This window comes from Hippopotamus amphibius, chromosome 13 (assembly GCF_030028045.1).
Source record: "Hippopotamus amphibius kiboko isolate mHipAmp2 chromosome 13, mHipAmp2.hap2, whole genome shotgun sequence".
In the NCBI taxonomy this organism is placed as follows: domain Eukaryota; kingdom Metazoa; phylum Chordata; class Mammalia; order Artiodactyla; family Hippopotamidae; genus Hippopotamus; species Hippopotamus amphibius.
Genome location: NC_080198.1, coordinates 43,686,249 through 43,758,337, shown reverse-complemented (window position 1 = coordinate 43,758,337; position 72,089 = coordinate 43,686,249).

Here is a 72,089-nt window from a genome sequence, read left to right as displayed (position 1 = left end):
CCCTATTTTCTTTTCTTTCACAATGAAAATTGGCTCATTAAAACCTAGAGCTCAAACATTTAGCAACCAAAAAACTGGTTCCCCTTTCCTTTAGGGCAGGGAGGGCTTACTCGTCAAACTGCCAGCAAGTGATGAGACAGGTGCTTTCCATCCTGGAGGCTGGAACTGTCCTCCACTCCCAGAGCAGATTGTGTCCCACTATGGGACGAAGGAAAAGGAGGAGAAATAGTTGTCAACATGTAAAACCAGGCGGAACAATCAGTTCCTGCTACCTTTTCTTCTGCGTGATACGTTTGTGTCCCCAGGACAGAATTCCTTTTATTAGGTAGACACACCACCCACTACTTAAGGAGGGACTCCCTGACTTCCTTGGGTGTGTGCATTAGCCTGGCCCCTAGGTGAAATGCTCACCCGCTTTGTGCTTTGTTTCCCAGGGCATGATTTCCTCATTATTCTGTCTCTTGTTCACCTCTGGGTCATTCTGCATGTGTTATGAGGCTCCAACATCACCACACAGGTGTTAACTGAAGCTGTGGGAAAGTCTTTGTCTCCCTGGCTCCCAACCCACTCCTCTTTCGTGGCTGTCTCTGTCTTCCTCCAATTGATATTTGACTTTCCCGCTATAATCCCTGGAGAGTCCATCATCAGACACACCTTCTCAGAAAACACTCCCCATCCCCTCTCCAGCCAAATGAGCCCATCTACACTTGAACTTTGTACATATGGGGACAGTTTTCCCATCATTTTCCTTAGGAGAAATAACCAGGTTATTTCTAATCTGAATCACCTTGGTGTTCCCTTTCCACTTCCCCATATTTTGTTGAAGGATCAGGACTTACGGTAATGACCATTTTGTTCTTGCCATACTGCCCTCAGATTTGTACCTCAATTGGTCCCCTTCTTGCAGCTCCTGGCACCTTACTATGGCAACATAATTTAGTCAGGTCCCTGCTGTACTAAGCAGCAGTGGTGATTAACTGCTACTCTTCCTATAACTTGGGTCTAAGGCTCCCTGTGCCCTTGATCCAGTGGCTCACCTCCTTTGCTCATCCTCAAATAGAGATGGTTGGTAACCAAGGTTCCCCATCAAACTTAATGGCATCTTTCCTGGTGGCATTAAGCATGTAGTAAAAGCACCTCACAGGGTGCCGGGAAAACCGGACAACTACTTGTAAAAGAATGAATTTAGAACACTCCCTAACACCATACAGAAAAATAAACTCAAAATGGATCAAAGACATAAATGTAAGGCCTGACACTATAAAACCCATAGAGGAAAACATAGGCAGAACATTTTATGACATGAATGACAGCAAGATCTTATTTGACCCATCTCCTAGAGTAAAGGAAATAAAAACAAAAATAAACAAATGGCACCTCATGAAACTTAAAAGTTTCTGCACAGCAAAGGAAACCATAAATATTATGAAAAGACAACACTTGGAATGGGAGAAAATATTTGCCAATCAAGCAACTGACAAAGGATTAATCTCCAAAATATACAAGCAGGTCATGCAGCTCAACATCAAAAAAAAAAAAAAAAAAAAAAAAAAACCCATCCAAAAATGGGCAGAACACCTAAACAGACATTTCTCCAAAGAAGACATACAGATGGCCAACAAACACATGAAAAGATTCTCAACATCACTAATCATTAGAGAAATGCAAATCAAAACCACAATGAGGTATCACCTCACATCAGTCAGACTGGCCATCATCAAAAAATGTAGAGACAAAAAATGCTGGAGAGGAGGTGGAGAAAAGGAAACCCTCCTGCACAGTTGGTGGGACTGTAAAGTGATACAGCCACTATGGAAAACAGTATGGAGATTCCTTAAAAAACTAAAAATAGAACTACCATATGACCCAGCAATCCCACTACTGGGCATATACCCAGAGAAAACCATAATCCAAAAAGATACATGTTCCACAATGTTCACTGCAGCACTATTTACAATAGCCAGGACATGGAAGCAACCTAAATGTCCATTGAAAAATGAATGGATAAAGAAGATGTGGAACATATATACAATGGAATATTACTCAGCCATAAAAAAGGATGAAATTGAGTTATTTGTAGTAAGGTGGATGGACCTAGAGTCTGTCATTCAGAGTGAAGTAAGTCAGAAAGAAAAAAACAAATACCATGTACTAACTCATATATATGGAATCTAAAAAAATGGCACTGATGAACTCAATGGCAGAGGAAGAACAAAGACACAGATGTAGAGGACAGACTTGAGGACACGGGGATGGGAGGAAGGAGAAGCTGGGACAAAGTGGAAGAGTAGCATTTACATTTATACACTACCAAATATAAAATAGATAGCTAATGGAAAGCAATTGCATAACACAGGGCAATCAACTCTATAATTGGTGATGACCTACAGGGGTGGGATAGGGAGGGTGGGAGGGAGGCTCAAGAGGGAGGGGATATGGGGATATATGTATAAATACAGTTGATTCACTTTGTTGTACAGCAGAAACTGGCACAGCAGTGTAAAGCTATTATACTCCAATAAAGATCAAAAGAAAAAAATAAAAGCACCACACAGTCTCTTGCTGCTTCTACTCAGCCACACAGTCTCTTGCTGCTTCTACTCAGGGGAAAGTGTTCCTACTTCTGTACATGGTGAGAGGAGGGTGGGGCTGGCAATGGAAAGGATGACCCTCCCTCCTGAAGGCAGGAGAATATCTGATGTCCTATGAAGCTCCTGATCCAGTATGACTAGGGTAGTAGGTCTCAAGATAGAATATGCATTAGAACTCTTAGGGGTCTGGTGAAAATGCAGATTTCAGGGATCCACTGACAGAAATGAAAGTCAAGCACTGAGATTAAATAACTTGCCCCAAACTTTACAGTGAGTTAACCAGTATATTATACAGTCTCTACTTAATTCTTTTAAACACATTTATTTTATATTTTGAATTTGATGCTTTCATTATCTGGAGTTCTTAAGAGTCCAAATCTGCTGTTGGTTGATTTTCCTGACTATGGCTCATGGAGTTTTGTTTGAACATTTGTTTTATAATTTGAAACTGCGAGTTCACATTGGGTGGGCTACATCACTAAGTGTCCTGTGTGGCTTCAGTTGGATCAGGAGGAATCTTTCCCAAAGTGTTTTAGTTTTGCTTCTTTCCAGATGTCTCAGAGATGTTTCCTACCAAAGATCACTTTTTATTAATTTCTTGGTTTCGAGTCTCCTGGGATAAATTTGAACCTGGACCCCATATGCAGAAACCCCAGGGATGCAAATTCCCCAAGGAGAATTTTCTCCATTCAGAGGAAAGTTGAGAGATTTAAGCGTATTGGTCACTTCTCTTTGATGCTAAGTGGACTTCCTCTAGTTCACTGTTCATATTAGGGTTCTCCAGAGAAACAGAACCAACAGGATGCAGAGACAGATTTATTTTAAGGAGTTGCTTCACATGATTGTGGAAGCTTGGCAAGTCCAGAATCTGCAGGGTAGGCTGGTAGGCTGGGACCCAGGGAAGAGCTGCAGTTCAAGTCCAAAGGTGATCTGCTGGCAGAATTCCTTTTTGCTTACGGTGGTCAACTTTTATTCTTAAATTAAGGTCTTCAACTGATTGGACGAGGCCCACTCATATTATGCTTTACTCAACGTCCACTGATTTAAATGTTGCTCTCATCCAAAAAACACCTTCATGGAAACATCCAAAATCATATTTGACTAAATATGTGGGCACTGTGACCCAGCCAAGCTGACACATAAAATTAACCATCATATCATTTCTATATGTATGGCACATTTGAGGATCCTGGCTTTATGCAAGGGTCTCACTTCTAACTTTCTGCCTCATACAGGCCCCAAAACTTCATCTCTTACCCCGCATGGAATTAGTCTATTTTTAGGCCCAGGTTTCTGAGCTCCATTTAGGATGACCTAATTCTCAAAACTTGAATTTTCATTTGGAAGCCTATTATTGCTCTTATTAACTTACTCTTCTTACTTGACGTTCTTGAGAAAATGAGCTCTTTAATGATGTGTAGGGATTGTGGTAGTATATTCCCTTGGCCCACAGATCTCAGACCGAGAGATTTGGTAATGGATTTTAGCACCTGCAATTCACACAGTCTTCACTTGATATACTAAAGGAAATTCAAGTTAAAATGTTGTCAGCTCAGAGAACAATTATGATCTGAGCCCAACTGATTTAAGTGTCATGTGAGCTCTGGCTTTATAAAACCATGCCATAGATTAATCTAGAACTCACTGCAGAGTGTGTATACCATAGGCATTGAAAAGGACCCAGGTACTTCCTCGGTTGCGCAGTGGTTAAGAATCCACCTGTCAAAGCAGGGGACATGGGTTTGATCCCTGCTTCAGGAAGATCTCACATATTGTGGAGCAACTAAGCCCATGCACCACAACTATTGAGCCTGTACTCTAAAGCCCATGAGCCACAACTATTGAGCATGTGTGCTGCAACTACTGAAGCCCATGTGCCTTAGAGCCTGTGCTCTGAAACAAGAGAAGCCACTGCAATGAAGAGCCTGTGCACCACAATGAAGAGTATCCCCACTTGCCACAACTAGACAAAGCCCGTGTGCAGCAATAAAGACCCAACGCAGCCAATAAATAAATAAATGATAAAAATAAATAACAAAAAAAGAAAAGGACCCAATGGGTAAATCTTGTATTAATGCTACTGATGCTGATAAAGCCACCATTTATGAGTCCCTTACTGTTAGGCATTGTACATAGCATTTTTACATGTTATTTCCTTTGAAACCCATGGATCCAAGAGCTCTAAGGAGTCAGAGTCTGCAAGAAATAGGTACTGTCGTTACCATTTTACAAATGGAAAATAACCAAAGCTGGGAGAGGTTGCCTTCATAGCTGGGTTTATATTGCAATATTGCTGTGTAACAAACGAGTCCAAAATCTCAGTGGATTTCAACACGCATGTATTTTGTTATGGTTACACTTTTTGTTTAGTAAACTGTACACACTTCAACCAATAGTGTAGATTCAGTTCTTATGAATTAACCCTTTTTGAACCCCAGCTGTCTTAATTCTGGTTCCCTAGAAGCAGAGCCTGAGATGGGGATTCTTGTGCAAGTGACTTATTGGGGGAAAGCTCTTGGGAAAACAAGAGTGAAGGAAGGAGCAGGGGGTGGGGCAGGACTAATCAGAGATTCAGTCTCAGCTGGAGCCCACTTTAGTCTGACCCCCCAAATCCCTCATCTGGAATGTGAACTCAACCACAGAATGAAAAAAAAAAGGAGAAAGAGGAGAAGAAAGGAAAGGGATGGGCCCTACGAAGGGAGGGCGAAGGGAGGCGAAGGGAGCTGAAATAGAGGAGAGATTGCCAAATTTGGGGAAACCCCCCTTATCTGACGGGGAAACCCCCTCTTCAACAGGGAATCTGATTGGGTCAGAAGGGAGGCATTTGGGACTGGCCAAAGAGGGTGAGGCAGCCGATCTGTGGCACTGCTGCCGGCGCCAGGGCTCCTGCAACCCAAGCAGGGTGCTACTGCTAACTCGCACACAGGGGAAGGAGCCACTATTATACCCTCTCTCTCCCCACTCACCGGCGCCTACACACAAACAATAAAGGAAGCTCTGCTGCTCATAGAGTAATACAAAAAGTCCCTGAGGGTTTCCCCTCAGGCGCCTTGCATTGGGCACCAGTAAAGAACCACAGTAAGGCCAGATTTCCTATACCAACGGCTGCTGGCATCCCTGGGCATTTGGCGTCATCCCCAGGGCTCCTGCAATCCAAGCAGGGCACGACTGCTGAGTCACACACAGGGAGTGGAGCCACTATCAAAGCCTCTCTCTCCCCACACACCTGCATATTCAGATGAACAATAAAGGAAACTCTCACTGAGGCAGACCCAAAGAGCTCCAAGGCAGCCTCAGGACCAGACTCTGGTTAGACCACATGCAAAAGCAGGGACAAAACCAAAGCTGAACACCAGGGACAGGGGGACTAAGGAGGAGGTTCTAAAATCTTTCCACCAGATAAACACACTGCAGACTAAATCCCCATGATCAGCTAGGTAGACCCTATGTCTTTGGAATATCTGAGTAGGCAATGAATATTCCCACAAACGAGAAAGGTCTAGCTCTGGCAGCTGTGGACTGTGGGAGCAAGCATACACAGGAATTGGGCCAGATCAGAGCCTAAGTGGACCCCATAGGACCCACAGCAGGTCCAGAGTCCAACCAAGAGGCAGAAGAAGGCCTCTTGGGGAGGTGAAGGTGGACTGAGGCTCAAGACATGTACAAGGACACTTAACAGCTGAGACCCCAAGGAAACAGAATTATTATTATTAATTCTATTGATCTGATCCATTCTGTGGTCAGTTCTAGCTTTTTTTTTTAGATTAGGATCTTAGTCCTAAGGGATCTTCACATTTTATAACATATTTTTCATTCTATTTTTTACTTTTATTTTTATTTTTAGCTTTTTAATATATTTCTAGCTAGCTTTTTTGTAGTGCTGAGTTTATCTCCTCTATCTTATTTTCTTCTATTTTATTATTTTTCTTTTCTTTTCATATTTCCAGTCATACTACACTCTTCTGTTGCTCTGTGTTCTATCCCTTTTTATTTTATTTTATCTTATTATACTTTTAATCAATATTATTGGTCTGCTCTGTATCCTTGCTTTATTCTTCAGATGACACACTACTTTGGTTTTCATTACTAGCTTTTGTCTTTATCTTAGTTCTAATTATAATTGATTTCGTTCTGGGGATCTTCAGTCTATCTGGTTGTTCTCTTGCTCTTTGTTATAGTTGCTCCCTGTTTTTATTTGGTCCCTGTTATATCTGGTCCTCATTTTCACAATTTCTCTGTCTTTGTTTGTTTGTTGTTTTTTGTGTTTTTTTTTATTTTGTTAGTTTTTGTTTTGAATTTTTGTTGGTTTTCTCTTTAATTGTCTGATTGCATTCTGGGGTTCTTCTGTCAGGTTGTTCTAGTGCTTTATGTTTTATTGGGTTCTGTTTTGGTGTTTCTTGTTTGTGTACATGTTTCCTTGATTCAATATTTGTTTGTTTGACTTAACCTTTTACCATTAGTCTGGGGCTTGGACAGTCTTTTTTAATCCCCTTTTTTGCCAGGATTAGTGACCTCTGGAGTCTGGATTCCTCGACCAGAAGTCAAGTCAGAGGCTCTGGGGAGGGAGCTCCGAGTCCAGGGTGCTAGACCACTAGAGAGTCCTTAGCCACAGGGAAGATTAACTGCAGAGAATTCTCATGGAGGCCTCTATCAGAGTCTAAGACCTGGCTTCGCCCAACTGCCTGCAACTGCCAGTGCTGGATACCTCACACCAAACTACAAACAAGACAGGAACACAAACCCACCCATCAGCACACAGACTACATAAAGCCATATTAAGTTCAAAGATACCCTAAAACACACCACCTGACATGGCCCTGCTCATCAGAGGGAAAGACTCAGATCCACACACCAGAAAACAGGTACCAGACCCTCCCCATCAGGAAGCCTACTCAAGACACTGGACAAACACCACCACAGGAGGCAGGGTACAGAAACAAGAGGAATTACTACTAGACAGCCTAGGAAAGGAGACAGCAAATACTATAAATTAGATGAAACGAGAAAACAAAGAAACACCTTGCAGACAAAGGAGCAAGATAAAAACCCACAAGACCAAATATATGAAGAGGAAATAGGCAAATTGCCTGAAAAAAAATTCAGGGTAACAACAGTAAAGATGATCCAAAATCTTGAAAACAAAATAGAGAAAATACAAGAAACATTTAACAAGGAAACATAAGAACTAAAGAGCAAACAAACAGTAATGAACAACACAATAACTGAAATTAAAAATACTCTAGATGTTATAAACAGCAGAATAACTGAGGCAGAAGAGTGAGTAAGTGAGTGGGGAGATACAATGGGAGAAGCAACTGACACAGAGCAGGAAAAAGAAAAAAGAATAAAAAGAATGGAAGACAGTCTCAGAGATCTCAGTGACAACATTAGGTGCACCAACATTCGAATCACAGGCATCCCAGGAGAAGAAGAAGGAAAGAAAGGGTCTGAGAAAATACTTCAAGACATTATAGGGGAAAACTTCCCCAACATGGGAAAGGAAATAGTTAATCAAGTCCAAGAAGAACAGAGAGTCCCATACAGAATAAACCCAAGGAGAAACACACCGAGGCACATATTAATCAAACCAACGAAAATTAAACACAAAGAAAAAATATTAAAAGCACCAAGAGAAAACCAACAAATAACATATAAGGGAAAACCCATAAGGATAATAGCTGATCTTTCTGCAGAAACTCTGCAGGCCAGAAGGGAGTGGCAGGAGATAATTAAAGTCTTGAAAGAGAAAAACCTACAGCAAAGAATGCCCTACCCAGCAAGAATCTCATTCAGATTTGATGGAGAAATCAAAAGTTTTACAGACAAGCAAAAGTTAAGAGAATTGAGCACCACCAAACCAGCCTTACAACAACTGCTAAAGGAACTTTTCTAAGCAGTAAACACAAGAGAAGGAAAAGACCTACAAAAACAAACCCAAAACAATTAAGAAAATGGTAACAGGAACACAAATGTCAATAATCACCTAAAATGCAAATGGATTAAATGCTCCAAGCAAAAGACATAGACTGGCTGAATGGGTACAAAAACAGGACCCTTATACATGTTGTTTACAAGAAACCCACTTCAGACCTAGGGACACATACAGACTGAAAGTAACGCAATGGAAAAAGATATTCCATGCAAATGGAAGTCAAAAGAAAGCTGGAGTAGCAATACTCATATCAGACAAATTAGACTTTAAAGTGAAGACTATTACAAGAGACAAGGAAGGACACTACATAGTGATCAAGGGATCAATCCAAGAAGAAGATGTAACAATTGTAAATATCTATGCACCCAACGTAGGAGCACCTCAAAACATAAGGCAAATGCTAACAGCCATAAAAGGGGAAATCAACAGTAACACAATAATAGTAGGAGACTTTAACACCGCACTTACACCAAGGGACAGATCATCCAAACAGAAAAATAAATAAGGACACACAAACTTTAAATGACACATTAGACTATCTTGACTTAATTGATATGTATAGGACATTCCATCCAAAAAAATACAAAATACACTTTCTTCTCAAGTGCACACGGAACATTTTCCAGGATAGATCACATCATGGGTCACAAATCAAGCCTCAGTAAATTCAAGAAAATTGAAATTGTATCAAGCATCTTCTCTGACCACAATGTCATGAGAGTAGATATCAATTACGGGGAAAAAAAAGACTGTAAAAAAATACAAACACATGGAGGCTACACAATATGTTATTAAACAACCAAGAAATCACTGAAGAAATCAAAGAGGAAATCAAAAAATATCTAGAAACAAATGACAATGAAAACACAACAACCCAAAACCTATGGGATGCAGCAAAAGCAGTTCTAAGAGGGAAGTTTACAGCAATACAATCCTACCTCAAGAAACAAGAAAAATCTGGTGTAAACAACCTAAACTTACACCTAAAACAATCAGAGAAAGAAGAACAAAGAAACCCCAAAGTGACCAGAAGGAAAGAAATCATAAAGATCAGATCAGAAATAAATGAAAAACAAAGGAAGGAAACAATAGCAAAGATTGATAAAACTAAAAGCTGGGAGAAAAACTGGAAGAATTCCCTCTAAGAACAGGAACAAGACAAGGGTGTCCACTCTCACCACTGTTATTCAACATAGTTTTGGAAGTGTTAGCCACAGCAATCAGAGAAGAAAAAGAAATTAAAGGAATCCAAATTGGAAAAGAAGAAGTAAAATTGTCACTCTTTGCAGATGACATGATATTATATATAGAAAACCCTAAAGACTCTACCAGAAAACTGCTAGCACTCATTGATGAGTTTAGTAAAGTAGCAGGATACAAAATTAATGCACAGAAATCTCTTGCATTCCTATACACGAACAACGGAAGAGCAGAAAGAGAAATTAAGGAAACTCTCCCATTCACCATTGCAACAAAAAGAATAAAATACCTAGGAATAAACCTGCCTAAGGAGGCAAAAGATCTGTATGCAGAAAACTTTAAGATATTGATGAAAGAAATCAAAGACAACACAAACAGATGGAGGGACATACCATGTTCCTGGATTGGAAGAATCAACATCGTGAAAATGACTGTACTACCCAAAGTAATTTACAGATTCAATGCAATCCCGATCAAATTACCAATGGCATTTTTCACAGAACTAGAGCAAGAAATCTTACGATTTGTATGGAAACACAAAAGACCCCGAATAGCCAAAGCAATCTTGAGAAGGAAAAATGGAGTGGGTGGAATCAGGCTTCCTGACTTCAAACTATACTACAAGGCCATAGTGATCAAGACAGTATGGTACTGGCACAAAAACAGAAAGGACAATCAATGGAATAGAATAGAGAACTCAGAAGTAAGCCCAAACACATATGGGCACCTTATCTTTGACAAAGGAGGCACGAGTATACAATGGAAAAAAGACAGCCTCTTCAATAAGTGGTGCTGGGAAAATTGGACAGCAACATGTAAAAGAATGAAATTAGGACACTTCCTAACACCAGACACGAAAATAAACTCCAAATGGATTAAAGACCTACATGTAAGGCCAGACACTATCAAACTCCTAGAGGAAAACATAGGCAGAACACTCTTTGACATACATCAAAGCAACATCCTTTTTGACCCACCTCCTAGAATCATGGAAATAAAATCAAGAATAAACGAATGGGACCTCATGAAACTTAAAAGCTTTTGCACAGCAAAAGAAACCATAAACAAGACTAAAAGGCAACCCTCAGAATGGGAAAAAATAATTGCCTATGAAACAACGGACAAAGGATTAACCTCCAAAATATACAAGCAGCTCATGCAGCTTCATACCAAAAAAGCAAATAACCCAATCCACAAATGGGCAGAAGACCTAAATAGACATTTCTCCAAAGAAGACATACAGATGGCCAACAAACACATGAAAAGATGCTCAACATCACTCATCATCAGAGAAATGCAAGTCAAAGCCACAATGAGGTATCACCTCACACCAATCAGAATGGCCATCATCACAAAGTCTGGAAACAACAAATGTTGGAGAGGTTGTGGAGAAAAGGGAACTCTCCTGCACTGTTGGTGGGACTGTAAGTTGGTACAGCCACTATGGAAAACAATTTGGAGGTTCCTTCAAAAACTACAAATAGAACTACCATATGATCCAGTAATCCCACTCCTGGGCATATACCCAAAGAAAACCATAATCCCAAAAGAAACTTGTACCATCATGTTTATTGCAGCACTATTTACAATAGCCAGGACATGGAAGCAACCTAAATGCCCATCAACAAATGAATGGATACAGAAGATGTGGCATATATATACAATGGAATATTACTCAGCTATAAAAAGGGATGAGATGGAGCTATATGTCATGAGGTGGATAGAACTACAATCTGTCATACAGAGTGAAGTAAGTCAGAAAGAGAAGGACAAATATTGTATGCTAACTCACATACACGGAATCTAAAAATGGTACTGATGAACTCAGTGACAAGAACAGGGAAGCAGATACAGAGAATGGACTGGAGAACTCGAGGTATGGGAGGGGGCGGGGGGTGAAGGGGAAACTGAGAAGAAGCGAGAGAGTAGCACAGACATATATATACTACCAACTGTAAAATAGTCAGTGGGAAGTTGTTGTATAACAAAGGGAGTCCAACTCAATGATGGGAGATGCCTTAGAGGACTGGGGCAGGGAGGGTGGGGGGGACTTGAGGGGGGGCGTCAAGGAAGGGAGGGAATACGGGGATATGTGTATAAAAACAGTTGATTGAACCTGGTGTAACCCCCCCCCAAAAAAAAAAAAAAAAAAACTAAAAGCTGGTTCTTTGAGAAGATAGACAAAATTGATAAACTATTAGCCAGACTCATGAGGAAAAAATGGAGAAGATGCAAATCAACAGAATTAGAAATGGAAAAGGAGAAGTAACAACCAACACCACAGAAATACAAATGATCATGAGAGACTACTACAAGCAACTATATGGCAATAAATTGGATAACCTGGAAGAAATGGATAAATTCTTAGAAAAATACAATCTTCCAAGACTGAACCACGAAGAAATAGAAAATACGAACAGACCAATTACAACATGGAAATTGAGATGGTGATTAAAAATCTCCCAGCAAACAGAAGCCCAGGGCCAGATGACTTCACAGGAGAATTCTATCAAACATTTAGAGAAGAGCTAACACCTATCCTTCTCAAACTCTTCCAAAAGATAGCAGAAGGAGGAATGCTCCCAAACTCATTCTATGAGGCCACCATCACCCTGATATCAAAACCAGGCAAAGATGTCACAGAAAAAGAAAATTACAGACCAATATCACTGATGAATATAGATGCAAAAATCCTCAACAAAATACTAGCTAACAGAATCCAACAGCACATTAAAAAGATCATACACCATGATCAAGTGGGGTGTATCCCTGGAATGCAAGGATTCTTCAAGATACGCATATCAATCAATGTGATACATCATATTTGCAAATTGAAGGATAAAAACCATATGATCATCTCAATAGATGCAGACAAAAGCTTTTGACAAAATTCGACATTCCATTTATGATAAAAACTCTCCAGAAAATGGGCATAGAAGGAAATTACCTCAGCATAATAAAAGCCATATATGACACACCCACAGCCAACATCATTCTCAATGGTGAAAAACTGAAAGCATTCCCTCTAAGAACAGGAAGAAGACAAGGGTGCCCACTCTCACCACTATTATTCAACATACTTTTGGAAGTTTTAGCCACAGCGATCAGAGAAGAAAATGAAATAAAAGGAATTCAAATTGGAAAAGAAGAAGTAAAATTGTCACTCTTTGCAGATGACGTGATATTATACATAGAAAACCCTAAAGATGCTACCAGAAAACTGCTAGCACTAATTGATGAATTTAGTAAAGTAGCAGGATACAAAATTAATGCACAGAAATCTCTTGCATTCCTATACACTAACAATGAAAGAGCAGAAAGAGAAATTAAGGAAACACTCTCATTTAGCATTGCAACAAAAAGAATAAAATACCTAGGAATAAACCTACCTAAGGAGGCAAAAGACCTGTATGCAGAAAACTACAAGACACTGATAAAAGAAACTGAAGACGATTTAAACAGATGGAGGGCCATGTCATGTTCTTGGATTGCAAGAATCAACATTGTGACAATGACTATACTACCCAAAGCAATTTACAGATTCAACACAATCCCTATCAAATTACCAATGGCATTTTTCACAGAACTAGAGCAAGAAATCTTACGATTTGTATGGAAATGCAAAAGACGCCGAATAGCCAAAGCAATCTTTTTTTTTTAAAGCTCTTTATTGGAATATAATTGCTTTACACTGTTGTGCCAGTTTTTGAGTTACAACAAAGTGACTCAGCTGTATGTATACATATATCCCTATATCCCCTCCTTCCTGTGACTCCCTCCCACGCTCCCTGTCCTGGCCCTCTAAGTCATCCAAAGCAATCTTGAGAAGGAAAGACAGAGCTGGTGGAATCAGGCTCGCTGACTTCAAACTATACTACAAGGCTACAGTGATCAAGACAGTATGGTACTGGCAGAAAAACAGAAATATAGATCAATGGAACAGAATAGAGAACTCAGAGATAAACCCAAGCACATATGGGCACCTTCTCTTTGACAAAGGAGGCAAAAATATACAATGGAAAAAAGACAGCCTCTTCAATAAGTGGTGCTGGGAAAATTGGACAGCTACATGTAAAAGAATGAAATTAGAACACTTGCTAACACACAAAAATAAACTCACAATGGATTAAAGAGCTGAATGTAAGGCCAGACACCATAAAACTCTTAGAGGAAAACATAGGCAGGACACTCTATGACATACATCAAAGCAAGATCCTTTTTGACCCACCTCCTAGAATCATGGAAATAAAAACAAAATAAACAAATGGCACCTAATGAAACTTAAAATCTTTTGCACAGCAAAAGAAACCATAAACAAGACAAGAAGACAACCCTCAGAATGGGAGAAAATACTTGCCAAGGAAGCAACGGACAAAGGATTAATCTCCAAAATATACAAGCACTCCATGAAGCTTAATACCAAAAAGGCAAATAACCCAATCCACAAATGGGAGGAAGACCTAAATAGACATTTCTCTAAAGGAGACATGCAGATGGCTAACAAACACATGAAAAGATGCTCAACATCACTAGTCATTAGAGAAATGCAACTCAAAGCCACAACGAGGTATCACCTCACACCAGTCAGAATGGCCATCATCAAAACATCTAAAAACAATAAATGCTGCAAAGGGTGCGGAGAAAAGGGAACCCTCCTGCACTGTCAGTGGGAATGTAAATTGGTACAGCCACTATGGAAAACAGTTTGGAGGTTCCTTAAAAAACTAAAAATAGAACTACCATATGACCCAGCAATCCCACTCTCAGGGCATACACCCTGAGAAAACCATAATCCAAAAGGAAACAAGTACCACAATGTTCATTGCAGCACTATTTACAATAGCCAGGACGAGGAAGCAACCTAAATGCCCATCAACAGATGAATGGATAAAGAAGATGTGGCACATATATAATGGAATATTATGCAGCCATAAAAAGGAGTGAAATTGAGCTATTCGTAGTGAGGTGGATGGACCTAGAGTCTGTCATACAGAGCAAAGTAAGCCAGAAAGAGAAAAACAAATACCGTATGCTAACTCATATATATGGAATCTAAAAAAAATGGTACTGATGAACCTAGTGACAGGGTAAGAACAAAGATGCAGGTGTAGAAAACAGGCTTGAGGACCCACGGTGGGGGGCTAAGAGGAAGCTTGGACGAAGTGAGAGAGTAGCACTGACATATATACACTACCAAATGTAAAATAGGTAGCTAGTGGGAAGCTGTTGCATAACACAGGGAGATCAACTTGATGATGGGTGATGACTGAGAGGGCTGGGATAGGGAAGGTGGAAAGGAGTCACGGGAGGGAGGGGATATGGGGATATATGTATACATACAGCTGATCCACTTTGTTGTACAGCAAAAACTGGCACAACAGTGTAAAGCAATTATACTCCAATAAAGAGTTTTAAAAAAATCAAAAAAAAAAAAAAAGTCCAAACAAACAATCCTATCAAAAAATGGGCAGGAGATCTAAACAGACATTTCTCTAAAGAAGACATACAAATGTTCTACAGGCACATGAAAAGATGCTAATCATCGCTAATTATCAGAGAAATGCAAATCAAAACTACAATGAGGTACCACCTCACACCAGTCAGAATGGCCATCATCAAAAAGTCTACAAATATTACGGGGATATGTGTATAAAAACAGACAATTGAACTTGGTGTACCCCCAAAAAAAATAATAAAAAAAAAATACCAACTGTTAAAAAAAAAAAAGTCTACAAATAATAAATGCTGGAGAGGATGTGGAGAAAAGGGAACCCTCCTATACTATTGGTGGGAATGTAAATTGGTACAGCCACTTTGGATAACAGTATGGAGGTTCCTTAAAAAACTAAAAATAGAACTACCACACGTTTCAGCAATCCCACTCCTGGGCATATATCTGGAGAAAACCATAATTTGAAAAGATACATGCAACCCAAAGTTCATTGCAGCACTATTTACAATAGCCAAGGCACAGAAGCAACCTAAATGTCCATCAACAGATGAATGGATAAAAAAGATGTGGTGTATATATACACAGTGGACTACTCCTCAGCCATAAAAAAAGAATGAAATAATGCCATTTGCAGCAACATGGATGGATTATCATACTAAGTGAAGTCAGACAGAGAAAGATAAATATCATATGATATCGTTTATATGAGGAATCTAAAAAAAACAAAAAAACAAAAAAAAAAACCAAGTGAACTTATTTCCAAAACAGAAAGAGACTCATAGACATAGAAAACAAATTTATGGTTACCAAAGGGGAAAGGTGGGGGAGGGATAAATTAGGAGGTTGGGATGAACATATACACACTATTATATATAAAATAGATAACCAACAAGGACCTACTGTATAGCACAGGGAACTCTGCTCAATATTGTGTAATAACTTATAAGGGAAGAGAATCTGAAGAAGAATACATATATTCAGATATCTATATCTATATATATAGATATCTGAATCACTGTGCTGTACACCTGAAACTAACATGATATTGTAAATCAACTATACTTCAATTAAAAAATTAAAAATTTTAAAATTAAAAAAAGAAACAGTCAGATTCCGGCAGTACAAAGAATTACACTTGAGATATTTCTTTTTATCACAGCAAATTACCTCCAGAGACAAAGGAAGGAGGCTACCAATCATTTGGGAGTTGTTGCCTGTGAATCCAAGAGATCTGGTGACACATTGTTTAAATAAAATTAGTTGGAATCCACAAACTGGTGTGAGCTGGGTGGAGTAGAGGGTAACTGGATTAATTTAAAACAAAACAGAAGAAACAGCACAACCTTAGTTCTGACCCACACGGTCTCATTCTTACGTTGCTATGTCAGTTGCTTCATCAATCTTGCACCTCCAACCTCTCCCCCTTCCAGCCTGATCATGAAATACTAATACCATCAAGCCTTTGATAAAATCCTCCTGTTAAACATTTAAATCCCCTATCTGGCATTTCACACTGTCTGTGGTTTGACCCAACCTGCCCTCACCATTCTGTTTCCCACCACTTTGAACCCCATCCCTTCCTCCTATGCTTCAGTGGTTCCTGATCACACTCACTGGTATCTTTTACCATCAGCCCAACTCGTGCCCAGCAGAAAGCCAGGGAGTCCCATAAGCACGCCACTAAGGCCAAGGATATACTGCTGCCCACAGGTGAGAGGTCCCATTTGTTGGGAGAGGACAGAGGTGTTGCCTTTACATGCAAGGCTCTACAGGAAGAGGGAAGGAGCAGCCCTAAAGGCAAATACCCTAGGCTATCTTGAGGTTATGGAAAGGTGTGGGCTTTAGGAGATGAGCTCAGCAGCCTGCTAGGCTGGAGGCAGAGCAGCTGAATCCCAAGTATTTCAGCATCGCAGAGCCACACCAGGAATGGAGAGCAGCAAGATGAGTTCACCTCAAGTGCCTGGAAGCAGGCATTTCCGAGTCCAGTCCAGTTGGGCCAGTTATGCCAGCTGTTCCCACAGGGCACAGTGCTTAGTGCTGAGAGGAAGCTGCTCATTCTTTGTCCAAGTTAAAGTAGCATTTTTATCTGGGCAGGTAAAGCTGGCAGGTGCATGCTGTTTCCCAGAGCAAGGGAAGGTCCTGTAAACACTTCTGGTTGGCAACTCTAGCCCAGAGCTCCAGGCCTTCCTGGCTGGGGGACACACAGCTCTAACACTCTTTTATCTCCCTAAGCTACTTAGTTTCCATTTCTGTAAACTAGGGAATAACATTACTTAGTTCATAGATGGGATGTCTAAGTGAAAAAAAATGTATATGCTACATGCCTAGCACAACATTTAGCACACAGTGGGTGCTCCATTAGACTGTAATGTTCTCGTATCTCTGTCACATTTTCTGCCACAGGAAGCACTGCTTCCCTTCCTCTGGCAGTGAACTTCAAGAGTCTGTACTAGTTACGCCACCCCAGGACCTCCTAGGCTGCCCCTGCACCAACTATATTTTCTTAGCACCCATCCAACATACACAGTCTTATCACAACAGGGAGTGCTGACTGCATTAATTTCTTAACCGTAGTTTGTGTCTGCACCATCTCCCTACCCTGTGGTGTTATGCCACTCGTCAATGGTGCAGACATACTTCCTGCCCAGTCTGACTCCTCCAAATGTTAGCTATTCTTGGGCTGAACTAAACCAGCCCATCTTGATGTCTTGAGCTGGGACAATGGTTAATAACATCATCATTCTCTCAATCAAAGGAAAGAATTTGTTCCCTCCGCTGAATGTGTGCAAACTGGGAATTTCAGACGATGCTGGCTAAATACAGATTTCAAAAGCTTTTTTCTTTTATCTTAAGTCCAACCGTTGGAATCCAGTTGAAAGCTTCAGCTGACATAGTTTGCTTTACAGGACGAAAGTGTGTCTTAGGAGATACTTGCCTGTTATGAAGAAAAGCTATGAAAGCCCAAGAGTTAAACTCTGCCACGTGTGGCCACAGCTCCTCCACACCTATGTTGCATCTTCCTCTGTCCTTGAACGGTTGATAATATGGGTGGTGGGGGAAGAGAAGACGATAACACAGTCCCTTTTTAAAGTCAGCCTTGCTTTGGCTGTGAGAACTGAAGACTGAAGATCAGAGCAAGCCCATATTCCAAGTCTTCAATGGACCATGGCCTTTGAACATGAAAGCCCCAACTTAGGCTCCCCAAGGCATGGAATCACTTAAGCGATGGTCACCCTAGGTCCAAGCCCAGCTGTGAACAAAGTCAAAGATTTCAAGGCTCAAATCTTTGAGAATGGGTCATTTGACTACACCATGTATTTCCAAAAATACACGGAGGATCAGAAGTGGGAGGAGACCTTGTGGCTTGGTTTTCCTCCAACGCCATCCAGGGCTGTGGTTAGAGAGCTCTGCCTTCCCTTCCCAGTTGTCCACTGTAGGGCTATCTGTGCAGCCTCAGATCTTTTGCCACTACTTCTCAGTTTTAAAAAAGAATGTATCTTGGACACAAAGGTTTTAGAAACGCTCGTGCATGAACTCACCTGCCTTTTGTCTCATTTCCTTACTCCGGATGAAATGGGTTTGGGGTACCATTCACAGAAGAACAGGACCCATTTGCCTTCTCGCCTCCTGCAGTCTTCCAGACTCCATGACTGAGCTATCTACTACCACCTCCGGACTCTGAGACCAGTCCTCTCTGGATCCTGAGATATTTAATGGGGTTCTAGGCCAGGTGTTCTGTTCTACCCACAGGAGACTTGTGCTGGCCTTATACTCCATTCCTTACCCTGGGGGGATCTCTTTGGGTTTTGGGGTTTTTTTGGTTTCGGTTTTGTTTTTTGAACCGGGCTGATGTTTTACACTCCTCTTCTCATTTGGCTTTGGCTTTCTTCCTCCCCCCACCCCACCTCAGTCCCTCGGGAATTTTCTTCTTACCCATCCGGTGCCACCTTTGTGACACTCCTGTCTTCCCATACTTCTCCCATTCAGCCTCCTGCCAAGACAGCTTGCTACTCACTCACCCTCTTCCCGGATATTCTGTCCTTCTACCTCCTGTCCAGGCTATATGTGGCATTCTTTGGGGCCTTTCTAGGTCCCTGCCAGCCTTGTGATATATTTCCAGTGCCTATGATGCCTCAGTAGTCTGCCCTGCCAGACCTTGGGATCTGGTTGGATAAAAGGATATGACTGAGCCTCAGCAAATCAGCTATAGCTTGGGGTTCTGGATCAAGAACTGTAAATATGGGCCTGGAACTTCTGCCCCTTTTTGAAAAAGTTGCAGTCCTGGGTTGACTAGAAATATAAAGGTTATAAAGGACCTGGGTTTTTGTCTTAGCTCCACCTTTCATCTTCTGGATCATCCTTGCCAAATCCCTTCCTCTTATTTTCCTTATCTATGAAATGGGACCTCGAAGACTCTTACAACCCTGAAGTGCCTTGATTCATGTTTATTTTCGTCTGAGGCAGTTCTGCTTTCAAAGATGCATGAGCTCCTTAAGAGATTCATCAGTTTGGGTGGAGAGAGCTGACACCCTATACTTGGTCTTTATCTAAAACTTGGTCACTTAACTATCTTCTTTTCCCAGTGGCATTTTCTTTTGTGTTGCTTTGTTTAGAGTCTCATCAACTAATTCAACAAATACCTATTATATATTGGCATAAAGGAAGAATGACTTTGAGAATGAGATGAGACACTTGCACACGAGTGTCTTCCTCCTTAGTGGAGATAAAACCACCAAAACGGCCATCTGGGGACGATCCCAAAGCAGCCAGAGCTTCCAGATGTTCCTGCCCCTACTCTGCTTCTCATAGACCTAGGGCTGGGCATTTTATGAGCCTAGCTAGGTATGCATTTTCTCTCCATACAGAGGAAGAAAATAAATCAACCAATACCTTGGGAAAGCTCATAAAGACCAGGGTCCTTAAAAGAGTAACTCTGAGCTGACCCAATCAAGACAGACTCTTCCCCATGTTTATGCTGAGAATTCTCCTTGTGATATGACTGGGCCAAATAACTGCATCTCATATTTCTATAGCAATCCAAAACTCACATATTGTTTTTGTCTACCTTATTTGAGCCCTAAAACAACTTTGTGAGACAGGCAAGGCTGTCTCACAGTCTTGTTCCTGTTCCCATTTTCCATACAAGAAAATTGAGGCTCAGAAAGATTGTGTGATTTGTTCAAGTCACTCTCCCAAGGACTGATCCCATGTCCTCTCTCTTCCCTTCATTATCTTTTTTAACCTGAGAACGTGTGTGTGCCTGCTCAGCCGTAGCCTGAGTCTTGCTTTGCAGTGATGACCAAAGAACCTCTCCAGACAGTTTCATAGATCATTTTCAGGCAGCTGTGGAGAGGACAATAAACGCGATCTTACAGCTCAGTGTGCAGAGAAGCAAGCAAGATACGGTGTCACATATGGTCATGGAGCCGGAAGCCCTAGATCCAATCCCCTGGTGCTATGACAGATGACCTCATAGCTCCAAAAATATTTTCAGTCAGTTTCTCACAGGCTCCAGTTGTTCAAAGCTTCCAGAAGCATTTATGAGGTGGGGAGAGGGGTGGCAACAGGGTGCTTATTGCTGCTTTGCTCTAAATAAAATTGCAAAATGAGATTTTTAATTTGCCTCTTCTCTAGCAGCTCGACCGGCACGTGGGCAGGTTGATAAGGTCTTCCTTTCCCCTCCACCACTTTTTCACAGGAGAAATATTCTTGGGGAGAACCAGATGCTGCAATTACTTGGGAAATAAAAAGGGGACCAGCCATGTGTCTAATTACTAAGCCAGCCTCACACGTGTGCCTGCTTAGCTCCTGATGTGTAAATAGCCAGAGAGTCCTGTCTATGGGCAACAAAGTCCGCATAAGCTCACAGACACATCCATTAATTGCTCCTCCCAGGAGGACCCTGAGGACAGCTCCCCACATGAACATGGCAGGGCTGAGCTTTTAAGAGCTGGAGGGGAAGAGGTCCTCCCCAACGTGGCAATCTGCTGACAGGAAAAAGACTCTCTGATCTTAGCATGTCAGAGGAGGAAGGGCTCCTTAGGAGCCCTGCTGCAGCCTCCCGGTCGTAATGAGAGGAAACCAGAGACCAGAGAGGGGCACGCTGCGGACCAGGGCCAAACACAGCGCTTGGGTGGCTGGTTTTGCTTTTCCTCCCAGGCAAGTCCACCGAGGCCGTGCAAATCTCCGGAGCCTCCACACCTGCTGTGCGTCTGAGTAAGGGGGAGAATTCCAAAGATGCCTGAGTCCCTCGTGTGTTGGGGCTGCAGGCAGGAGGAAATGGAATGCAGGAACAGACAGGGCAGACTGCACAGAACACAGACAACACTCAGGTGGTCCCAGAGCCTCTATTCTGAGTGAGAGAGAGAGAGAGAGTGCGCACGTGCAAGCGTGTGCGAGCGGGAGAGCGTGGGAGCACAAGTGTGCTATCCAGGCTGACTCCTAAGTAACCAGGAAACCCAAAGGAAACTAGGACAGTGCCTGACTTGCGGATAGGGGCAGCATGCTGTGAGCCCTGTGGTGGGTGGGGTGGGTGGGTGTGTATGTGTGTGTGCGTGTACACCTTCACAAAGGCAGACAACGTCCCAGGATGCAGTGACAACATTCCTTTAAGTGGACAGAAACTCTAGGTGAACTCACAGGGCTGTGGATGCTCTGGGGGACTCTGGAATTTTTGCGGCTGCCCCTTGGAGAGCCCGTGATGTGTATCAGGCAAATTTTAGAGGTGGTTTTGACTTCTCAAAGCAGTTAAAAGTTCTTTAGAAACCCACTACAACAATGAGCAGTCTCTGCTGAAGATGTTTTGTAGAGAGTGTGTGAGCTGGAGGCCTCGGAGCTCACTGCTGGATCTGCCTGCTGTCCAGGGTCAGCCGCTGCCCAGCACTCCCGCTATACCTGGTCATCACAGGAGGCAGAACCAAGAGGTTTTTCTGTTTTGTTTTGCTTTCCTGAATAGGTTTGTATTTCAGTTAGTTCTCGCTTGTCTGTCTTTGAAACATGCCGTTGCTTTTCCTTGGTTTTTACTCCCCAGGTTGGCTTCTGGCTTTGGCAAACACTGAAAAATAAATCATAAAAACTGGAAACTCCCTCACCTCCAACATTAAAAATCTTAAAGTCTACATATGGTATAAGCCGGAGTCTTTGGTTTTAATTAGATCAGAAAGATGCAGACTTTGAATCTGGACAGACGTGCAGTCAAATCCTACGTTTGATATTTACTTCCAGCTTCCTTTGGGCAAGTTCCTTAACCTCTCTGCATCTCAGTTTTCTCATCTGTAGAGCAGAGATCATTATGCCATCCTTATTAAGTTGCCTGAGGATTAAATCAGTCCGTCATGTACAGCCAGCAGCACATGGTAGCTATTCAACAAATGCTACCTCCTTCCCCAGCTGTCCTCTTGTCCTCTGTGTCCCTGTCAGCAGCTGTCACCCCCAGACACGGTTCACATGGCCGCTATCCATCTTCATAAAAAGCCTGACATGGGGGGTTCCTTTAGGGAAATACGAAGGGAAGGGGTAGTCAGGAGCTACGAGCATCTGTTAATCCAAGCATTTTAATAGATGTCCTTTGAACAGAGAACACCCCTATCATATACCACGTACATGGGAGTTTTCATTCTCCATGGAGAGGCATTCTGGTTAAGTATGAGACTCTGGAATCAAGCAAGCCTGAGATCTTGAGCCAGCTCAGCCTTTCACTAGCTGTGCGACAGGGGGCAGGTTATGTAATTCTCAAAACCTCAGTCTTCTCATTTGTGAAATGGAGGAAGAAGATTCTACCTCACAGGGCTGGTTGTTTTATTGGTTAAATGAAATAATACTTACTGAGCACTGTTTCTGTTATCTGCTACTATACAACACGCCTTCCCAAAACTTAGTGACTTAAAAAAAACACTTTATGACGTCTCACAGTTCTGCAATCTAAATAAGCTGGGCTCAGCTGGGTGGCTCTTCTGTTCCATGGGGTGGAACAGAAGCATGGGGGGCTGCACCATCCAAGATGGCTTCTTCACGCCCAGGTTCACACCGCACAGTGGCTGGAACAGCTGCGGACGATCCAGCAGCCAGCTTGCTCTCTCGCCCCCACCCCCCAACCCTGTCTCACCTCACCATTTGGGAACTTGGGCTTCCGTTCCACGTGGTACTCTCAGAACAGCTGGACTTCCTGTTTGGCAGTGGCTCCCAAGACAGAGAGAAGCAAAAACTGCCAGACCTTCTAAAAGTTGGTCTAGAACGGGCACAGTGTCATTTCCACTATATTGTGTTGATCCAAGCAACTCAAAGGGCCAGCCAGATTCAGTGGGAGGGGAAATAAGCCCTGTCTCGTCCAGTGAGGAGCAACACGCGCCTGCAGGATGGGAAGGACTTGACGGCCACCAGATTTGGAGACCAGCTACAATAAGCCTGTAGTCCAGTGCCCAGAACAGAATTCATTTTTTTAAAATGCCTTCTTGAGAACAGATCAAGATCTCTGCCCATATCAGGAAATGAAACATAGACTGCACACCTAAAATTTCAGGAGATCTTGGGTCCTTTAGATGGATGAACAAGAAATAATTCCAAGCAGGCATTCCTAACAGAAGCCCCAAGAATGCCAGGTTCCTCCTCACTCATTACACCCGTGCCTTGGGCCTATGTAAACAGCCTTCGCAGAGTGTTGTAAGCAGTGCAGAGGTCCTATTTGCCATGGGGATTAATGCAAATTAATGCAAAAAATCCTGGGAAAAGGTGGTTCTTGCAATGCAGAGCAGCATGTGAAACCCATTTTAAAGAAGACTTATGGCCAGAGATGTTTCATAGTTACTACCAAAAAACCATTTGATGGAGAGACTTCTACTACAATAAGGAATGATTTCGTGTGTCTGTGATCGTGTAAGCCATTAGACAGTGATGGATATGGAAGAGGACACTGCTGCAGCAAGCTGGAGGTGGAAAGAATACGGATATTTTCATTAATCGGACTTCAGAGCAAACGATGCAGGTGGAGCTTTCATAAATGCTGGGTCAGCTCTGCTCTGCTAAAAGATTAGGTTTTCTTTACCCGCCACCTCCCCCCCACCTCTCCCCATAAGTTGGCAAAGTTGTATAATATTCTTCTTAAATAAGAATGGAATAGGGGATAAAGCAGGGAAAGAAATGGTTGGTGTATGTGTCCAAGCCCAGAGATGATGACTAAGAAAAACTTCACTAATTTTGGAGAAGTTGAGGAAACAGACATACCAGCTAGATGAAATTACCAGGTTTTGCTCCCACAGCTTATACCTGTATATTTAATTGCAGGAGGAAATAAAGCATGAAGACAATATAAAATCCTGCCTTTTGAGGCTGGGCAAAATTTAAAGTTTGTAGATACAGGGAAGAGATTATATCTGTGTTGCATGTTCTGTGTTTGGACCCTAGGCAGATTTAAATGTGTTTGGTGCCATGGCCTGTGGTCAGAGTGAAACTGAAGTAGGCAAACTTTTCTTAGATTCTTTTTTCTCCTTTTAATCACCAACCTTGCTTCTGAGTTGCCCTTTCTATCTCCCTGTTCCTGAGTGCCTGGTGCTCTCATAGTACAAGATCTCTTCTCCCGTATCACAACAATTTATACTAGAAGAGGAAAAAAGTTTTTTTTAATCTGCTGGGAAAAGAATTTCTTTTAGGGAGGAAACTGTCTTTGTGTAGGTTAATACAGTACCTTGACAGGCTGCACGGAAGGATGGAAGGGAATACCCTGAGGACATGGTCTGGGAAGAGGCAAGGAAACAAAAGAGAAGGCTGAGGTGATCCACGCTGGAAACAAGCACACGGCACAGAAGAGAGCAGCACGGCCAGGAGCTGGCACTTACGATGGCAGAAATGGCCCAGCGACACTGTTCACAGTGTTAACTACTACAACAGCAGTTCCCAAACTTCCTTGGTTCACAGCAGCCTTAGTCGCTATAATTTTTTTCATGGTGCCCCTCCCCACCCCCACCAAGAACCAAAAGAAATACGTGACCCTTGTTTTATTAAGTAGTAAGCCCAAACAGCTTAATATAGCCAAACAACTTAGCAGCGTTTCCTGATCCATGTTATTTTTCGCAAGGTACTTGCTTTTTATCTCAGCAACCCTGAGCATCCAAGATCCACAAAGATAAGATATCATTGAAAGGAATGTAGCACAATCTGCTGTTGAAGCACGGAACTACTTTGAGCTAGTAACTTCTGCAGTGCCCAACAGATTTTGAATATCACTTTGTTTCTTTTGAAAATTTAAAATATCCTGCAGCACGGCTGTGAGTTTGGCTGCAGCCCCCCAGGGTGCTTGGTAACACAGTATTGGGAAGCATGGTACCACGGTATTCACTTTTCAGTGGCCAGCGTTGACTGCCGTGCTGTCCTGCTGTCTCTCCCAACTTTCAGCAAGTTCTAATACAGATGAAAAGACCTTGTGTGAGTGCCTAAAGTGGATGAGTGTTGAAGATGGTTCATTGAGGCAGGCTGGGGACAGCAGACACAAGTCAGAAGAGGAGCAGAAAGCAGAACTAGTTCAGCAGAGGCAGGAGCTCAGTGGGAGAGGTGTACTGTCGGATGTGACCTCTGGGTCTTTTAGAAATCACAGGGTGGCATTTCACTTTCTGTAAGATTTGGAATGGAATTTGAGCCAACCGTTGGACAGAATGACTCCAGCTGGCATTTCTTAAGAGTTGAACATCTATAATCTATTGGCAAGGTTTGTAGAGTATTTAATATAAATTACCATCATTGCTTCGCCTAAAATTGGAAAAGTGTGTTATGGGGGCAAAAAAAATCCTTCTATGGAATATATTTTGACAACAAAAATGTTAAAGTGGAGGCCAGCCTTGAAGATTGTCATTTTACATCAATCACACAACAGTGCCATGCCTAACTGGTAATTTGCCCTTTTATTTTATTGAAATGCAGAACATAAAATTTACCAGTATAACCATTTCTAAGTGTACAATTCAGTAGTATTAAGTATATCCAACGTGTTGTGCATCCAACCTCCAGAACTTTTTCATTGCAAAACAAACTCTTTACCCATTAAACGACTCCTCATTCCCTCCTCCCCCCAGCCCCTCATAACCACAGTTTTATTTCTGTTTCTACAAATTTGGCCACTTTAGATACCTCATATGAATGGAATCATACAATATTTGTCTTTTTGTGACTCTCTTATTTCACTTAACATAATGTTCTCAAGGTTTATCCATGTCATAGCACGTATCAGAATGTCCTTCCCTTTTGAGGCTGAATAATATTCCATTGTATGTATATAACACATTTTGTTTATCCAGTCATCCATTAGTGGACACAGGTTGTTTCTACCTCTTGATTATTGTGACTAGTGCTAATGTGAACATGGGTGTGTACCCTCCTCTATTTTTTCCATTGTATTTCCCACTATACCATATTATACAGTTTGCTTATTTAATATATTTATTATTTACTGTCTGTTTCCCTGCACTACCATAGAAGTTCTGTTAGGAGAGGGATTTTTGTCTTGCTTCTTCCCTCACGTATCCCAAGGCAGAACAGGGTCTGGCACATAAAAGATACTCACTAAATAGTGCTGTTAATAAAATTAGTATCAAACACTGACCACGTACCAGGCCCTGTGCTATGCTGGAGGAAGCACCAGTGAATAAGACTTGGAATTTACACTTTAGTGGGAGAGTTAAGTAAAATTAATTGGTGGGTTCAAATGTGGTAAAACAAGCTGACTTACAAGACTGTTGTTAGCTCTGTAGCTGACCTTTTCCTTCATGTGGCTCCTCTTGCTTGGATATCACTACCTCTGTTACTTAATGTGTCCTAATGACTACAATAAGTTATTTCTATCTATTCATTTAAATTCTACTTGATGTGAAGATAGTTGAATAATTTAAATTGTGATTGAATAACGATTCTATTTTTATGTTATCTCTGCTGGAACATTTCCACCCACCGATCTGACTTAATTGAAGAGTACATTGCAGGATTCTCTTAAACATTCTTCATTTAAGGTTAATATCCACATGAAGAAAAGTTTTAAATGTTTTTCTCATCATACCTCCATAGAATTACTTGGAATATCTCTAAAAAGGAATTATCTGATTTCCAAAACCCAGGTGATAGCTGTTTTTTTCAATAAGTATTTTTACTTGAACAAAATTCCAGTATTCCTTAAAATAACTAAGCGCCCTCCTGGGTTGGTGTCCTAGGAGTTTATCTATGAAGAGCTCAGAAATTCTGCTCTGTTCTCTGGGCGTACGTGGTCAGTGCGCTTGATTCTCTCTCCTGCTTCTGCCTGATCTCATATTAAAATTGTTCTTTTTACTCCCTCCTTTCAGTAAATAGAAAAGTTTCTTTGGTTATTTTTCTCTATTAAAAAAAGTAATATGTGATTATTCGAGAAAGCACAATCACAGAAAGAACACACCGGACACCAATTGCTCCAACTATTAAAACCTGGTGAATATGATTCAGATCTGTGCTGTCCAAACTAGTAGCCACGAGGCGCATTTTGGCACTTGAAATGTAGCTAGACTGAACTGAGATGTGTTTAAGGCGAAAACACACATCAGATTTTAAAGATTTCACACACACACACACACACACACACACGGATGGAAAAATATCTCAATAATTTTTATACCGATTACATGTTGAAATTATAGTGTTGTGGATATACTGGTTAAATAAGATATATATCAGTTATATATCTTTTTACCTTCTTTAACGTGGCTACTAGAAAATGTAGAATTATAGGGCTTGCATTATATTCCTAATGAGCAGTGCTCCTCAGATAATCATTTTCTGTGTCTGTTCATATATACATATTTTAAGAGCAAGATCATGGTACTTTCTATTTCATAACCCACATTTTTCACTTATTAATATATTGCTGGCATAATTCCATGTCTATAGATACAGTTCTTCAAAATTACTTGTAACAGCCACAATGTTCCACTGTAAAATTGGACCACGATTTCTTGAACCAACATCCTATTATTAAACAGTGGAACATTTCTATTTTCCACTAAGAAAGGAGCATTGTAATAAACATCCTTCAGCCCACATCTTTGCTTATGTGAGTGACTATTTTATTAGACTAATTTTCCAAAAGTGAAATTGCTAAATAAAAAAACACATTTTTAGGACTTTTGTTACTAACTAAAAACTATCAAGTCACTTTCTAAAAATGTGGTGCTAGGGCTTCCTAGGTGGCGCAGTGGTTGAGAATCCGCCTGCCAATGCAGGGGACACAGGTTCGATCCCTGCTCCAGGAAGACCCCACATGCTGCAGAGCAACTAAGCCTGTGCGCCACAACTACTGAGCTTGTGCTTTAGAGCCCGTGAGCCACAACTATTGAGCCCATGCGCTGCAACTACTGAAGCCCACACATCTAGAGCCCATGCTCCACAACAAGAGAAGCCACAGCAATGAGGAGCCCGCGCACCACAACAAAGAATAAATCCCCACTCACAGCAACTAAAAAGAAAGCCCACGCACAGCAAAAAAGACCCAACACAGCCAATAAAATAAATTAAAAAATAAAAATAAAATAAATAAAATAAAACAAAAACGTGGTGCTAAATTAAACTCATCATCAGGACACTCGGGTTCCTTTCCTTATAGCTTTCCTTTACTGATTGTTATGGTTTAAAGAAAAATCGTGTCTTCCTTTTACTACTTCTATTGTAAGTAAAATGGAAGTGTTCTCCATTTTTATTAGCACTTTGTGATTCATCTTTTATAAACTAACTTCATGTCTGCAGCCCATTTGTCTTTTGGAGAATTCCTCTTTTGTTACTGACTTACAAGGATTTTTTTATAGATTAATTATATTAATCCTTGGTCACACGTTTCATATGTTTTTCTTATGTTTTCTTATGTTTTCATATGTTTTCTTCTTTCATATGTTTCCTTTTAATCTTTTATGCTATTTTTTTTGATGTTCAGAGGTTTTAATCCTTACATAATTTTCTTTTAAGATAACTGCCCTTGAGCTGCTGTTAAGGAATTCCTTTCATACTTTAAAATGATGTCATTATTCAAATATAACGTCTTTTAGTATATTCTTGGTGAAATTTTTTACATTTATTCCCTTACACCATATGGAATCTATTTTTGTGTAGAAATTATGAGACTTATCTTTTCAAAATGTTTAGCTAGACATCCCAATTCCATTTATTAAGCAGCTGTCTTTTTGTTCATCGGTTTAAAAAGTGAGCTGATGTGCAAGGATTGAGTCTGTACAAGGTCAAGTCCATGGAATTTCATAGTAGTAGGATGGAAAAGGCATGTACTTGGGTCTAGAATACAGGTGGGCAGGGATCAGGGTAAATCAGAGTGGAAGATCAGGAAGGAGACTGATCAGCCTTCTGCACTGTTCCCAGTCATGAGTGACCTTAGTTGAGCCTATGGTTTTAACCTGTTCAGAATCATGGGCCGCTTTAAAAATCTAAGTAAATTTAAGGTGTCTTGACCCATAAAAATGTACACACACATCCATCTTTGAACATAATAGCATGAGGTTTACAGAACCCCTGCAGTCTGTCCAGGAGACTTATTGGGGTACATACAACACACCTTAATGAAAAGGACTCTTTTCCTTATGGAAGAGGAGATCAAAGACCTAAAGGTAAGTCATGCTCCAGGTAAAGGCAGGTACAAGGTTCTACTCCTCCTTTTATGCTGTCATACTGAATACATGCCAGTCCCCAAACTAAGACAATACTTCTCAGTCTCAGGCCTCTATTCCTACTGACATCTTGTCTAAAATGGCATTTTCTGCTGTAGTGGATATTGCCCCCCCAGCACCCATTCTTCACCCTGAAATTTCTATCAGAACCCAAAGTTTTTTTAGTTATCCTTCCACTCCAGGAACGGACCTCACCCAGCACCAGGGGTGGGTCCTGGTTGTCTCAGACCAGCCAGGACACTATATTCTTTGACCACAGTCATTGGTCCAAGAGTGGACATGTAATCTAGGCCATACACTTGATGGAAATGGAGGTCTCCTGCTTGGGCAAAAGCGGGAACGAAGTGCTCTCTCTCCCACTGGACACAAAAGGGGAAGCAAAGGTACCACCTGCTGCTGTCAGCCATCCAACCAACCAGGTTTAGAACAAAGGCAGCACCATGGAAGGCAACGTGAGACATAGAGGAAATTCCTTAGTGAGATGTTGAGCCACCAGCTTCACCATCCTTAACTCAGGACTCCTGCTACTTGAATCAATAAATTACCCTTGTAATTTTGTAATTAAGCTATTTTGAGTTATGTTTTTCATTCCACGTAACATAAGCTTCCTAACTGATACATCCTGGCCTAGGGAAACCCGACTGAGACACTGCCTTCTCCGTGCCTTCCATAGGTAAGCCAGCTAGAAGGGATGCCTCCCTCCAATGCATTTCTACAGCCCTTTGTTCCTCTCTCTCATATTGTAACAATGCTCCTTACTAGACTGTACACAAATTGTAGGTCAAGAACCACAGCTTGGGACCGTTCATATCTTCACAACCTCTAGCTGTTACCTGGTATTCAGTGACTTTCTGAAAGCTACACTAGGATGGCCTCACTCCATGACTGGGTCTGTGGCTTCCTTTATCACCAAGATAAAGTTTTTTAAAATGGCTGAAAGAAAGATTAACAAAAGTTTCCCTGATGCCCAGAGAACCAGAGAGTTTCACAGATTGTGATTCTCCAATCTGACTGTATTTTTCAATCACCTGGAGAGTTTTTTAAAATATAGAGGGACTTCCCTGGTGGTCCGGTGGCTAAGACTCCGTGCCTCCAATGCAAGGGTCCGGGTTCGATCACTGGCCAGGGAACTAGATCCCACATGCTGCAACTAAAGATCCTGCATGCTGTAACTAAAGATCCTGCATGCCACAACTAAGACCTGGAGGAGCCAAAGAAATACATAAATACAAAGAAAAATAAATAAATAAAATACAATATAGATTTTTTGTGGTTGCTCAAGAGGTAAGAGTGACCTCACATATTTACTACTAAATGACAACAAATAAGTGGTCAGAAGATGATCTATTATTAATAAAGGAGTGGAAATGGTAAAGGAAAGCAGAGACCCTGATGAATCTCTGAGCAGAGTGAGACTGGAAAGGGGCATCACAGTTCAGAGGATATAGAGAGAAGAGCTTGAAAAAAATGCTGATTGCTGAGTTGGTGGATAAGAAGAGTAGAAGCAGCAAAGGGTCACAAATTGAAATGACTTCTACCCCTAGGACATGTGGCATCAGAATTTGCCCCTAGGAGAGGAATTCAAAATAAATGAACAATGTGCTTGGATGTCTGATGAAGGGGTGCACCTTTGGGCTTAACTTTTTCTGTCTTGATATTGAGGGTCACTGAGTGATCACCTGGTCCCCTGGGCCCCCTAAAATGAAGCCTTCTGGTTGATCCACCTGCTCTACTTACACAGAGCTTACAGGCAGCCTATGAAGGAAATGGAACTTCAAAAAGGTAGCGAAAACTCCAGCCACTTATCCATATTAATTGCCATAGTTATTCTTTCATGTGTAAGATGGAATAACTTATTCACCAGCTACTGAAGTACACAAACAGAACAAAGAAGATGGGCCAATATGAACAGACAGAACAGTGGCCCCAGGAAAGCAGACATAACTTCTGAAGGAGAAGAGAACTTTAAAGAAATCTAATTTTTCCCCAGAGAAAGTTGAGGGGCTCCCTTATCCATTAAACAAGAACATGCAGCTAAAAAGAAAGAAGCAATAAGAGAATGAGTTCAGAAATTATATATAATATATAATTTCACACATATTTATTTTATATTTGTAAAAATTACATGCATATGTATGTACATATCATTTAAATTCAGTTTTCCCCACTAGGATGTAAGCTCTGTGATTGCAGACTTTGTTTCTTCCATTTACTGTGTTCCTACTGCCTAGAATCTGACACAAAGTAATGCAAATATAACCAACTCAAGGAAAAGTAATAGATGGGGGTGAAAGGGATACTATAGATGAGCTAAAATTCTTGCCTTTCAAGGTAGAGAGTAAATAAATATTTCTTAAAGTTGATAAATCAAGAAAAAATATTATAGGACTTCCAGATCAAGGTGGTAGACCGAAGATGTGGATATACTTTTGCTCTGTCTCAAACCCGAATAATGTTTGGAAACTGGAGAGCAGATGAATAAGGACTAACTTTCTTAACTGACCTCTGGGGCACCTGAATTCCTGGCTAATAGGAGAGAAAGTTGTGAAAGGTACATCCGTAAGAGATGGGGTACAGAGTGTGTATGGTTTGATAAGGTAGAGGTGGGATGAAAGAGGGCTGGACCTGCATCTTCTGAAGAGGGAGGACAATAAATACCAAAAAGTTGAGGGCGGTGTGTGTGTGTGTGTGTGTGTGTAACTTAGTATATGGAGGTAACTACCAAAAGAATCAGCTTAAAGAACTGAAAGCAGTTAACTCTGAGGAGAGCAAAATGAGAAGGGGGCTTCTGCTGTTTGCAACAAATTTTGTTGAACAATTTGTATGCTGTCTACCTATATAACCATAATAATTTTTTAAATTGTTGAATAACAAAAAAAAAGCTATACACTACCAGGTGAAAACAAACAGCTAAAAGTGGTCACCTCTAGAAAGCAGGATTATGATGGAGGGGGCCGGATGAAGCATAGACATATGTTCATACCTTTAAATACCATTTGAGCTTTTATGTTCCTGTGTGTTCAGTAAATATCTATCTTTCTATAGATTGATTACAAAAATGGTCACAATAATTGTCCTCCTTGTATCCATGCCCTTGTGTAGTACCCTTCTGTGTTTGTCTCTGGCTTTGGCCACTTGACTTGCAATGGCCAAGGGGAAAGTAGACACAAATGTGATAGAAATTTGAAAAGTGCTTATGCATTGGGGTTTGCCCTCTCTTGCTGCTCTTGGGACTCTTGACACTGTGGCCACATAAAAAAGCCCAGGCTAGCTTGCTGGAGGATAAGAGAACAGTTGGAGCAGGTACCAACTGTTCCAGCCAAGGCTCTCTTAAACCACCTAGCCCCCAGTCGACCCGGCAGCTGACCACAGAGGTCCAGCAAGACCAGCAGAAGAAACATCTAACTGAGGCCAGTCCAAATTCCCCACTCACAGAATCACAAGCTACTGAACAGTTACATGTATAAGAATGAAATTAGAACATTCTCTAACACAATACACAAAAATAAATTCAAAATGGATCAAAGACCTAAATGTAAGGTCAGACACTATGAAACTCTTAAAGGAAAACATAGGCAGAACACTCTTTGACATAAACTCAGCAATATCTTTTTTGATCCACCTCGTAGAGTAATGAAAACAAAAACAAAAATAAGCAAATGGGGCCTAATTAAATTTAAAATCTTTTGCACAGCAAAGGAAACCATAAATAAAATGAAAAGACAACCCACAGGATGGGAGAAAATATTTGCAAATGAAGTGACCAACGAGTGATTAATTTCCAAAATATACAAATAGCTTATGCAGCTCAATATCAAAAAAATAAACAATCCAATCAAAAAAAGGGCAGAAGATCTAAACAGACATTTCTCCAAAGAAGACATACAAATGGGCGGTAAACGCATGAAAAGATACACGACTAATTATTAGAGAAATGCAAATCAAAACTACAATGAGGTATCACCTCACACTGGTCAGAATGGCCATCATCAAAAAAATCTACAAACCATAAATGCAGGAGAGGGTATGGAGAAAGAGAACCTTCCTACACTGCTGGTGAGACTATAAACTGGTACAACCACTATGCAGAATAGTAGGGAGGTTCCTTAAAAAACTAAAAATAAAACTGCCATATGACCCAGTAATCCCACTCCTGGGGATACACCTGGAGAAAACCATAATTCGAAAAGATATGTGTACCCCAATATTCATTGCAGCACTATTTACAATAGCCAACAATTGGATGCAACCTAAATGTCCATCAAGAGATGAATGGATAAAGAAAATGTAGTACATACATAAAATAGAATATTACTCAGCAATAAAGAGGAAGGAAATAATGCCATCTGCAGTAACACGGATGGATCTAGAGATGATCATACCAAGTGAAGTAAGTCAGAGAAAGACAAATATCATATGATATCACTCATACGTGGAATCTAATTTTTAAAATGATACAAATTAACTTATTTGCAAAACAGACTCACAGATTCGAAAACAACTTATGGTTACCAAAGGGGAAATGTGAAGGGGAGGAGTGGTGGCTGAGGATAAATTAGGAGCTTGGGATTAATATACACACACAACTATATATAAAATAGATAACCAACAAGGACCTACTGTATTGCACAGGGAACTCTACTCAATATTCTGTAATAACCTATATGGGTAAAGAATCTGAAAAAGAATGAATATATGTATGTGTATAACTGAATCACTTTGTTGTACACATGAAACTAACACAACATTGTAAATAAACTATACTCCAATAAAATAAATTTAAAAATAAATTAAAAAAATAAATAAATAAAAAATTTTTAAAGAAGAACCACAATCTAAATAAGTTTGGGTCCAGTGGTTAAGACTCCATGCTCCCAATTCAGGGGGCCCAGGTTTGATCCCTGGTCAGGGAACTAGATCTCGCATGCCACAACTAAGAGCTCACGTGCCACAACTAAAGATCCCTCATGCCATAACTAAAAAAGATTTCTGCGTGCTGCAGCCAAAAAAGATCCCGCATGCCACAACTAAGGCCTGGCACAGCCGAATAAATAAATAAATATTTTATAAACAAATAAAAGTTTGTATTAAACTTTTAAATTTGGGGCAAGTTAGTATGTGTCAAATGTTAATTGATAGATGCATATACAACTACAGAAACAGAAATAAAATAGAAATCATATATTTCTAGATCCCAGCCCAGATTTCTAGACTTGTGGATCCCAACCTAGATTTATGAGATCATACTAGAGGGTGAATCCTGAGAATTTGTGTTTAAAAACCTCCACAATGACTCTAATATCCTGGACAAGCACTTGAGAACCACTGGTATACAGCAAAGATCAAGGGTTTGGAAATCTGAGTTCCAAGCCAGGTACTTCTACTTACTAACTATGTAATCTAGGGCAAGTGAAGGTAAACTTCCCTGAGCTTCCATTTTATCCTCAGGAAAATAGAGGAAAGTTGTTACAGTGATCAAACCAGCTGGTATATGCAAAGTGTGCAGCATCATAAATGGAATTTCTTTGCCTACATCCTCCAGCAATCCCTAATGGGACCTCACAGAGGAAGCCAATTCTGTGTATAATTCTGGAAAGACTGAGAGTGGTTTGGCTATGATATTGGATTCTTATTGTCCTTTCTATCTTTAATAAAGTACAGGACAGAGAGAGGTTGATGGAAAACCACCCTCAGAAGGGTTTTATTTCCCTTGTTTGTCAGGGTGACTTTAATAAAAATGTTATAGTGTGAAATAAGAAACTTCCAGGATAGCATATGGAACAGGCCATAAGGGAAAAAAATCTGTTATCTGACTCATGGTTTTGAACAAATGACTGGGAAAATCTCAAATACAGGACAAGAGGTTTCCAATGAAGGAAAAAGAAATCTTAGACCCAGGGCAAATAGCATGACAGCAACCTCAGAATGTCAGGTCACCTCCACCTTTTGTTTCCGTCTGTAGAGCAAATTAGGACGACTGGGAGCAAGCTTTGTAGAAGTCTGGAAGTCATTGGCCTGCTTTCCCATCTGTAAAATGACAGGCTTGAATTAATTGCTCTCTGAGGTCCCTTTGAACACTGATATTCTATTAATTTACAACCAGAACGTTTCTCCTCCTAACTGTATTGTGCTTTCAACTCTCCATTTTGAAAACAAAATGGGCAACCACTAAAAAATAAACAACTGTGTCTAGGTGTTGGCCTGATGTCAAATTTTGATTCACTTTCATCCAAAGAGAAAGATAAGCACATATGTGGCCTATCATCTATGTCTATATTACCTTTTTTTTTTTTTTTCATTTTGGAGCACTGCGCTACCCAAAGAAGAGGCTACATGCATTGCCTCAAGTTTCCCCTATGTAACCAGCATTTGTGAGGATAAAAATAAAATGACTTGGTGACATTACAAACAAATAAACAAAGGAACAAATAGAATGATTGGCCACTATTATTTATAAATTCCTGTTTGCTCTAATATCAGCCAGAAAACTGGCACAAACTCAGAATATTCATTTTATTGTATTACAATCTGCATCATTAGTTGATGCTGGAAAGAGAACATATACACTGTGTCGGTTCCTAGTGACCAGAGTTCCAGGCTTTACCCAGTTTTTTGTTACCCAAACATCTGTCCCTGAGCTTGGGGGCCCTGCCTAAGATAGCGTTATGCACAGCCCCTATTGGGAAAGAAGTTATACAAGAAAACTGGAACCAATTACAATCAGACAAGCTTTATCCATTCTGGACTCAGAAAACCATATACTTGGTAAGCAATATGTTCTAAAAATACTTGAAATATAAAACTATTTAAAATCTTTTTTTAATCCTATCAAAGAGACTGATGGCATTTTTCACAAAGTGAATATTTTAGTATTACCATTTGATGATCTTCCCTAACATGATCATAAAACTATGCATGGAATACACAGACATGGCCATGGACACATTCGCTGACTGCATGTCTCAAACCAAGGCACAGGGCAGAGGCTCTTTACCCTTGAAAGGCCCAGTACATTACCAACCAGGCCAGTGATAGCCCAGCTTTGCAGGCAAAGGCTAGTAAACAGTATCCCACATCACTGATTAGAACCTGGCCACTCTAAGTATATTCTGTGAACCAGGGACGTCAGCATCCCGAGATCTTGTCAGAAATATGGACATTCGGGCCCCCACACCAGACCCAGTGAATCAGAATCTCTATTGTAAAAAGCTCCCCAGGTGACTCATGTACATGCTAAAGTTTGAAGAGCCCTGGAGTAAAGCATCTCCCTTTTCCAGATGGGATTATTTTCCCACTGGGAGAGACTGTAAAAACTGGCCACAGATTTCTCCCACTTCTGTCTGTATGTCCCTTTGCTCGCCCAACAAGAGGTAGAGTCTTTTTCTCTACCTCTTTGAATCTGGGCACTTTGTGTCTTGCTTTAAACAACAGACTGCAAGATTGGTTCAAGATGGCAGAGTAGAAGGACGTGCACTGACTCTCTCCGGCGAGAGCACTGGAATCACAACTAACTGCTGAACAATCATTGACAGGAAGACATTGGAACTCACCAAAAAAGACAGCCCACATCTAGAGACAAAGGAGAAGCCACAATGAGACAGTAGGAGGGGCGCAATCAGAATAAAATCAAATCCCATAACTGCTCGGTGGGTGACTCACAAACTGGAGAACAAGTATACCACAGAAGTGCACCCACTGGAATGAGGGTTCTGAGCCCCACATCAGGCTTCCCAACCTGGGAGTCCAGCAATGGGAGGAGGAATCTCCAGAGAATCAGACTTTGAAGGCCAGCAGGATGTGATTGTAGGACTTCCACAAGACTGGGAGAAATAGAGACTCCACTCTTGGTGGGCACACAAAAAAAATAGTGCGTGCACCAGGACCCAGGGGGAGGAGCAGTAACCTCATAGGAGACTAAACCAGATCTACTGCTGGTGTTGGGGGGTCACCTGCAGAGGTGGGGGGCAGCTCTGGCTCACCATGGGCAAAGGAAGTCTGGCAGTGGGGGGTTCTGGGAAGTGCTCATTGGCAAGAGCCCTCCTGGAGCCTACCATTAGCCCCACCAAAAAGCCTGCAAGCTTCAATGCTGGGTCACCTCAGGTCAAACAACCAACAGGGAGGGAACTCAGACCCACCCATCAGCAGACAAGTGAATTAAAGTTTTACAGAACTCTGCCCACCAGAGCAACACCCAGCTCTACCCACCACCAGTCCCTTCCATCAGGAAGCATGCACAAGCCTCTTAGATAGCCTCAACCACCAGAGGGCAGACAGCAGCAGCAAGAAGAACTATAATGCTGCAGCCTGCAGAATAAAAACCACAGCCACAGAAAGACAGACAAAATGAAAAGTCAAAGGACTTTGTACCAGATGAAGGAACAAGATAAAACCCCAGAAAGACAACTAAATGAAGTGGAGATGGGCAACCTTCCAGGAAAAGAATTCAGAATAATGAAAAGTGAAGATGATCCAGGACCTTGGAAAAAGAATGGAGAACATGCAAGAAATGTTTAATAAGGACCTAGAAGAGTTAAAGAACAAACAAACAGAGATGAAGAATACAATAACTGAAATGAAAAATACACTAGAAGGAACCAACAGCAGAATAACTGAGGCAGAAGAATGGATAAGTGACCTGCAAGACAGAATGGTGGAAATCATTGCCACGGAACAGAATAAAGAAAAAAGAATGAAAAGAAATGAAGACAGCCTAAGAGACCTCTGGGATAACATTAAATGCACCAACATTCGCATTATAGGGGTCCCAGAAGGAAGAGAGAGAGAGAGAGAAAGAACCCAAGAAAATATATGAAAAGATTATAGTAGAAAACTTCACTAACATGGGAAAGGAAATAGCCACCCAAGTCCAGGAAGCACAGAGTCCTAGGCAGGATAAACCCAAGTAGAAACATTCCAAGACACACAATAATCAAATTGAAAAAATTAAAGAGAAAGAAAAATTATTAAAAGCAACAAAGGAAAAATGACAAATAACATACAAGGGAACTCCCATAAGGGTAACAGCTGATTTCTCAGCAGAAACTCTGCAAGCCAGAAGGGAGTGGCATGATATATTTAAAGTGATGAATGAGAAGAACCTACAACCAAGAATATTCTACTTAGCAAGGATCTCATTCAGATTTGATGGAGAAATCAAAAGTTTTACAGACAAGCAAAAATTAAGAGAATTCAGCACCACTAAACCAGCCCTACAGTAAATGCTAAAGGAACTTCTCTAAGTGTGAAACACAAGAGAAGAAAAGGACCTACAAAAACAAACCCAACACAATTAGGAAAATTGTAATAGAACACATATATCAATAATTACCTTGAATGGAAATGGATTAAATGCTCCAATCAAAAGACACAGACTGGCTGAATGGATACAAAAACAAGACCCATATATATGCTGTCTATAAGAGACTGACTTCAGACCTAGGGACACATACAGACTGAAAGTGAGGGAATGGAAAAAGATATTCCATGCAAATGGAAATCAAAAGAAAGCTGGAGTAGCAATACTCACATAAGGTAAATTAGACTTTAAAGTAAAGAACGTTGCAAGAGACAAGGAAGAACACTAAAGAATGATCAAGGGATCAATCCAAGAAGAAGAGATAACAATTATAAATATATATGCACCCAATATAGGAGCACCTCAATACATAAGGCAAATGCTAACACCCATAAAAGTGGAAATTGACAGTAACACAATAACAGTAGTGGACTTTAACACCCCACTTACACCAATGGACAGATCATCCACACAGAAAATTAATAAGGAAACACAAGCTTTAAATGACACAATAGACCAGCTACATTTAATTGATATTTATAGGACATTCCATCCAAAAACAGCAGATTACACTTTCTTCTCAAGTGCACACAGAACATTCTCCAGGATAGATCACATCTTGGGTCACAAATCAAGCTCCAGTAAATTTAAGAAAATTGAAGTCATATCAACCATCTTTCCTGACAACTACGCTATGAGATTAGAAATCAATTACAGGGAAAAAAAACTGTAAAAAATACAAACACATGGAGGGTAAATGATACTCTACTAAATAACCAAGAGATCACTGAAGAAATCAAAGAAGAAATCAAAAAATTCCTAGAGACAAATGACAATGAAAACACAACAATCCAAAAACTATGGGATGCAGCAAAAGCAGTCCTAAGAGGGAAGCTTATAGCAATACAATCCTACCTCAAGAAACAAGAAAAATCCCAAATAAACAATCTAACCTTACACCTAAAGAAACTAGAGAAAGAAGAACAAACAAAACCCAAAGTTAGTAGAAGGAAAGAAATCATAAAGATCAGAGCAGAAATAAATGAAAAGAAACAAAGAAACAAAGAAAACAATAGCAAAGATCAATAAAACTAAAAGCTGGTTCTTTGAGAAGATAAACAAAATTGATAAACTTTTAGCCAGACTCATCAAGAAAAAGAGGGAGAGGCCTCAAATCACTAATTTAGAGATGAAACAGAAGTTACAATGGACACCACAGAAATACAAAGCAACATGAAAGTAATACAAGCAACTACATGCCAATAAAATAGATAACCTGGAAGAAAGGACAAATTCTTAGAAAGGTATAACCTTCCAAGACCAAATCAGGAAGAAATAGAAAATATGAACAGACCAATCACAAGTAATGAAATTGAAACTGTGATTTAAAATCTTCCAACAAACAAAAGTCCAGGACCAGATGGCTTCACAGCTGAATTCTATCAAACGTTTAGAGAAGAGCTAACACCTATCCTTCTCAAACTCTTCCAAACAAATGCAGAGAAAGGAACACTCCTAAACTCATTCTATGAGGCCACCATCACCCTGATACCAAAATCACACAAAGATACTACAAAAAAGAAAATTACAGGGGCGGAGTCAAGATGGCAGCATGGGAATACGCAGATATCGTGTCGCTCCACAAATAGAACAGTTACCGGAGGCCAGCAGGGGACCTGAGGCCCAAGCTGACTGCAGGAACCCCACAGCAACCGGGTAGGACCTGGGAGAAGTCAGGGGGGCAGGGAAGGGGTAGCCTGGCCAGACCGGTGCCCCGGGGGGGTGGCTGGGGGAGGGGAGAGGTCCCTGCCTGGAGGGACTGCTGGGGGCTGGGGAGATTGGGGAAACAGCGATTGGGTTTCTCCCACCCAGGAGGCCAGAAGGCCTGCTGAGCTCCCCAGCTTGGGGGCCTGCTGGGCTCCCCAGCTGGGTCCTCCACCCTCCAAGGCCCCCTCTGGGTTGCCTGGGTCCTGGGGATGTGGGAAGGAGGGAGGAGGGGCAAGGAGGTGGAGAGGCAGGCAGGAGCGGGTGGGAGCTTTGAGATTAGGGGCCAGGGGAGGCTGGAGGGCGTTTCACCTGCTCTCTTGGCCAGGGAGGCTGACAGGGCTCCCAGACCTGGTCCTTCATTCTCTGGGTCCCCTCCAGCTGCTTAGAACCTAGGAGAGTGGGGGGTGGGGGAGAGGAAGAGAGGCAGATAGGGACCCTACCAGACTGGGAGATCTGGGGAAGTGTGGCAGGTGTTACCCTCACCCACTTGGCACTGGGATGCCTGTTGGGCATCAGAGTCTGGTCTCCTGCCTTTCAGTGCCCCCTGCAGCTGTAAGGGTTCTAGGGGAATAGGAGAGAGGGGGTGGGAAAAAAGAGAACCGAAGTGGGAGGGACCCTCCGAGACTGGAGGACTAGGGGAGGTGCTTGCCTCTCTCCCACCAACTTGGGCCCAGGGAGCCCACTGGGTACCTTGACCTGATCCTTTGCTCCCAGGACCAGAGGCATTTCTGGGCCCTTCTACCTCATTGGACCTAAGCCTCATCCCCCACCACCCCCAGTGCCTTCTCTAAGGGTAGGCTCTGCCCATTGCCTAACTCCACCCCCAACCCCCCGCCCCCCCACCACCCCACACCCTCACCCTTGTCTAAGCCCCGTCCCCACAACCAAGGCCTTTTCTGGCTTTTTTCTTTTTTTTCTCTTTATTTTTCCTTTTTCTTTTTTTTTTTTCTTCCCACCCCCTCACTTAGGATATTGCAGTTGTTTTACGATCCACTTGTTGCTCCATCATTTTTTTTAATTTTTTCTAACACATCTGTTAGTTTCCTACTATTGTATTTTTTAGCTTGCTATTGTTCTCCTGTTCTCCTACCTTTTTTTCTCTTCTTTTCTTTTCTTTTTTTTTTCATTTTCCCTGCTCCACACAGCTTGTGGGATCTTGATACACGAGCCCAGTGTCAGGCCTGCATTCCTAAGGTGGGAGCTCTGAGGCCAAAACATTAGACTAACAGGGAAACCCAGTTCCCACGAAATATCCTTTACCGTGAGGTCTCCCAGAGGTTCTCAACTTAACACCAAGACCCAGCAGGAACACAATCCCGCCCATCCAAAGTGGGGGGAAAATGAGATGACAAAAAAATGCCACAGATGAAGGAACAAAGTAAAAATACACAAGACCAAATAAATGAAGAGGAAATAGGAAAACTGCCTGAAAAAGAATTCAGAGTTATGATAGTAAAGATGATCCAAAATCTACAAGAAACAGTTAAAAAGGAATCAGAAGAACTAAAGAGCAAACAAACAGTACTAGATAACAAAATAACCGAAATTAAAAATACTCTAGATGGTACAAACAGCAGAATAACTGAGGCAGAAGAATGAATAAGTGAGTTAGAAGATAGAATGGGGGAAATAACTGCCACAGAGCAGGAAAAAGAAAAAAGAGAAAAAAGAATGGAAAACAGTCTCCGAGACCTTGGTGATAACATTAAGCACACCAACTTTCGAATCATAGGCATCCCAGGAGAAGAAGAAAAAAAGAAAGGGTCTGAGAAAATACTTAAAGAGGTTACAGTGGAAAATTTCCCCAGCATGGGAAAGGAAATAATTAATCAAGTCCAAGAAGCACAGAGAGTCCCATACAGAATAAACCAAAGGAGAAACACACCGAGGCACATATTAATCAAACTAACAAAAATTAAACACAAAGAAAAAATATTAAAAGCAGCAAGAGAAAAGCAACAAATAACATATAAGGGAAAACCCATAAGGATAATAGCTGATCTTTCTACAGAAACTGTGCAGGCCAGAAGGGAGTGGCAGGATATATTGAAAGTCCTGAGAGAGAAAAACCTACAGCCAAGAATACTCTACCCAGCAAGAATCTCATTCAGATTTGACGGAGAAATCAAAAGCTTTACAGACAAGCAAAAATTAAGAGAATTCAGCACCACCAAACCAGCCTTACAATTGCTAAAGGAACTTTTCTAAGCAGGAAACACAAGAGAAGGAAAAGACCTACAAAAACAAACCCAAAACAATTAAGAAAATGGTAATAGGAACATACATGTCAATAATCACCTAAAATGTAAATGGATTAAATGCTCCAAGCAAAAGACACAGACTGGTTGAATGGATACAAAAACAAGACCCATATATATGCTGCCTACAAGAAACCCACTTCAGATGAAGGGACACATATAGACTGAATGTAAAGGGATGGAAAAAGATATTCCATGCAAATGGAAGCCAAAAGAAAGCTGGAGTAGCAATACTCATATCAGACACATTAGACTTTAAAATAAAGACTATTACAAGAGACAAGGAAGGACACTACATAATGATCAAGGGATCAATCCAAGAAGAAGAGATAACAATTGTAAATATCTATGCACCCAACATAGGAGCACCTCAATACATAAGGCAAGTGCTAACACGCATAAAAGGGGAAATTGACAGTAACACAATAATAATAGGAGACTTTAACACCTCACTTACACCAAGGGACAGATCATCCAAACAGAAAATAAATAAGGACACACAAGCTTTAAGTGACACATTAGACCATCTCGACTTAATTGATATTTATAGGACATTCCATCCAAAAACTACAGAATACACTTTCTTCTCAAGTGCACACAGAACATTCTCCAGGATAGATCACATCTTGGGTCACAAATCAAGCCTCAGTAAATTCAAAAAAATTGAAATCGTATCAAGCATTTTCTCTGACCACAATGCCATGAGACTAGATATCAATTACAGGAAAAAATCAGTAAAAAATACAACCACATGGAGACTAAACAATACACTATTAAACAACCAAGAAATCACTAAAGAAATCAAAGAGGAAATCAAAAAGTACCTAGAAACAAATGACAATGAAAACACAATGACCCAAAACTTATGGGATGCAGCAAAAGCAGTCCTAAGAGGGAAGTTTATAGCAATACAGTCCTACCTCAAGAAACAAGAAAAATATCGAATAAACAACCTAAACTTACACCTAAAGAAACTAGAGAAAGAAGAACAAAAAAACCCCAAAGTGAGCAGAAGGAAAGAAATCATAAAGATCAGATCGGAAATAAATGAAAAAGAAATGAAGGAAACAATAGCAAAGATCAATGAAACTAAAAGCTGGTTCTTTGAGAAGATAAACAAAATTGATAAACCATGAGCCAAACTTATCAGGAAAAAAAGGGAGAAGATGCAAATCAACAGAATTAGAAATGAAAAAGGAGAAGTAACAACAGACACCGCAGAAATACAAAAGATCATGAGAGACTACTACAAGCAACTGTATGCCAATAAATTGGATAACCTGGAAGAAATGGATAAATTCTTAGAAAACTACAATCTTCCAAAACTGAACCAGGAAGAAATAGAACACATGAACAGACCAATCTCAAGTACGGAAATTGAAACTATGATTAAAAATCTCTCAACAAACAAAAGCCCTGGGCAAGATGGCTTCACAGGCAAATTCTACCAAACATTTAAAGAAGAGCTAACACCTATCCTTCTCAAACTCTTCCAAATTATAGCAGAAGGAGGAACACTCCCAAACTCATTCTATGAGGCCACCATCACCCTGATACCAAAACCAGGCAAAGATGTCACAAAAAAAGAAAATTACAGACCAATATCACTGATGAATATAGATGCAAAAATCCTCAACAAAATACTAGCTAACAGAATCCAACAGCACATTAAAAAGATCATACACCAGGATCAAGTGGGGTGTATCCCTGGAATGCAAGGATTCTTCAATATACGCAAATCAATCAATGTGATACACCACATCAACAAATTGAAAGATAAAAACCATATGATCATCTAAATAGACGCAGAAAAAGCTTTTGACAAAATTCAACATCCATTCATGATAAAAAATCTCCAGAAAATGGGCATAGAAGGAAATTACCTCAACATAATAAAAGCCATATATGACAAACCCACAGCCAACATTGTCCTAAATGGTGAAAAACTAAAAGCATTCCCTCTAAGGTCAGGAACAAGACAGAGGTGTCCACTCTCATCATTATTATTCAACATAGTTTTGGAAGTGTTAGCCACAGCAATCAGGGAAGAAAATGAAATAAAAGGAATCCAGACTGGAAAAGAAGAAGTAAAATTGTCACCCTTTGCAGATGGCATGATATTATACATAGGAAACCCTAAAGATTCTACCAGAAAACTGCTAGCACTCATCGATGAATTTAGTAAAGTAGCAGGATACAAAATTAATGTGCAGAAATCTCTTGCATTCCTATACAGTAACAATGAAAGAACAGAAAGAGAAATTAAGGAAATATTCCCATTTACCATTGCAATAAAAAGAATAAAATACCTAGGAATAAATCTGCCTAAGGAGGCAAAAGACCTGTATGCAGAAAACTATAAGACACTGATGAAAGAAATCAAAGACGATACAAACAGATGGAGGGACATACCATGTTCTTGGATTGGAAGAATCAATATTGTGAAAATGACTGTCTTACCCAAAGCAATTTACAGATTCAACGCAATCCCTATCAAATTACCAATGGCATTTTTCAGAGAACTAGAACAAGAAATCTTATGATTTGTATGGAAACACAAAAGACCCCGAATAGCCAAAGCAATCTTAAGAAGGGAAGATGGAGTTGGTGGAATTAGGCTTCCTGATTTCAAACTATACTATAAGGCCACAGTGATCAAGACAGTATGTTACTGGCACAAAAATAGAAAGGAAGATCAATGGAACACAACAGAGAACTCAGAGATAAACCCAAGCACATATGGGCAGCTTTTCTTTGACAAAGGAGGCAAGAATATACAATAGAAAAAAGACAGCCTCTTCATTAAGTGGTGCTGGGAAAATTGGACAGCTACATGTAAAAGAATGAAATTAGAACACTTCCTAACACCATACACAAAAATAAACTCACAATGGATTAAAGACCTACATGTAAGGCCAGACACTATAAAACTCCTAGAGGAAAACATAGGCAGAATACTCTATGACATCCATCAAAGCAAGATCCTTTTTGACCCACCTCCTAGAATCATGGAAATAAAATCAAGAATAAACAAATGGGACCTAATGAAACCTAAAAGCTTTTGCACAGCGAAAGAATCCATAAACAAGACAAGAAGACAACCCTCAGAATGGGAGAAAATACTTGCCAACGAAGCAACAGACAAAGGATTAATCTCAAAAATATACAAGCAGCTCATACAGCTTAACACCAAAAAAGCAAATAACCCAATCCACAAATGGACAGAAGACCTAAATAGACATTTCTCCAAAGAAGACATGCAGATGGCCAACAAACACATGAAAAGATGCTCAACATCACTAATCATTAGAGAAATGCAGGTCAAAGCCACAATGAGGTATCACCTCACACCAGTCAGGATGGCCATCATCAAAAAATCTAGGGACAATAAATGTTGGAGAGGGTGTGGAGAAAAGGGAACTCTCCTGCACTGTCAGTGGGATTGTAAGCTGGTACAGCCACTATGGAAAACAGTTTGGAGGTTCCTTAAAAAACTAAAAATAGAACTACCATATGACCCAGTAATCCCACTACTGGGCATATACCCAGAGAAAACCATGATCCAAAAAGAAACAAGTAGCATAATGTTCATTGCAGCACTATTTACAATAGCCAGGACATGGAAACAACCTAGATGCCCATCAACAGATGAGTGGATAAAGAAGATGTGGCACATATATACAATGGAATATTACTCAGCCATAAAAAGGAATGAAATTGAAATATATGTCATGAGGTGGATAGACCTAGAGTCTGTCATACAGAGTGAAGTAAGCCAGAAAGAGAAAAACAAATACTGTATGCTAACACATATATATGGAATCTGAAGAAATGGTACTGATGAAACCAGTGACAGGCAAGAGTGGAGATACAGAAGTAAAGAATGGACTTGAGGACACGGGGCTGGGGTGAGGGGCAAAGGGGAAGTTGGGGCAAGGTGAGAGAGTAGCATAGACATATTTACCAGCTGTAAAACAGATAACTAGTGGGAAGTTGCTATATAACAAAAGGAGATCAACTTCATGGGAGATGCCTTGGAGGGCCAGGATGGGGAGGGTGGGAGTGGAGTTGCAGGAGGGAGGGGATATGAGGATATGTGTGTAGATGCAGCTGATTCACTTTGATGTACCTCAGAGACGGGTACAAGAGTGTAAAGCAAATATATTCCAATAAAGAATTAAAAAAAAAAAAAGAAAATTACAGACCAATATCACTGATGAATATAGATGCAAAAATCCTCAACAAAATACTAGCCGACAGAATCCAACAACACATTAAAAGGATCATATACCATGATCAAGTGGGGTTTATCCCTGGAATGCAAGGATTCTTCAATATACGCAAATCAATCAATGTGGTACACCATATTAACAAATTGAAGAATAAAAACCATATGATCATCTCAATAGATGCAGAAAAAGCTTCTGATAAAATTCAGCACCCATTTATGATAAAAAAAAAAAACCTCTCCGGAAAGTGGGCAGAGAGGGGCCCTACCTCAACATAATAAAGGCCGTATACAACAAACCCACAGCCAACAGCATTCTCAATGGTAAAAAACTGCAAGCATTCCCTCTAAGATCAGGAACAAGACAAGGATGTCCACTCTCACATTTACTATTCAACATAGTTTTGGAAGTCCTTGCCAGAGCAATCAAAGAAGAAAAAGAAATTAAAGGAATCCAAACTGGAAAAGAAGAAGTAAAACTGTCACTGTTCACAGATGACATGATACTATACATAGAAAATCCTAAAGATGCCACCATAAAACTACTTGAGCTAATCAATGAATTTGGTAACGTTGCAGGATACAAAATTAAAGCACAAAACTCTCTTGCATTCCTATACACTAACAATGAAAGATCAGAAAAGAAATTAAGGAAAGAATCCCATTCACCATTGCAGCAAAAGAATAAATAAAATCCCTAGGAATAAACCTAACTAAGGAGGTTAAAGACCTGTACTCAGAAAGCTGTAAGACACTAATGAAAGAAATCAAAGATGACACAAACAGATGGAGAGATATACCATGTTCTTGGATTGGGAGAATCAACATTGTGAAAATGACTATACTACCCAAAGCAATCTATAGATTCAATGCAATCCCTATCAAATTACCAATGGCATTTTTCACAGAACTAGAACCAAAAATCCTAAAATTTGTATGGAGACGCAATAGACCCCGAATAGCCAAAGCAATCTTAAGGGAAAAAAAACGGAGCTGGAGGAATCAGACTCCCTGACTTCAGACTATACTACAAAGCTACGTAATCAAGACACTATGGTACTGGCACAAAAACAGAGAAACTACCATGAGGTATCACCTCACACCAGTTAGAATGGGCATCATCAGAAAATCTACAAACAGTAAATGCTGGAGAGGATGTGGAGAAAAGGGAACCCTCCTGTACTGCTGGTGGGAATGTAATTTGATACAGCCACTATGGAAAACAGTATGGAAGTTCATTAAAAAACAAAAAATAGAATTACCATATGACCCAGCAATCCCACTACTGGGCATATACTCAGAGAACACCATAATTCAAAAAGACACACGCGCCCCAATGTTCATTGCAGCACTATTTACAATAGCAAGGTCATGGAAGCAACCTAAATGTCTATCAACAGATGAATGGATAAAGAAGATGTGGTACATATATACAATGGAATATTACTAAGCCACAAAAAGAAACGAAACTGAGACATTTGTAGAGACATGGCTGGACCTAGAGACTGTCATACAGAGTGAAGTAAGTCAAAAAGAGAAAAACAAATATCGTATATTAATGCATATATGTGGAATCTAGAAAAATGGTACAGATGAACCAGTTTGCAAGGCAGAAATAGAAACACAGATGTAGAGAACAAACATATGCACACCAAGGGGGGAAGCGGGGGTGGGGGAAGGGGGATGAATTGGGAGATTGGCATTGCCATATATACATTACAAATAAGAAAAACATATACATACCAAATTTTACACTTTCAATATATGCAGTTTATTGTATGTCAATTATATCTCAATAAAAGCTCTAAAAAAAATAGACTGCAGTAAAAGTGATAATGTTGAAGTTCTAAGAGTGGGCCTTGAGTAGCCTCGCAGCTTCTGCTTTCACCCTCGTGAAACCCTGCTAACACTAAATGAGGAAGCTCAAGCTAGCTGACTAGAAGATGAAAAAACTGTGGTGAGTGAGGCCAGCCAAGAGCCATAACCATTAAGCCAACAGGTGAGTGAGTCATGTTAGATCATCCAGCCCTGGCGGAGCTGCCGAATGGTAGCAGCCTGGATATGTCCTCTGAAAGACAAGCAGAACAAGAAATGAGTCCAATTCCATCTTGGTGGAAGAAATCACCTTTGCTGATGTAAAACTAAGGGTTGGGTAAGTTTATTCCTGGGGAAACCCCTTTGGTGATAGGTTCACAAACGATGGAATGATGGATCTATTCATGCTGGGTGATTAACACAAGCTCTACAACCAGTGTTCCCCTCTCCAAGGCTCCCTGCATGGATGCTATAAAGAAATAATAAACAAAATAAAAGCCATAATCAAACTGTCCTGATATCTGGCTCCCAGATTTATGCAGAGGCCTCTGGCCTGTCTGGCTGCTCTGTCCCCCATGTCTTAACCCAGACTCCCGATAGTTTCTGCTCGAATCCAGACACCAGCCAAGGCGCTGACTTATGAGTCTTTGGTGAGCAGTGCTGAACTGGAAAGACTCTGAGCTTTTGGGTCACCAAACTGAGCTTCAATACTGGCCCTGCCACTTACTAGCTAGGTGATTGGGGAAATTACCTAACTTCTCTGAGACTCAGCTTAACTCAGCTTCGTCACCTGTCGGTTGAGATTAAGAATCCCTATCTATCAAGATTGTTGAGATTATATATAAGAAAGATGGCATATTGTGAATGCTCTCTAAGTATATTCTGCATAAATGAGGTTAGGGGTGTGAAAGCCATAAAATCCCTCATAAGTGTCATCCTGAAAAAGACAAACCCACCAGCCCCCACTCCCTGACCGCAACCCTGCCCACCCTTTAAGGACGCCAGACTTCTGAATGGCTGGACAGTCCGACTACAGTCTGGATGTTTATCTGCTGCCTGCTTGGCAGCCTTTCCATTTACGGCCGTTGCAAGGAGGGGACAGGGTGATGAGCATTCATCTCTGGGTCACCAGGTCAAGTGGGTACTAATCAGGAAAAATGTTTGGCTGTGAAATGCTCCATTGAGTGCTTTAAACATCACCTGATGTGTCATAAATTTGGATTAGCCTTAGAAAATCAATCTTTACCATATGCAAATTAAAGATGAAATGAGATTGTCCTTGTGAGCCATTGCTGTCCCTTAGCATACCAGTTCTTCAACCTTATTTAACTGGCCTGAATTTTCTCCCATTTTGCTTCAGTTTGTGGCTTGAAACCCATTATCCCTTAGACAGTTTATGGTCAGAGAGCTCTGATCCCAAAGATAACCGTTAGAGGGATTCTGCGAGTGGCCCCTGGCTTTGTTTCCTCATCTCCCCTGTGTAGACACAGCAGCCCCCGGGAGTGAACTTGGCTGTGCTGCCCTTGGCCCTGAAACCATCGCCTAAAACCTGGATGTTTATCTTTGTTGTGAGGCACATGCGGCATGCATGTGTGTGTCTGTGGGTGTAAATATGTATTCTAGGAATGTATTCAGGAAGTTAAGTTTTCCCTTAAAAATAAGACACAAGTTTTATTAGTCATTCTTCTTGATTCTAAAGAGCAGTAAAGCCTTGGGATCAGACTCCTCATAGCTGGACTGAATCACTGGGCTTGGGATGTTAGAAAACAGGCAGGTTTTTAACCACTCCCCAAACTGCTCTGTTCCAGCCCATACATACCATCATAGCAAAAGACCTCTGGTAGGAAAATGGAGCAAAAGCATTGGGACCTCCCAGGGGAATGAAATGCTAGCTTTAAGTTCCAGCAACTGCCAGCTACCCAAGAACTTATTAATGTTCTGCCTTTGTATTCGGCAAGCTTGGAATAGGATGCAGCTAATTAGCCTGCCTGGGAACCAACTGGCAGGGACTGGAATGGGATGGAGTGGAATGATGAATAATCATAAACTCTGTGCACTACTCATAGTTTGCTAAAAACCTGCAATAAATTATCTCACTTAATCCTCTCAACAGCCATGTAAGGTTGGTGTTATTATTATCCCAAGTTACAATATGGAAACTGAACACAAAGAGATTAAATTAACCTGTAAAAAAAAAAAAAGCCTTAAAAATGTTCATGCCTTCTGACCAGTAATTCCATGTCTCAGAATTTACCTTGGGAAAATAATAGAAATCCAACAATAAAGAGATTTATTGACAGATACCTACAAGGAAGGTACTTATAATAGTGAAAAATTGAAAACATGTCCAAAAATTTAAAATTACTTGGATAAACTATAATAACTCAATATAGGGGATCCTCGATAATCTCTAAAAATCAGGTTTCTGAACATAATTTAAGGAAATAATACGATTTAAGGAAATAAGTTGACTGTTTTTAAGACAAAGAAAATTTTAAAAAGAGAACTGCCTCCTTTACACACAGTATAATCCCAATTTTGCAGTATCTCTGTGTAGATGCATGGAAAACAAGATGAAAGAAATATCCTAAAACGTTAGTAATGGCTGTGTGTGTTCCATGAGTCCATTTTCCCCTCTTTTTACTTTTCTCTATTTTCATAATTCTCTATAATATACAAACATCATAATTAAAAGTGAATGACAATAAATTAATAAAATAATAGTAATATACAAAAATGTGTTAATGTTAGCTTACTCGTGAGGAACTAGTAAAAATCAGGAAACTAAAACATATGAGATACTCGGAGTGCTTTTGAAGGTCAGAGTAAACATATGCCAAATATAGTTATTTTATCAAAACCATTTTTCCCATTTCTAACTCATTTATCTTTAACAAGATAAACAAGATTTCGCGAGGGTCTGGTAAGGATCCATCTGTGAAATCACTGGATGTTTGGTTCATCCCTGCAATTTTCTATACTTATCTTCCTTATCCTTCACAAAGTACTGTCAGTGTTTGGGAAAATGGTTTTGTGAAACTTGGTAAATTGCTAGGTAAAATATTTCCTTGGATAATGGTGTGTCTGACACTTTAAGCATCTGAAAACTCTCCGAGTTATTAGATCTTGGGTAGAGGAGGTCAGATAATGTCTCTGGAGATGGCTCCTATTAGGGGAGCTTTGGGTGATGTAAAGTATGAGGCAGGGGTGGAGGGAAATGGCAGGCTGCAACTGCAGAATTCTAAACAGACATTTAGAAGGAATTTCCAAACAAGAGGCACAGGCCCTGCTTCTATCAGAGTGGAGGGAAGCAAATTGATTCTGCATGCGAAAAATCTAGCCTTCGTGAGGAGACTTCTAACGATGCCCAAATTCCATTTCTTAACATTCTTTTTTGAGTTTTTTTAAATTGCATTGAAAGCTATAATTTTCACATTTTTCATCTGGGGACATTGAACTATCAGTGTATGGGTTTTCCAAAATTATTAAACATTTGGATTGTAGTGATCGTTTTTTTACATGTAATTCTTTCATTCACCTGGAATACACGTAATTTCTCTTTATTATGTAAAATATCCACTGAGAATGCGTGTTAGTAATTTTATTAATAGTAATCATACCCACTACTTTTTATCAGCACATTATCTGCTCTGAACTGTACGAAGTCTTTTACACACCTCAGCAGACATCACTTGCTTTAACCTTCACCACACTATGCAGGTCTGGGAACTGAACCTCAGAGAGGTTGAGCAGGGACACAGCCCTTAAACACACTGCTGTGATGTCATTTGCATCCGAGACCAAAGTGTTACATCAGGCGTGAGTTCCCTCCTTCAGTTTTTGTTTGGCTCCACTACTCTGCTTGTCCAGTCTTGCATCTTATCATTTAAACAGCTGATAGGTCAAGTTTGTCCCAGTGAGTCTACATAATCAAAATGAATCTTGACTATTCTTACCTATACATTCTTCCCAAAAGATTTTTTAAATAATTTTTATGTTTTAATTATCCAAGTAATACATACTCATTATTAAATGTTTAAGAAGTACACATAAGCAAGAATAATACAAATTAAAATCACTTATGAACTTGCCCACCCGGAGATGATCACTGTGACAGAATTTCCATGTTCATCTTGTTTATTTATGATCTGTCTCCCTGCATTAGAATATAATTTCCATGAAGTGGGGGTTTGTCTCTTTTGATCACTGCTGCATCCCTGGGATCTATGTAATGGGTGACACGGCCTGCTGCCCAGACCACAAGTTCAGGACGAAGGTGCTCATTACCCAGTCTGCTCAGAGTGCTGGCTCACAGATTAGCCCTTCTCTAGGAATAGCCTTCAGCCAAGGGGAATGCCTCTTCCAAGCTTATGTCTCCTCCACAGAGGTAGCCCACATCAATGACCTGTAGGTTGGAGGGTATAAAGGCCCAGCCCCCCAGCCCCAACTTGGAACAACATTTCATTGCAGAGCTCCCTATGGAACTGCCTGAGACCTACAATGTGACTGCCTCACGGTTCACCTCCCTCTGCCCAGTCCTGCTCCCATGGCTCCCCTACCGATGTTATTTCTGAGAATACTCCCAGTTAACCCCCTGAAGGTGAACTTCTGCTACATAGCCTGTTTCCAGGGAACACGACCCAAGCTAACGTGGACCAACACCTGACACACAGTCGGCTTTATAATATTTGTTGAATGAGTGCCTGCAAAACTTTTTAGGGGCTCCTCCTTCATTCCTGGTGATCCTCACTCTTCAGCAATGAAGCAGAAGCTCCAGCAGGCCCCATGAAGTCCACAGAAGTCAGCCATTCCTGTGCAGCCATCAGCACTATTGCAGCTTCTTCCCGTTACTGCCCTCTCGACTCTTGACGATGCCCCAGGGGTCCCACCCACTGCTTGTTGAAAAGTGACCAGGACAAGATCCCAGCTTGGCTGCTGGTTCTGGGTATCTCTGCACCCAACCTCCACCGCTCCCCCCAAATCCTGAGGCTTATTATCACTGCTTCCTGAAGCCAGGGACTCTGCAGAGATCCCAGTCCTGCTGAGCCTGCATTCCCAGATTTCTGCCCAGGTTACAGTGGTCCCGGCGGTGGGGAAGGATGCTCCAACCTCAGTGTCTCATTCAGATAAGGGCACTCCACGGTGGACACGGCCACTTCTTGAGAGCGTGACCCAGCCAGGATGACTATGTTGGGACAAGTAGGGCAGATCTGGAAACCAGCACATGCCCCAACTCGTAGTCAAGTCGTCACTTCCTCTTCTGATGAAATCTCTCTCTGGGTCTATCTGAGGTCAGGATACCTAGAAACAGAGCCTGAAATTGGGTATTCCTGACCATTAATTTATCAAGGAATACTCTCAGGAGAAGAAAGGGAAGCAGCACGGGGAAGGGGGAGGAACTAAAAATATGTGGTCTCTGCCGCGTCAGTTTCACCTTGATCCCATGGGGAGCTTTGGAGCAGGAGTTGTACCACACATTTTTGAAGAGCTGGAAACTAATTCCTATAAATTGTTGTCATTGTTCTTTTTTGCAATAAGATACATCCCTTGATACACTGTAGAAAGTATGACTGTCAGTAGGATCTGACAGAATGCACATTACATTACAAGGGGCCAATACATCTGCTACCAAACCTCCCCTTTGGTTCACTCACAGAACATTTTCATTGCAGCCTCTGAATCAAGAAATGAAGCTTCACTCAATTTCAAAGACAATCAAGGGGGAAAAATGATGGTTCAATACCCACAAAGCAATCCATGTGATAAACCACATTAACAAAATGAAGGATAAATATCATATGATCATCTCAATAGCTGCAATAAAAAAAGCTTTTGACAAAACTCAATTCATTATAAAAACTTTCCAAAAAGTTGGTATATAGGGAACATTTCAACATAATAAAGCCCATTTATGACAAACCCATTGCTAACGTCATACTCAATGGTGAAAAATGAAAGCTTTTCCTCTAAAGTCAGGAGCAAGACAAGGATGCCCACTCTCAACATTTATATTTAACATAATATTAGAAGTCCTAGCCACGGAAATCAGACAAGAAAAAAATAGGCATCCAAACTGTAAGGGAAGAAGCAAAACTGACACTATTTGCAGATGACATGATACTATATACAGAAAACCCTAAAATCTCCACTCCCAAGTACATACCCCAAAGAAATGAAAACATATGTCCACATGAAACTTTGTACACAAGTAGCAGCATTATTAATAATAGTCAAAACGTGGAAACAACCCAAATGTCCATCAACTAATGAGTGACTAAATACAATCTGATGTATCCATACAGTGTATCAAGACAAAAAGGAATGAAGTATTGATAACCACTAGAAAATGGATGAACTTTGACAATAGTATGCTAAGTGAAAGAAGCAATCACAAAAGGCCACATATTGTATGATTCAATTTATATGAAATGCCTACAAGAGACAAATCAATAGAGATGGAAAATGGATTGGTGGTCGCCTAGGGTGCATGAGTTCACTGGGAGTTTGGGGTGGGGAAGTGATGGTTAATGAGTAAGGGTTTCCTTTTGGGGTGATGATAATGTTCCAAAATTAGATTGTGATAACAGATGCACAATTCTATGAATACACCCAAAAGTACCGAATTGTACAAAAACAGGTCAATTTTATGGTATGTGAATTATATCTCTATACAGCTGTTTAACATAAAACTAGCACTATCTCCATACAGGGCCCAAGAGTTAATCCACACACAAATTAAAGACAATTTACTGTTAATACTCACAATTACAATGCCCATAAGTTGCACAGAGTCCCATCACTTGGAGGGATGCAACAATAAATTTTCCATCACTATGAAGAGAAAATCATTGCTGCCAAGACAAGAATTGAAGATGAAAAATACCAACAGCAAATATGGAAATATGTATCCAGTTGACACTAATTAGTGTTGGTTTCAGTCCCTATTTTGGGGGTTGCCATATAGGTTTTGTATTTTTTCCTCCAACCTTTACATCCATTGCCAAAATCAGGACATTTCCTACCTTGGGGGGTGGTTTCCTGCTAACCCAGAAGAGCCTCAGGCAAACCTACGATGGCTGATTATTCAGGTACATTCCTGTGTCATGCTCCATGTGAGGGCATCAGACTGGACTGTGAACCCTAGTGTTCTGCTGTATTTTTATTCCTAACTTATTCCATCTTCTTTCTTGCTCTTATGACTAAGATATTTTCTTTTTTATTCCATTTATTGTTTGTGTATAGGAAGGCCGCTGACTTCATTTGTTAATTTTCTAACGACCCTACAGAATTTTCTTTTTGTCTCTAATAGTTTTTCAGTTGATTTTTCTGTGTTATTCAAGGTTTATAATCATGGCATCAGGAAATAATTATAATGTTGCTTCCCCTCACCCATCCATTATTTTAATCCCTTACTTATAAACCACTTTATATGTAAAGGCTAAAACTTCCAGAAAACCCTAACAGTCAATTCAGAAAGCACATCCTGTCACATGCTTTAATGGCAATATTTCTACTAAGTATTTCACTATTAATCTGGCTTTGGGGCAGAGACAACTTTAGCACTTCAAGGAGTATCTATATATCTCTATTTTATCTCAAGATTTTATCAAGAATGGATTTTGAATTTTTTTCAAATGACTGTTTTGAATCCTTGAGATGAGCACAGAGTTCTTCTCCTTTGATTGGGTGAGTTGTGTTGATGATTTCATAATACTGAACCACCCCTGGCTTTATTGAAACTGGATCTCACTGGGCCATGGTTCATAATTTTTCTAACACAATACTCAGTTCTAGTTACTAATTTCTATTACAATTTTTACATCAATATTCATGAATGAGCTTGGAGGTCTTCTCTGTGCTCTGTCTGATTTGAATGCCGGTGTTATTTTTGGCTTCCTATCTTACCTTGTTGTGCTTGGATTTCTCTGTTCCTTGAATGTTTGAAATTATTTACCTGAGAAACCATCTGGGCCTGGTGATTACAGGACGATGCATTTTCAATTTCTTCTCTGATTATTGTCCTGTTTAGAATTCTTATCTCTTCTAGAGTAAATTTTGGTGATTTCCATATTTTATAAACAATTAATCACTTCATCCATGTTTCAATCTAATTGGCACCTAGGTTTGCCAATCATTCCTTGAAACTTCTTTTAATATCTTCTGTACCTCTTGTTAATTCTCCTTTCTAATTTTTAATTTTATTCATTTCTAATATAAGTGGTTTTGTCACAGAAATGATAATCAGATTTTTAATTTATTGATTCCTCTTTTTCTGCTTTGTAATTTATTAATTAGTGCTCTCCATTTATTACCCTTAATGGTTTTTCCTAACCTCCTAATGCATTTTTCAAAATTTTCATTTGTAGTTTCTAATATATATGTTTACGGCTTTATTTCCTTGTGAAACCAGCTTTGGCTATTTTCCATTAATTTTGAAACTCTATATTTTATTATTGCTAACTTCTAGCATCTGTAATTTCAACTTCATTTTTCTCATTGACCCAAAAATTGTCTAAGAGAATAACTAAGGGTTTCTCCCCCCGTTACTGCATTATCAAATAATGTAATTACACTAATAAATATGATGTTGCTTATTGGTTTTTAATAAATATTATTCATCATGCTAAATTAGTCAAGACCCTGGCAAGAAGCAGATGGCACACTGAAAAGAATTTAACTAAACAGAATTGAATGAGGATACTAAGTATAGAAGCGTGGGCTGGGTTGAGGGAACCGACAAAAGATGGTGAGGTGCCCAAGGCCTAGCAACAGTGAGAATACATTACCACCCCTAGGCTTGAAGAGACAAGGGCAGGGAAAAATATCACTGCAGCCACGGAGGAACACCACCACTGCTGAGACTCCAGGAGGTGGAGAGGAATGCAGAAAATAATTATCCGACCCCTCGTTCCCTTCCAGGCTAACACAGAGGCCCTAGCAGATGCAGTCTGTGAAAGTCAGCCACAGAAAGACACAGAACAGGGTAGAAAAGGGAGGAGAAAAAAGTCTGGGAACAAAAACTGGGAACAGCCAGCACCTCAAGTAAATTTATTCTCCTATTCAAACATCAGAAATACATATAAATTCCGTTAATGCTCTGTGGTCCACTGATGAATTCTATTTACTGTTTATCTGATTTCAAAGCATCCTTGCATTCCTAGAACCCCTGACATATTCTTTTCACTATACTTTTCAGTTGCTGTAACTTTTTATTAAGAATTTTACATCTATGTTCATAGATGAGATTGGTCTGTAATTTTCTTTTTTGAATGGTAATCAGGGTTATGCTTGCCTTGTGAAATGAATCAGAGGAGCTTTTCACATATTTTAGTTATGCAATGATTTATATAACAAAAGAATTACGCATTCCTTAAAAGTTAAAAAAAAATTATTCAATCATGTTCCTGCTAGGAACTGGTGGTTTTCTTTCAGGTTAATTCTTGGATAACTTTTAGAGTTTTCCATAATTATTAGCTTGTATAGATTTTCTACTTTTTGAGTCAATTTTGGTCATTTATAATTTCCTTAAAAATGGCCCCTTTCCTGGAGATCGATTTTCTCCAATAAGCACTTTCCCCAAACTTGGCATTAAATGGTCTGGCTAAAGGGCTTTTGCAACTCCCCGGGCAGCCCACGGGGTTGTCATGGCTGCAGCATGGAGAGATCCTCATAGGTAGGTTAAAACAGTTAAAATTCATAAGAGGGGTTTTATCTCGAGACAGGATTGTTCAGGCTTCCCCACAGCTGTTGACAAAGGCCACACCCCATGGAGCTGACCACAGGAGAATGAGCTTAAGGTGACCTTCCATCCAGAGTGATTCACCATGCAGTTGGGTAAACTCAGCACCTGCCTACCTTGGAACCTGACCTCTCAGAACCACGGCTGTTATTTAGCCTCTTGCTTAGCAAATGTGACAAGGAAGTGGGTGCGAGGAGAAAGAAGGGGAGGGAAGAAGCCAGGCTCTAACGACGATGTGCCTTTCTTTGTGATGCTTTCCTTCCAGCCCTGGCTCAGTCACTTTGGGTGTGTCATTGTGACTAACCTCACTGGGCTTCAGTTGCCTGATCACTGAAATGAGAAGCTCTGAGGACGTCACAGATTTATGATTCTATTAACCAATCCCCCCCAGGAGTGAGCTTAACACAGTTTCATGCCTCACCTCCAGCTCTCTCTGTAATAAGAAATGGATGCTCCTGTCTAAGTAACAGTGTCTGAGATTTGCTTCAGAAGGGACCAAAAGTCCAAGCTGTTCCCCCTATATCTCCCCCTCCAGCCTAACCTGCCTTGGACTCAAAGTTCTCACATGCTGGGTTTAAGGCATCAACAAGCAAGAACACTGTCCTGGAGAAACAACCTTTGGAGTATTTGACACCTGCAGATGCACTAATGCATCCAGTTGGCAAGATCCTGGGGCAGCAGAACAAGCTGACGGGAATGGAGCGGTCTAGTGCATGAGATGCCACTGGGGAAGGCCCGCCTGGATGGACAACCACAACTGCAAGGGATGGATGGGAAGGGGTACGACTGGCAGGCAGGAGGCAACATGGTGGCTTTTGGGCCACTAAAGGTGGAAGTGGACGGCAACACATATTAGCCTGTGGGAGTCTGAGGAATGATGAGCTTCCAAGACTCTGGCAATGTAGTATCTTTGGAAGCCAATGGAACTGGGTTTCCACCCCACTTCTGCCACTCACTACTGGGCTACTAAACCTCTGTGAGCCTCTTTCCACAACTGGAAAATGGGAATAATAATGCCTATCTTTAGGGCTGATAGGAGAGTTAGGTGAGATAATGTATAAAAAGTACTTAACCATGGTGACTGGTATGAGTAAGAATTCAATCCATATATATATTATTATAATAATTCCCAGTTGTGCCACCATCCACCTCCAGAAGCCAATTTTAATTAATGGAATTACTTACAGACATCTTTGTGCTCCTGCCAAGCACTGTGCTGTTGGGTTTTAAGGAAGAATGTGGCATATTCCGTGCCCTCCAATAGTTTCCAATCCAGTGGAGTAGACAGATTTGTACACAACCAAGTAAAGCACAGAGCAAGACAAGCATGAGAACCAAACAGAGATGCCCCAGCATACTATGGGATGCTCAGGAAGAAGCCATGGGCTCTCAGGGTGGGAGTGGAGAATGTGTCGGGGAAGAATCCTTGCATGTGAGTTAGGCCTTAGAATCTGATAGGGTCCTCTAGTCCAATACCCTCACTTTGCAGTTAAGTGCCCAGGCAGATTAAAAAATCCACGCTTAACAATCACTCAGATACTCAGCCCAGACCATGTTCCAGTCATTGTCAAAACTGACTTTTCAAACCTCACAATAACTCTATGAGATGCATATTCTTGGCATCACTATTTTACAGAAGAAGAAACTGAGGCACGGAGAGGTGAAGCTTGTCCAAGGTTATAACATAGCTTGTGGGTGATAGAGCATGGATTTGACCCATGTTGTCCTCTCCACCGCAGCTGCCTCTCTTAACAGCAGAGCTAGAGCTTAAGCACACAATTCGTGACTTAAAACCCCAGGCTTTCCTATTCTCTCACACAGTCACCTCCCAGAAGAAGAGAAATGTTTCAGAAGGTGAGGAATTCTGGGTGATCTTTCCAGGCTGAGGACAGAGCAGGAGCAAAAGCATGGAGATCTGAAGGGCTGTGTTCTTGGAAGAGTGTGCAGATTCTCATAGCTGAAGGGCAGGATGAAATTAATTAATAAAAGACAGCAGCTGAGGTTCCTGCAGCATTACATGCCTCAAAACTCAGGAAAAGAAGAAGCCAGGAACAGCAACGTTTGATACACATTAGACATAAGGGGAGGCAAAGAGTGGTCATTCAGGCATTAGGGTTCCCTGGTCAACATGGAGACCATAAGTATTTAAAGCAAATCTCCATATATCTGGAGAAAACCCATGGTCTGGGCTCAATACCTGATAATTCGAAAAGATACATGCACCCCAATGTTCACTGCAGCACTATTTACAATAGCCAAGACATGGAAGCAACCTAAATGTCCATTGACACAGAATGGATAAAGGAGTGGTACATGTATACAATGGAATATGATTCAGCCATAAAAAAGAACGAAAAAATGCCATGTGCAGCAACATAGATGGACCTAGAGATGATCATACTAAGTGAAGTCAGACAAAGAAAAATATCACGATACCACTCATATGTAGAATGTAATTTTTAAAAAATGATACAAATGAACTTACTTGCAAAACAGAAACAGACTTACACATATCAAAAACAAATTTTTGGTTACCAAAGGGGGAAGAAAGGGAGGGGGAAGGGATAAATCAGGATTAACATACACATGCTATTATATATAAAATAGCCAAAAAGGACCTACTGTAGAGCACAGGGAACTCTACTCAATACTCTGTAACCTATATGAGAAAAGAATCTGAAAAACAATGAATATATGTATATGTATAACTGAATCACTTTACACCTGAAACTAACACAGTATTGTATTGGGTGGGCCAAAGGTTCCTTCGTTTTGTCCTGTAAGTTGACTCTAGTAGCACTTAGTTTTCTTTAACTTCATTTGAAACACTTTTGTTAGATTGTATGTGACACCTGTCATATCAGCATGCATTTAAAAAAAGACTTATCAAAGTTGGTGAATTTTTGTGTAGCCATTTTAATATTGAAAATGGAAGGAAAAAGCAACATTTTCAGCATATTATGCTTTATTATTTCAAGAAAGGTAAAAACACAAATGCACAAAAAGATTTGTGCAGTGTATGGAGAAGGTGCTGTGACTGATCAAATGTGTCAAAAGTGGTTTGCGAAGTTTCGTGTTGGAGATTTCTTGCTGGTTGATGCTCCACCGTCAGGTAGACCAGCTGAAGTTGATAGCGATCAAATCAAGACATTAATTGAGAAGAATCAATGGTATACCACGCGGGAGATAGCCGACATACTCAAAATATCCAAGTCAAGCGTTGCAAATCATTTGCACCAGCTTGGTTATGTGAATCGCTTTGATGTTTGGGTTCCACACGAGTTAAGCGAAAAAAACCTTCTTGACCATATTTCCACATGCAACTCTCTACTGAAGTATAATAAAAAAACATTCCATTTTTAAAACAAATTGTGATGGGCAATGAAAAGTGGATATTGTACAATAATGTGGAATGGAAGAGATCGTGGGGCAAGCGAAATGAATCACCACCAGCTATACCAAAGGCTGGTCTTCATCCAAAGAAGGTGATGATTTGTATACAGTGGGATTAGAAGGGAGTCCTCTATTATGAGCTCCTTTCAGAAAACCAAATGATTAATTCCAACAAGTACTGCTCCCAATTAGATCAACTGAAAGCAGCACTTGACGAAAAGCGTCTAGAATTAGTCAACAGAAAATGCATAATCTTCCATCAGGATAACGCGAGACCGCATGTTTCCTTGATGACCAGGCAAAAACTGTCACAGCTTGGCTGGGAAGTTCTGATTCATCCGCCGTATTCACCACACATTGCACCTTTGGATTTCCATTTGTTTCAGTCTTAACAAACTTCTCTTAATGGAAAAAAAATTTCAATTCCCTGGAAGACTGTAAAAAGCACCTGGAACAGTTCTTTGCTCAAAAAGATAAAAAGTTTTGGCAAAATGGAATTATGAAGTTGCCTGAAAAATGGCAGAAGGTAGTGGAACAAAAGGGTGAATATGTTGTTCAATAAAGTTCTTGGTGAAAATGAAAATGTGTCTTTTATTTTTACTTAAAAAACTGAAGGAACTTTTTGGCCTACCCAATTAATCAATTACACTCACAATAAAAGTTTTTTAAAAAAAAGCAAATCTCCACTCTAAACCTGCTCCTCATCTTGGGTTCTCTAGCTCCGCAGACATTGATACTTCTACCATCCATTCTCCTGCTGGTCAGAAGACCAGGAGGCACTGTAAACTCACCCTTCTCCCTCGTTTTGTCAAGTCTATTTTTTAAATATTCAACATTTTTAAAATTTTGAAATTGTCTCCTGTGTTAGTCCAGGTTTTCCAAGAAGCAGATGCCAAGTATGTGTAAAGCGAGAGAGTTGCACAGACATATATATACTACCAACTGTAAAATAGATAGCCAGTGGGAAGTTGTATAACAAAGGGAGTTCAACTCAAGGATGGAAGATGCCTTAGAGGACTGGGACGGGGAGGGTGGGGGGGGACTCGAGGGGGGGGGGAGTTGAGGGAGGGAGGAAATATGGGGATATGTGTATAAAAAACAGATGATTGAACTTGGTGTACCCCCCAAAAAATAACAAATAAATTAAAAAAAAAAACATGCAAGGATTCTGATTAAGGGAAGAGCCTATGAGAGAAAATGTGGAGGAAGACAGGAAAAGCCATCAGATCATGATGCATTGTGATCCCGGGTAAGAGAGAGGGAAGGAAGGTTGGGTGGCGGAAGGAAGTTTCCACAAAGCCATTGGGGAGTTCTGAAGCCACAACCAGCCATCAGAGGAGTCCATGGTCTCCAGCGAATATTCCTGCATTTGTATTACTGCCACCCTCAATGACTGGCGCAGAGCAGTACATGGGAAGCATGGCTTCAACACAAGCATGATTTTGGATTACAGAGCACGACAGCAGGGCCCTTGGTCAATTATGTTCCCTGTCACTGGAGATCTGTGAGGCTAGATTCATACGTACCACCATATGAGGTTAGACTTCTGGTTCCTCACCAACCCTACCATCACTGGCCCAGTTCACACCCGTCCCTTCTCTGGAGGATTGCAGCAGACCCCCAACTGGTCTTCCAGCTGCTAATCTTTATCCGCCTAAACCTTTTTCTACACCACAGTCAGAAAGACCTTTCTAAAACACAAATCTAACATGTCAGTCCTCTGATTAGGGCCTTCAATAATGATTTTACCAATTCCCTTGAAATCTATAAATGGAGTTCTTGCTTTGAATAAGAGATTGATTGAGCATTTAGTCAAACAAGATGTCCTTGAACTAGTTAACATGTGCATTATTCCAGCACTCAGACCTCCGGGTGAGGTAAGACTCTATGGAGACTGAAAATACAATTTAACCAAGACATGTAAGCATTATCTCCACTAAAAGTCAATAAATCTCTTGTTGATCTTATTGGGGAATTAAAACTTTCATAAAATATGATTTTGCTAAGCTTATTAATAGCTGATTATTATGTTATTAATAAAACAATAACAAAAACAACAGCAAAAACACAAACTCAAACAACTACATTCAGAGTTCTTCATTTGGAACTTTGTCGACCTTGGGATTTTCCAATACTTTATGTACACCCTGACATCTAGGACTCAGGGGTGGTACTATCTTTTGGAAATGGTATTAACTGATCCCACCTAATCATGAGGTAAACCAATCATTAGCCATGGAAAGACTGGAGGTATTTCTTGCCACAAAACATGAGAATCACAGTGTGGCTCCCTAGGAACACAATGTAAACATTTGCTTTCATCTCAGTAATTAAAAGTGTCTGTAACTCCTGAGACAACTGAACTACTACAGATAGCCCTGATCACTAGTTTTATCTAAAGATGAGACCGTAATTTTTATTTTTCACTCCCACATATGCAATGCTGAAATCCTTTGACATAACAATATACCTAGAGGAGAAAAAACTAATAGGAAAATCGGAACGCCACTGAACATTGTCAGGGTGATCCGTTAACTGTGCGAAACCTGAAACTAGTTCATAATGTACACTGAATGTTACTTCTAATACAAAGGAATTTGAACCACGCTTGAGTATCAGAACCAGTTCATATCTGCCTGAGAAGCAGCATTGTTTCTCCAAAAGACATTCATCTTATTAGTTTAGCTATTATATAAGCGGTCCTTCTAGGAATTATCCACATGAAAGTTTGAAAAACTCCTAGGCTTGATGGCTAGTTATTAATCCCAATATTGCTAACATGTACCAAAAAACCATATGCTAGCATACTATGACACTGGCTTTCAGTATCTTCCATAATCAAGAACTCATAACAATCATTTCAGGTAAATGGCTTCTTGATTGCGGTAGATTCTTTTTCCAAATGCCTCCAAGCTACTAAAGATTGAGGGTCAGAGGACTAAGATTCTAAACCCCCCAATCTTTGGCCACCTGCCTGCACCTTCGGCAGGTTCCTAGGAAAGAGACAAGAAAGAGGCTAGGGTGAGGGAAATGGAAGCTTGCTCTTGTTTTGGCCTCAGAACTACATAGGAAGAGCCCAGCCTTGGTAGCCCAGCTGGACCACAGGAGGGTAACAGACAACCTTCATGTCCCTGGCCCACAATTACACTAAAAACAGTCTGTGATGGTTTTGTGTCAATTTGGCTGGGCCATGGTGCCCAGAGAGTTGGTCAGACTTTATTCTGCATGTTCCTATGAGGGTATTTTTGGATGAGATTAACATTCGTATTGGTTGACTGAGTAAAGCAGATTCCGCTCCATAATGTGGTGGGCCTCATCTAATCGGTAGAAGGTCTGAATAGAACAAAAGACTGACCTCCCCTGAGCAAAAAGGAATTCTGTGTGTGTGTATACACACACACACACACACACACACACGAAAATTAGAATGCCACTGAACATTGTTTTATATATATATATATATATATATAAAAAAATCATATATAGATACAGATACAGATACAGATACAGATACAGAGCCTGTTGGTTCTGTTTCTCTGGAGAACCCTGACTAATACACAGGCCAGGAGGGTTCCTTGAACTTTCTCTCAGCCCACAGCTGTGGACAAGAAATGAAAGGGAAACCCAAGAAAAACTGACCCACAGAGGAGGCGTCTATCTCTCACTAGGACTGACAGCGGTTCTGCCTAAGCTCACACACTGAGGCTCTCCCAGAGCAGAGGGAGCCTCCCAAGTGGGCATTTAACAGTGAAGTGTCTCCACCCCAGAGTGCTGGAGCCTATTTTACACTAGGCCCACATCAACGGGATGCCCAGGATATCTTCCACTTGACCCTTTCTATCCAATCTCTGCCTGTCCACACCAACCCCAGGAAGTTGATTTTGTGAGGCACATTGACAGGCTCTCTCACCTCCAGGCCTCCGAATGGATTCAGCCACTCCCCCAAAGGTCACTGCTCCCGTCTGCATCCCTCCCCATGGGGCCTCTCTGTCTCAGCGTTCTGAGACCTCTCCCTCTCCTCGATCCTTTAGAAGCAGTAACTGTACCCTGCTGTTTCAAACTCTTATCAGTCTATATGTTCTACCGAAACCATCTGTAAATAATCTCTTTTTGAAACTCTCTTCAAATTACTTGATTTAAATGTCTGATCTCTTTTCTGACAAGACTCTGACTCATCTACCACCTCCATTAGGGTTGCCAGATTTAACAAAATAAAAATGCAGGATGCCCAGGCAAAGTTGAATTTCAGACAAATAACAAATTTTTTTAGTATAAGCAGGTGCCAATATTCATTGTTTATCTGAAAAATTAAAATTTAACTGGGCATCCTGTATTTTAACATTTTAACTGATAATTCTAGACTTCACCATCAACTAGGAAAATATCTTGGGGATTTTAGTGAACTTCAGCTGATTCCTAAAATAAACAAGGTTAATGACAGACTCAGAATCTTAGTACTCATGATGCAGATATGGTCCTAATTTGCAGGACTATTCTCTCTCTCTCTCTCTTTTTTTTTTTTTGCCACCCCATGCAGCATGTGTATCTTAGTTCCCCGAGCAGGGATCAAACCCTTGCCCCCTGCAGTGGAAGCGCAGAGTCTTAACTACTGGACCACCAAGGAAGTCCTGCAGGACTGTTCTCTGAATCGTATATGTGTGAGTGTGTGTGTGTGTGTGTGTGTGTGTGTGTGTGTGTGTGTGTAAATGTGTGCATATACATTGAGAGAGAAAAAGGAAGAACATGAGGAAAGGTGAGAGCAAGAAAACATAATGGGATATAAGCCTGGAAAGGAAGGATGGGGCTGGTTATTCAAGAACTTAAATCAAGTGATGACAACATGGATCAATCCACTCTCTATGACTTTCTCAAACTGTCGGATACACAATAAGAGTTCTGACCCTCCTTTGCATTATCCAGATTTTCTTACATATTTTTTATGATTGACTAATGAATTTGGCTCTCCAAGTTTGCTTTGTCTTTTAAAAAAAATCTCCTGAGATGTATATCAAAGGATATATTTGGGCTCTAGGAATCCTGCTAGTCCTACTAACTTTAAGCCACCTTTGAATATTATTTCATGTTCAATGTGTAGAACAGATTCTTGATAAGATGAGATAAAAGACTCAATTTAATTCCCTTTTTCTCATATTTTTCTTGCAAAGACAGAAAGAAAGAAAGAAAAAGGAAAAGAAAGAATAAGAAGGTGAATATAAGGAGCTTTGATAGTTCAAATTAAGTGTGCTGGAAAAAATGGAAACGTTGTGGCTCTAGTAATCTATAGTGAAAAAAATAGAAACATTACATAATCACCAAATAAGTTATTATTTTTCACAGCCTCCAGCTGTGATATTTTCACTGGATAACTTATAAGCTCTTATTGTTCTGGGAGATACTCCAAGACTTGCTCCAGGATTTCACAAAGAAAAATTTGCCACAGGTCTAGAAAATGTTTGATGAAACATTGTTGCCAGTGCCTTTTCAGCAGCATGGCGGGGTGGGGCAGGAAGGGGGGAGGGGCACGTCTTTCTCAAGATGATTGACATTGAGAGCATTGTTTGAAGGGTGAGAAGTGAATACAGAGCTCCTTTGAGAAGATATACACACTAATGAAGGAGCTGAAATTTTTGAAATGCGTACTGGAGCAAGAAAGTAATAGTGACCATGCAGGAGAGAAACAAAAATGAGGAGAAGGAGGAGAGAAAGAAGGAAAAGGAGATGGGCTATAAGGAAAACAATACAGGAAAAGTCCAGGATAGAAATTCCTATACCATGGTCTTTAAGCAATTTCTATTAATTTGTGTGTTAGGGAAGCAATTCAAAATAACACAAATACATTTTTTTTCTAACTCAATTTTTTTTAAGCTCTTTATTGGAATATAATTGCTTTACACTGTTGTGCCACTTTTTGCTGTACACCAAAGTGAATCAGCTGTATTTATACATATATCCCCATATCCCCTCCCTCCCGCGACTCCCTCCCACCCTCCCTGTCCCGGCTCTCTAAGTCATCACCCATCATCAAGTTGATCTCCCTGTGTTATGCAGCAGCTTCCCACTAGCTATCTGTTTTACATTTGGTAGTGCATATATGTCAATGCTATTGTTAAAGTACAAATTTTTAACAGTGGGTAATAAATTAAAACCTTCCTTAACACCAAAATAATCTTTCTGCTCCAAATGATTTTACCCTGTCGATCAGTGGTTCCATTATTCCTTAAGAGTCTTAATAAATTCTCCATGTTGGATCCTCTTTGTTAGAATGAAAGATCCCAAAGTCATGAAAGAAATAGATATAAAAAGGTGGGGCCCATAGAATTTCTAAGTTGCAAGTATAAATCAGCAAAATGTCACTTAGGTGAGTATCCCTAGAAGCAGACCCTAAAACAGAAATTCAAAGGCACACAACAACTTATTGAAGGAGTCTTGGGAGAAGGGAAATGGATGGAGCAGGATGGGGCAAGGAAGAAGCTAAGCTTGGGGGTCGTCCCCACTGGAGACAAATCTCAGGCTGATCCCCGAGGTTGTTCTGGAGGATGAACTGCAGCATAACTTTGATCCCACTTTAAAGCCAGGAGCTGGCCTTTTGTACCCCTGTATCAGTAAGCCATGAACTGCCTCTCAAGGTGAAATATGTAACCTCAGGTTCAGCCAAGGGCAAGCCTCTAGAGAAGGAAAAAAAAGACTATGAGCCATTAGCAGCCAACACTCACAGCAGCCGGGAGCTGGGTATACCAGCAGGTAAAGGGTATCTGGCGGGGCTCAACTCCAGCTATGGGTAGGATTTGAGTCTTCTTTCCTGGAAGTTCCCCAGCCCCAAGCAAAATCACAGGGTAGAGACAGGCCACCCACTCTATATGCCAGAAGCATCCAGGTATCCAACCCTTCCAGGACACTAAGTGACACCTGTTTTAGTTCTAGTCTTTGTTTGTCCCCTATCTCCTAGGGTCACAATTGACATAGTCCTGGCCTCTGATTCTTCTGTATTCCTGTCAACTCCCAGCCCCCTCTACCATCTCAATCCTGGCTTAGGGCCTCTTGGCTCCCAGTCCACCCGAGGCAGGCACTCTGCCTCACTAAGTCCTCATCCCTGCTGGAATCTGGTCTGAGAGTCTATAGAGGTCTTTAGGCTTAGGAAACACATGGAACATTGGAGCCTGAAGGACCTTCAGAGACTCATGCAGTCCACATGCAGGCCACAGGGTCCATGGTGGGGAAGGACCTTGCCACATGACGGGTCTAGTCTCTTACCACACAGCCCAAAAGTTTTCAAGCACCAACCAGCTCAGACATCCACTCCTAGTCCAAATACCTTTATAAAGTCAGAGTTCTAAGGTATATAGGGCAGTCTCTTCTAGAAATGGACTCTGGGTAGAGCAGGCAAGAAATATACATTCACCTAACCCAAAGACAGCCTATCCACTGGCTGGCCAAGAACCAATCAGATTTTCTTCCTCAAAGATGTAAAATGAGATATATAGAGATGACGGTTGGCAAGGATCGGCACCCCCACCTCCTAAAAAATGATCATGGTGTAGAGAGAAGCCAGTGGAGGTCATGTGGGATTTCAACAATATCTACAAGTCAGGTACATTCATAGGTTAAGAGATCTTCGTATAAGGACATTGATAATTATGGAGGCAAACATGAAAATTTATGCAAGTTTCTGTTGCTTTTTCCTGTCTACCCTGTAGAAAACACAGTCCTTGCCCCCCACCCAAGACTGGCATTTTGGTAAGTTGTTTTTTTGCTTTGTTTTGTTTTGTTTTGTTTTGTTTTGACATGCCGCACAACTTGCGGGATCTTAGTTCCCCAACCAGAGATTGAACTCCAGTCCACGGCAGTGGAAGCGAAGAGTCCTAACCACTAGACTGCCAGGGAATTCCCTTGGTAATAAGGTATTTTAAATTCTGCTACTTCCAAATGACAATTAACTAGCTTCTCAATTTCAAGACTCTAGCTTGCCTGTGAATTGAGTGAGGAATGGTAGAATTTGTCTAAGGAGCTCGACAGTTTAATGCATTTTGCCATGGAGATTACAGCTATTGCAGCATGGGGACAGGGGCTGGCTTGGGGAAAAAATGAGGGCTCATTGAGCATTCTGTTCAGGCAACTGCCCATTATCCAGGGGGTGGATGATCCAGTTTGGGGATTTTTCATGCCTCTGGCTTCTCCTCCCTTCTACTGTCTGCCCTTTGGCCACATTACAGATCAAATTAGAATGTCTTTGAGAGGATAGAAGGGGAAGGGACAGGTAGAATTCAAAACGATCAGTTTTGCAGCTTGTTTGCAGTTCTAATGCATGAGATCAAAACCAAAGGCTAATGTGGGGTTTTGGATTATCAGTAGATTATATTGAATCTATAACAGACCTCCCCTCCTTTCCTAGAGAAATTGGAGTCTGATGTCCAATTTCACATGGACATCAGGGCTCAGCACACAGAGGCTTGTGCAGAATCCTAAACACAAGCATGTTAGAAGTTTAGAGCTGGAAGGGGCCTTAGAGATGATCCAGCCTTGGAAAATTGAGGCTCTGAGATCTGAGGCAAAGTGTCCAAAGTCCCACCATGAGATGATTGCCGGTGGCTAGTGGACAACTTGAGAGGGAAACTGAAACCAGTTAACTCAAAAATTACATATCTGTGGCTGGTTGATACATGACATATTAATTAAATGTGCCCTTTTTTGATTCCCTGTGACTTCCTGCTGGGACTCCCCACCAACTGGGAACTACGAGAGTGAGGCAAAAATTATTTGCACTCTGGCTGTAGAATTTAACTTTTAGAAAGCACAAATACATCATTTTTCAACATAATCTCCTTCCTTTTCAATACACTTTGTCCATCTGTCAACAAGTTGTCGTATTCCCTCATTAAAAAATGTTTGAGGCTGAGCTGCGAGCCACAAATGCACTGCTGTCTTTACTTCTTCATCAGAAGTGAATCTGATACAGCCCTTATAGGGCTGCTTTCAGGGGACCAAACAGGTGAAAGTCTGATGGAGCAGGATCAGGGCCATAGGGAGGATGCTTTAACACCTCGAAACGAAGTTTTTGCAGCGTGTCGACCGCGTGGGCAGAAGTGTGCACGGGTGCATTCTCATGCAAGAGCACAGCGCCCTTGGAGAGCAGTCCTCTGCGTTTAATCTGAAATTCAGGCTTCAGCCCTTCAATAAGCATCTTCATCCATTCATACACACTTCTTCGAGGAAAAACACTTTCTCCATACTGCACACAAAGTCTTCGATAAATAATGGCACCAGGTACCCCCTCAGACCACAAACAATGAATCACTGCATGTTGCTCTTCTTTTGTGCAAATCACAAGTGGGGCATCCATTTTTGCTTGCACCAGTTACAAATGAACTGATGTAACACGTTCACATCTGCACAGCAGTGACTGGGGAGACAGTAGCCTTGAACGGAAAGCACTGATAAGACAGTGCGGCCAACAGAGGTTTTAATATAACCAGAGTACGGATGATTTTTGACTCACCCTCGTAAAATCAAAATCATCCACTGAGGCACAGATGCCTCCAGCACTGGGACTAGAGCCCCTGACCCTAAAGAACACAGCTCCCAGGATGTGGGGGCGACCTGGTGGCCAGGCAGGCGTCCCCTTCCTCCCTCACTGCTCCATGTGCCTCCCTCCTGAAGCTGTGTACTTGGTCAGAGAGGACAACCTTCCTAGATAGAAGAGAACCTTTCTCCAATCAAGGGTATATGAGCAGCGCTGCTCCCCTGCTAGAA